Below are 72,089 nucleotides of genomic sequence, written 5' to 3' on the forward strand. Positions count from 1 at the left end.
TTAAATATGTGCAAAAAAGGATAATGCAAGAAACGGTTGTTTTGGTTTTCCAATAATAAGAGTCTAACACAAAATAGAGTGGAAAGAATTACCTCCTCCGGTTCATATATACCATTTAAAGGAGCAACCATATAATATTTTTTTTCCCAAATCAGCAATCGGATTTTTTTTAATTATCTGATGTTCGGAACTACTAATCCAGATTTATGTTAGGTAAGACTCATTTTAAAAGGAAGCGCTCCTCATTAAGAATTTCTTCATTTTTATAGCTCGAATTCAAACCTCTAGATATAAATGAAGAGATCTTATATGTCCTAGCTCATCCTTGGTGGTAGCAATGAAAATCTACTATTCTATCTGAATTTATGTAGCATACTTCTTTTTTGGTCTACTCAAAGAAGAATATCATACAACAACAACAACAACAACCCAGTGAAATCCCACATCGTAGGGTCTGGGGAGGGTAGAGTGTACGCAGACCTGACTCCTACCAAGGTAGGACGGCTGTTTCCGAAAGACCCCCGACTCAATAAAAGCATAAAAAGAAGTCAGATAAGGTTAAGAGATTCGGATAAGAGATTTAAAGCGATATGGAAATGAAATAATGCAAGCGACACAGATAATACAGGATAATCAGAGCACAAAAAATAACCGATAATAGCAGAAATCAGAGCAGATGACACAGGATAACCAAAGCACAGGAAATAACAGATAATAGCAGAAATCGAAGCATAAGAAATTATATTGCAATAATGCGACTACTAATAAGAACGGATAACGAGACTATCTACTAGCCTTCTACCCTAATTTGGGTCCTCCAAACCCTCCTATCTTAGGTCATGTCCTCGGTAAGCTGTAATTGCGCCATGTCGTGTCTAATTACCTCTCCCCGATACTTCTTCGGCCTACCCCTACCTCGTCTGAAACCATCCATGGCCAACCTCTCACACCTCCGCACTGGGGCATCTGTATCTCTCCTCTTCACATGCCCAAACCATCTCAATCTCGCTTCTCGCATCTTGTCTTCCACCGAGGCCACCCCCACCTTATCCCGAATATCCTCATTCCTAATCCTGTCACTCCTGGTGTGGCCACACATCCATCTCAACATTCTCATCTCGGCAACTTTCATCTTTTGAACGTGAGAGATCTTAACTGGCCAACACTCCGCCCCATACAGCATAGTCGGTCTAACCACCACTTTGTAGAACTTGCCCTTAAGTTTTGGTGGCACCTTTTTGTCACATAGCACTCCGGAAGCAAGCCTCCATTTCATCCACCCTGCCCCAATACGATGTGTGACATCATCGTCAATCTCCCCGCTGCCTTGCACAATAGACCCAAGGTACTTGAAACTACTTTTCTTCTGGATGGCCTGGGTACCAAGCCTTACTTCCAAGTCAGCCTCCTGAGTTGTTTCACTGAACTTACACTCCAAGTACTCTGTCTGGAATATCATATTTTTATATTTTAAAAAAATAATTTTAAAATTTTAATTTATTCTTAATAAGGTTAGTTTTAGTCACACAAATGACTATAGCTTATAAATTTCAAATTCTCCATATCCAGTCAATTATTGTCACATAAATTGAAACGAAAGGCGTAATCACAAAAGAAAGAAATGTCGCAAATTTAATTCCGTAATTTATCCTTCATTAAAGTATTTTAATTATCCTTTATGTATTCCAAGGATATTAGTTGGAGATTTTTCAAAAGTGAGAAAGAAGAGAAGCTGCAAAAATTGGCAGACAAATGACAATGACAAGTAACAAAGCTAATTGAAGACAGTGAAACAAGATCAAGTGGTATATCCTAAGTTTGAATCCTGTAAAGGAGACAAATTGATTGTGATTATTCATCTACTTTTCCCACTCATAAAACTATGTTTCCATTGTATAAGACTTACATGATGTTTACTCCATTTAATTTGTCAATTCATTAGTCATGTCACTTTAACGTTTTTGAAAAGTGGTGTGCTAATGAATAGAGGAAAGAAAAACAAAAAGAAGTTATGGCCATTTATGAGATCTTTATCGTTTAGATATAGCCAAAAATTGCAATCCGTTAGATTACAAACTATAATATGAAAGTCAATATGAGTATCAACCATAGTAGCATCGATACTTGTCTCTATTCAAGTCTTTAATTACAAATATGCGCTATATTAATGGCCTAACTAATTCAAATTCATATTGTATAAAGCTCATTTAAGAAGAAAGTGTTTCTTATAAGAAATTTATTCATCTAGAATTTGAACTCAAGACCTATGATAATTTTTTTGAAGGTGGTCTATTTAATTTCATCCTTTTTTATATAACACTAAATATGTGACACAATTTTATGTGGTTAAAACAATAAGGACAATTTTAGTTATTGCTTTAAGGAACTACTCATATATTGATCCTTTAAATTTTGAGTACTTGTCCTCTAAGTTGCGCATAAAGTCAACAAACCCAATATTTTGAAGGCAAAATTACAGTACCATTAAAATTTAATTGACATGAGTACAACAGTTGATAGATGGCCTATGCCAATTGGTGTTATTCGGATGAGTTGCATTTCATTTTCCTTTAGTTAGTTTATCTGTCAGACCAAATCCTTCTCCCTAAAAATTCAAGAGCACAATGCAAAAGTTTTTTGGAGATTGACTTTTTTCTCTTCTTCTTCTCTGTCTAATTAGAAGTCTCTTGCAGATCGACCTTTTTTTTCCTTTTCTTCTCGGTCTAATTAGCTTATCTCTTATTATCACAAGTACAACAGTATATAGAACACGATACAAAAGTCTTTTGGAGATTAACCCTTTTGTCCTCCTTTCCGGTCTAATTAGTCTAGCTCTTATTATTGATCGTTTAGTTGTCCAATTTGTTTAGCTTACAAAAATCGGGATACTCTATGTTTGACAATAAACAGTAAAAGTATGAACTTAAATTAGCCAAAAAAGAAAAAACAAGACAAAAACTTTTGGTTCAGCCTTGAAAACGTGAACATATTATATTGAAAATCAAACGACCCCAACTATAAAGAGAAAATAAAAGAAATAAAAGAAAAAAGAAGTGAAAAGAGAAACAAAAAAGGCATTATCAACTAGGCTTCTAATTCAAGAAAAGCACACATCAACACACGTGTTGGAGATAATTGTGAGTGCATTATTTGGTTCATATAATCATTTTGTTTCTTGTTTTCATCAAAATCCATGGCAGTATCATATCTAATGGAGTGATCAATATGATTCTCTCTTTTTGCAAGAAATTTATTTATCTCCACCAATTTCCTTTTTTAAATGATAACTCCTTCACAATTTAGAGTCTTCTAGTTTCCTCGTCCCCTTTAACCAAGTTATTAGTGATTTTCTTTATTATATTTGGACGTGTTAGTTTGTAATTCTCTTGTTGGTGAGAGGAGACCGAAGTGGTAATTACTAGAAGGCTCTAGTTTAGGTATTTGTTCTAGTAAATCTATTTTTCAAGGGGGAAGAAGTGGATAGATAGCCGATCTTGAAACCACCAATTAAATTATATTTGTAACGCGTAAAAAACTAAAAGTTCATCTATTTAAAAATGATTTCATATATGCAATGTGTGAAGTTTCATATGGCTGAACTTCAAGCACACATGACTGAATTCAATCATTTTTGCTTAAATTTCATACACATATGACAGAAGTTCAATCATTTATACTTGAAGTTTATAAATAATGACTGACTTCACCCATATAACGTGGGTGACCGTGCAAAAAATTTAATAATTTAGTACAAGTTAAATAGATCCCCGACGCCACTAGTGGAATTATATTGTGTCTGTTATTATAGTACAAGTTAAATAGAGATGTCTAAATAGAATGCTCGTAAAAAAATTACTTTTTTTTTTCTTTCCCATATTCTTTTTTCCTGTTTGGTATGAGAAAATAAAAACTTTTACATTTGGCATTGAGGCTACCCGAAACCGACCATGTAAAAAATGTGATGAAAAGAATTAGGTGAACATACAATTTACAAACGTGAGCATAAGTGTACTCCTCCGTTCACTTTTATTTATTCACTATGGGCTTTGCACACTTCTTAAAAAATAATAAATGAAATACGTAATTTAACATGATACTTATTAATTGGTGTATAGTCTTAATGAATTTGAAAAATGATTTGAAATGAATAATTAATGCTAAAAATAAAATATTTTTCTCTCGATATGCGAAAGTGAACAAGTAAAAATGAAAATTTATTTTTAAAATAGTGAATAAGTAAAAGTGGTCCATCTTGTTTCAATAAAGATGGACCAATCCAAAATATCTTTCAAAACTTTTGAAAGACTAATTGTACAAAACTAAATCTGAATGCTACCTTAAACTCCGGGTGAACGATGAGATTAAGTGATTTTAGTTCCTAATATAACCAATCAATGATTAAGCAAATCTAAATTTAGAAAAAAAAAGAAGAAGCACTAATTAACGTGACTTGATACCTCTATTCTGTGTTTTGTTTTAGCTAATGTCTCATGTCTCCAAAATAGCATATATCTTTTCATCGTGGTAAGTTGGTAACTATGCCAGTGATAAAACTTACGATAATTAACTTAAATAGTCGCTCGATTAAAAAAAAAAAAAAAGGTAGCGAAAGTCAAATGTGCAACTTTCCCAGAGAAAAATAAGGCAAAAAGGAAAATTTTCACCTACATAATCAAGATGTCAGGATTAGGTAAAGCAAGAAAACTACCTAGATTAGACAAAACACACTTAACTAACGTCTTTCCTAGATTTACTTCATTGGTGAAAAAGTCCAGCTCTTATCTCATAATGATTAATTATCACTAGATCAGAATGAAGAAGTACAACTCAGTTAAAAAAAATAAAAAATCTAAAGTAAGTAAATCCATAAAACTCCAAAGAAAAGAGAGTACAAAAGTTTACTTCATTATCTTTCACTTCAAGAAAACTAGAAACATAATCTATACATAGTTCACACCTCCACCTCCAAATCTTTGTTTACCCCCATTTCCTGATACTAGTACATAAACAAACCAAAATACATAATTATACCCATTTCTCCCTCCAAAATCATCATAAGGAAAACTAACCTCTTATGTCTTCATAAGAACTTATCATCATATACTAATACATATATTTAAACTCCCAAGTTTTGAACGCAAAATTCAACCCTCAATATAAATATAACAGATATTCGGTGAAATAGTTGAAACGCGTAAATTGATGGCGTATACCCGATAAAATAGTCGAGATGCATAAGCTGAACTGTACGCCACCGTTATCGACTGAAATTTTTTTAAACCCTAAGCAAATAAAGGCTAAGTTCAGGACCACCATGACCATCAGGATTCATCATGTAAAATGCTTCAGAATCTTTAGACCCAACAACTCTTTCAAATTTAGCCCTCATATACATTAATTCACCTTCTGACCCAATTCCATCTCCGTCACTTGGCAAAACTCCAGCCCCCATTGTAACAGGCCCAATTGAGTTCAAAATCTTCCATTCATCGGGCCCACATTCCCTTTTCATTGCATAGCCACATTTCCTCCCATTACAATATGTCCTCCAAATTGGCTCTTCTAGCAATTTCACAGGTTTTTTCCCAGTCCTCTTATCTGATTCCAATGCAATTCTAACCAACCCTGAAGCCATTTCTCTAACCAAATGGCTTGTAGGAGTGGCCATTTCTACAAAAAATGCAGGGCCCAATTTAGGATCTTCTTGAAATGCAAAATGAACATGTCCCCTTCTATACCCAAATAAAGTACCAACCACTTTAGTCCCGAGGCCAATTTGGGTTCGGCTCTTACCAAATGTAAGAGCCGAACGAAGCTTAGAAACTGTCGAGCGTGACAGTTTCTTGCTTCTTGGTGCATTCGCTGTCGGACCTGACAACGAATGCACACTGAAGTACTCTTCTTCGCCTCTTAGCGAAGAAGAGTGGTAATCAGTCAAGTACACTTCATCATCATAGTCTTCATCTTCAACTTTTTTCTTGAAGTTAAAGTATCTTCTTGAAAATGAGAAAGACTCATGAGGGTTCTTAGCCATTATGGCTCTCATAGTTTGAAATTTGAAGTAAACAAAAGACTAAGAGAAGTTGAGGAAGTTAGGAAAATATGAAGAATTGTTTTTGACTCTTATGTTATGGGGTACTAATATTGTGGTTTTTATGGGGTTTGAAAGTGAAGTTTTTATTTTTATTTTCAAGATTTGTGAATCAATTTGTTGGACTTTGGAAATGAAGGATTAGTAACAGAGAGAATCCTGACAAAAGAAGGTGAGCAGCCCTACCTAACTGCATCAAGAAAAAATGGAGCACACAAAACAAGAAGAGAAAGGACAGAGAAAACTACTGTAAAAGAGAATGTGAAATTGGGAAAGATAAATAGTAGTAGTGGAATGTAAAGACTGAGAGGGACAAAGGATTATCAGACAAAAAAATCAATATTATCTTTTTGTTTTTGTTTTTATTATTGGGTAAGTGGTCGTATCCCAATCAATATTATCTTTTTGTTTTTGTTTTTATCATTTGGGTAAGTGGTCGTATCCGGTAGTTTGCATGCGTCTCGATCATTTATTTGTTATTTTTATATTCTATCTATTTTAAATTATTTATCGTGATTATTAAATATAATTATTTTAAATTATTTATTAATTTTAGAAGTTCAAGACATAATTAATTATTCATTATTCATTTTACCTGTTATCATTAATGGAGATGACACATAAATAGAACAAATATTTAATGAAAAGAAATCATAATATAGACATAAATAAGAGTAAAGTAGGTCAAACGTACCCCTCCTAATGAATATTTTTTAAAGAGCATGTAAACCTAAAAAATGACAAATAATTTGAGACTGAGGTAATACCTTTTATCAGTTTAAGAGCTAGATAACCTTGTCTATCAATACTAAGACGGATTTAAAAGAAGAAATTAGTACCTAAAGTTCTTCTCTACTGAAATTCTGATCTTGTCTCTTATAGTGTTTTCACACCTTGTCGATGGTTAAATCACACCTTATGGGATTGTTTTGATTCAAAACAAGGTTAGTTTTGGATTATAAATCCTTCTATACGAGAAAAATAATATTAAGATTTTGGTATAAAATTTATATTAATACCAATAACCAAACTGTGGATAAATAAAATCCCAAATTTAGTACCGGGATTAGTATCCTAATCCTGGTAATTAGACGGCCCTTAAGTTATTATAAGGTTAAAAAAAAAAAAAGTTCCACATCAGCCTCGAATCTATTGCAATCGTGGTCATCTATTTTCACTTAATCTCGTCTGATAAATTATGAGTGACAAAACTCATGAACTAATGAACATGAGAAACGCATGAATTTTCTAACCTATTTTTATAGGAAACCTCATTATCAAACATGTGAGCATCATTAAGGAATGTTAAATGAGAATATTCACAAAAAAAGAGTGTTTTGCTATTTTTTACATAGGTTGATTGTGCCTTCTCATCAATTGAATTAGAATTCAAGTTCTAAACATAGAAGATATAAAAACAATACTGTATAAATATTTATAAGGTATTGTAAGTCGTATGAAACAATCAATTGGTAATCTGAAGAAAAAAATGAAAACTCACTAGCTATGTCATGTTAAACTACATTGATATTTGAATTTAAATTACTCGATAAAACTAATAATGTAATAGTTTTTAACGTCATCGGTGCATTTAATCTGCTATAACAGATTACTAACTATTTATTCTACGTTTCCAATCAATGTTTTTATTAAATTTACCTGTAATATATTTGAGGTGACTCGTTTATATCAAATTTTTCTTTACACTTGTCAATGCATAAAACATAAATTTATTAATTAAAGTTAATCTCAATTAGTAAATCTTATAAATCTTAATTGGCACGGATTCAGACCGTGAATTTAACCTCTTGTGATAATATAAGGTATGACTAAGTAAAATAGAATAAATGTTATCCGATGGTTTTATATTTCACACGTAACGAGAATTTAGTGCACCAAACTATACTAATTCTTTCACTTGTTTAGTGTGTGTGCGTGGGTTTGGTTGGCGGGGGGTGGGGGTTGGGGTGGAGCCAGAATGTAAGGAGAAATTGGCTGAATGTTAGACTACAGTATGTGACATTTGCATTGAAAACAACTTGTAAATGACAGGTGAGGCCAAAACCAAACCACACCCACTAGAGACTTTTGCAATTCAAGATTCAGTAAATCAGTGGCTGTCTAATTAGACCTAAAATAGAGAAAAGGAAAACTCAATATGCACACAAATCTATGAAGTATATAGGACCATTTAGCTACCATTGTCATTGTGTTCTGTATTTTCCGTTGCTTTTATCAGAGTTGGCTTAGATTATTTGAATCTGATATTATGTATGTACTGTGTACTATATATGTAGCAGTAGGCGAGTATATAGGACCATTTAGCCACCATTGTGTTCTGCATTTTCCTTTGCTTTTATCAGAGTTGGCTTAGATTATATATATATATATATATAGCAGTAGGCGTGGTTTAGGCACTGGTTCCACTGGACTTTTGGAGCCATAGTATAGTACTCCACTCTACATGGAATTGGAACATAATTGACTACTCCAAACAAAACAAAAAAATCATCGATATTAATGATGGATTACAGAATAAAATATATTTGCTATGAGCTAATATTAATGACAAATTTCGTAGCTAGTTCAATTCTTTTTTTGTAGTGGATCCAACACACCATTCTGCCCTATGCGAGATCTCCTATGGTAAGTTACAATTGTAATACTACATAGTTACTTATAATTACTTCAACTTAAAATAAGAATAGAAGGTAATAGATCGGTCGTAAAATATGAGTGGGTAATTGACTCTTCAGAAATTTAGAAGACAACTCAGGTATTTTTCAAAAAAATAATCTTATAAAGATTTTTTTGTATTTATTTACCGTTGTCTTGTGTTACTATATTGTATAGATTTCCGGTGAAAACGACCATTTAACTAAAATGACATATATTGGGCCGTAAAATATTCTCCCTCTCCAACTACTTTAACTCTCAAGGAACTCTTCAATTTTTTTTTTTCAATTTCTACTTTGGGATTATTCCTTGATTTGTGACTCTTTATATAAACCATGCTGATCCTTTCTACTCCATCCGTCCCATAATAAGTGTTATGTTACCCAATTTTTTTCCATAATAAATTCACCTTAGGAAATCAAGATATAAATCGACTAGTTTTTTCAATTTTACCCTTACACAATAAAGTAACATCTAAACGATGATTGGAAAAGTCACATAGTAACTTGGTATTGTCGGATTTCTAATGTTAAAAAGTTTATTTCTTGTGCATGCTCTAATCAAAAGGTAAAAATACGTAATTTATTTTTATTATATAGGATAATTTGATAAACTTCACATTGCATTATTAATTTCTTAATATGCTCGTTTTTGGCTAAAGTGATATTTATTATGATACGGAGGGAGTATATCATTTCAATTTAATCATGTCTTTTTAGTGTTTTCACACGGCAGAGTGCAGACTCAAATTTTTAAAATAATTAGTGCTTCAATGCTTTTAATTTAGGTCGCCAAACAACATAAGGATGGGAGTTTGGACACTTTTATCCAACCACAAAATTATTTGTTTATAAATTCAACTTTAATATTTAATACTTATAAGCTACTTACATAAGTTCAGTTAATCCAAAGCAGCTCCAAATAATTATATGATCACCTTAAAAAGTACTCTCTCCATTCTATAATAAGTGATTTTTTAAGCTCATGCACACCCCTTATAAAATTATTTACTCCTAGAAAATTAGGAGTGTTTTTTCTAACTTACTCTTAATTAAGTTTTACTAATTTTTAGAAAAAAAATAGTTAATGAATCTTAACCATTTAAATAAGGATAATTTTGAAAAAATTAATCCAAAGTCTTCTTAAAATTTTAAAATACCATTTATTTCGAAAAAAATTAAAAAAATCTAAAAAATCATTTATTATGAAATGTAAGAAATATCTTGTCATGTCAATCAGAATGACCTTATTGAGTGTGAAACAGCCACATATATGATGAAAAAACAGCCACGTATATAACATGTTAATTACCCATTAATTAGAGGAAACAATAGTGTCAGCAATGTTCTCAAAAAGAAGAAAAAAGAAGCTAACAATGTCAAAAAGTGTAGTGATCATGGGTCATGACTGTTAACATTGAGCCAATAAAATCTTGGAAACGGCTTATCGTTAGAGATTATGGTAGACAGTTCATAATGGTTAACCCAAGTCTACCATTTTGTTGAAAACTTGAAAATTATATCATAGGCTTAAAAAGTCAATAAGATTCTTGAAATTTTTTCGTCCACCGACTGGCTGTTAATATGCTCCACATGTGAGGTAGCCAGTAAATAAACATATCTAGGGTCAAGCTTTGTTGACATTCTGGGTACACCACTAATCTATCAACAAGTGATTACTGATTATAAAGTTATAGCCCGTAAATAAACATACCTAGGGTGAAGCTTTGAACTTTATGGTTTCTAAAATTCTAGAATAACTGAGTTTTACATTTAATTTATATATATATTTAGTGAATTACTTAATCCAAATTAGTGTTTTAAAATGCGGAGGCGTAAGGCGGAGCGTTTTACATACGCCTCGATGGGACGTAAGTCTCGAGGCACGGGGCGTAAGCCTCATGGGTATTTAATTTTTAGTATTTCTTAAAATAATATAATTACAATAAATATTTTTAAATAGGTAAAATTACATAAAAAAAACTGTAAATAAATGAAATATATATATATATATATATATATACATACATGTGTGTGTGTGTATGTGTGTGAGCGCGCGCGCGCTTGATACTCACAAAAAAATGATCAAAGCAATCCATTATACACCGCTTATAACTTGTAATTATATATAACATAATTTTACAAGTATAAACAATACAATGAAATAAAAGCTATTATGAAATGCAAAATAATTCTAACATTTTAACTTTCAAACACGGAAAAAAACACATTTTCTTAAAACACTATTACTATCATACTATTCATTTTATTTCCCTATAAGCAAATAATCAATAAAATTTATCAATATTACAATAAAAACATAACTTCTTCATGAACAAAAAATAAAATTATATGATAATTCTGATACATAGGACTTATGACCAATGACAAGTGAAAATGTACAATTCCGCTATGTGTGTTTTAAAAAAACAATTAAGTGATATTCACCCTCACGACGTTTTCAAATAGTAAATATCCAATACTACGACTTGTTATATGAGTTACACCCAATCTTCTATTTCTATAGATGAAAAACTATTAAGTATCATTATTTTGTTAAACAATTATGAGGGTGAATGGTTTTAATTAAGGAATTTAAAATATAATTTGTGTAAGAACTATTAGGCGAGCCCTGGGCGTTGGGCGTTAGGCGTGTTTAGGGCGTACGGTTGGGCGCTTAGGGCGTAAGCCACATAGGAACTAAGCCCCGCACGTTAGCCCCAGGGCGTTTTGCCACTGCCCTGCCCCGAGGCGAGCCCCGGGACGAGTCCTGACACTGCCTTTTAAAACAATGATCCAAATATACAATTTGACATAAAACTCGACCAAACCCATATGTTGGCTTCTAGCTCCGCATCTTGTACCGTGTAACTCTATCTATCAAAATTTAGACATATAAAATGAAGTCACCTAGTAATTTTAAAAATAATTCATTTTATTTTTAGGGGGAGAGGGGTCTGATTATGGTACCTAAATGTCACGGACCAACTAATTTTCATCTACAACCAACAACTAGGAGAATCAAAGACAGAAGTATTATGTTGAATAAGCTAGAGATGTCAAAATCAAGACCTAAAACCAAACAGCTTAAATCCAATAAAAAATCTTGAAACAACCCTTTAGTTAGGTGATGAGTAAGCATGGATGCTTTATATGGAGGGTTAAGAATTAATATGAAGATTATTTTTAAAAGATAGCGTGTTTAAGATATAACAACTTCTTAAATGTTACTATTTTCAAAAGATAGTGTGTTTAAGCTATAACTACTTCTTAAATGTTACTCCCTCCATTCCATAATAAGTTATTATTAGGCTTTTCAATTTTTTTCAAAATAAGTGGTGCTTTAGAGTTTTGAGAATACTTTGGGTAGATTCTTTCAAAATTGCCCTTATTTAAATAATCAAGAGTCATTAATTACCTTTTCTTTCTTTTAGGCATTTAATTATGTAAGCACAATTTGATTAGGGGTAAGTTAGTAAAAACACTCCTAATTTTCTAGGGGTGAGTAATTTCTTTAAGGGTTTGCGTGAGCTAAAAGAACCGTTTATTATGGAACAGAGGGAGTATTAACCTACCAGTCTCTCCTTGCTGATCTACAAACTTAAATTTCTAATTGACGAGTCGCTTAAAAGTTTTGAGTTCCAATAAATATTTTGTTTAGTCGAAAATGGAAAGTTGGGTTGAGGGTCCATTTTTTGAAAATTGTGCAAATATAATCTTTTAAGAAATTACCTTTCTAAATAGCGTTGGATATGGAAATGTTGTTCATATATCTCTCAATATCATCGACAAACAATAGATTGTCTGTCTAACATTAACCTACAAAATTTGAGATTATTATTTAATATTTTCTCATAAAATTTTCAGCTTACTCAAAAGGAATGTTTAAATCATGGTCTAAGAATTCATAAATGTATACGGTAAAAACCGGATGCGAGGCAAACCGGTGGAGCGAGGGGGCCGACTGATCTGCCTTCTTCGTCATTCGAACGACCAAGCCCGGTGACCCGAGCATTCGCGGCTGTTGGTCCGAGTAGCCGTTGGTCCATGTGCCGTTGGTCCGAGTAGCCGTTGGTCCGTGTGGCCGTTGGTCCGAGTAGCCGTTGGTCCGGGTGGCCGTTGCACGCGGGTCAAGCGCCAGTAACGTCCTGTCCTGGTCAACTACCCACCATGCGTGTGTCAGACGGCGCCGTCAGTCTAATCCCACCAAATCCGTGCAGAGTTGTCCTTATTGCTATTATTTTATTAGCTCACATCATATGAGACCCATGGAGGTCACACTATAAATAGAGCACATCCCCCTCCTTTGTAAGGGCTGGCTCCCTGAGATCAACAACATTTTTGTACTAGAAGATATATACAAATCTCTCTCTCAATATTAGATTTTGGTCCGGAATCATTGTGTTCATCTCTATTACTTGTTCAAACAAATAATACTTATATGTTAGTAGATGTATAAATCCACAGTGGTCCTCTAAACATCGTCGTTTTCTTCACATCTTAACCATACGAATCTTGTATCCATCAAATATATCGAGATTCAAACACATATCCTATACCCGCGTACAAATTCAATTGATTTACCAAATTCGGGGTAAACAGTTTGGCGCCCACCGTGGGGCTAGGATAATAGTGGTCTTTGATCTTGATCTCTATCTTACCCATCAAAATCGGAAACATCTGTTGTTCGTCTCGGAAGAAACGGACCAAATGGCTAACAGTGGGCAATCTGGTCACGTCAACAACAACGAGATCGTGGCCGAAAATGAAAGCAGCGGGCCGCGAGGATTGCCAAACCCCACTGACCCTTTAAATACTAACAATTCGATTACTTTGTCCGGGACACAAGTCCGGAAAGAACCGGATACCCCGAATGATAATATTGACTTGCGTTTAATTTTTGAAATGTTGCAGGAACAGAGAGCGGCGATTGCTGAACAGGGAATCGCAATAGCCTGGTTGCAAAACGGAGGAGATGAAGCAACCCCGGGGAAGACGAAGGGTGTTGTCGAAATCGAAAGAAACGAGCCACGGATGGTCGAGAGTAACGGTTCCGGAGCCGGTTCCTCCACCGAGGTTCTAAAGATGCTCGAAACTTTGGCAAAACGGGTAGACTCGACCGAAAAGAGGGTCGAGACGTATAACTCCCGGGTGGATCAAATACCGGGGGCTCCACCTTTGCTAAAAGGGCCAAACTCGAAAAGGTACATTCAAAGGCCTTTTCCTCCGAGTGCGGCCCCGAAATTGATCCCGAAGAGGTTCAAAATGCCGGAAATCCAAAAATATGACGGCACAACGGACCCTTGCGAACACGTGACCTCATATACCTGTGCTATAAAAGGCAATGATATGGAAGAGGATGAAATCGAATCCGTGTTGCTGAAAAAATTCGGGGAAACTCTGGCAAAAGGAGCATTGACTTGGTACGATCATCTGCCCGAGCATTCAATCACTTCTTTCGAAACACTCGCCGATGCCTTCATAAAAGCACACGCCGGAGCCAAAAAGGTGCAGGCTCGGAAGGCGGATATTTTCCGTATTGCCCAAAGAAATGATGAGTTACTGCGTGAATTTGTCAGTCGGTTCCAAAGGGAACGAATGGAGCTTCCCCCGGTTCCGGAGGAATGGGCTGCACAAGCTTTCACAAAGGGGCTCAATGTTCGGAGCTCGACGGCTTCGTTCAAATTAAAGGAAAGCTTGGTGGAATACGAGGCCGTGACATGGGCAGATGTCCATAACCGGTTCGAGTCGAAGATTCGGGTGGAGGATGACCAACTCGAGCTTCCCCCGGGGCCCGTAAATATGAACAAAAGTCTGGAGAGACCAAGGAAGAATTACGAACCGGAGGCCAGATCGTCGAGGGAGAGGTACCGGCCATATTCTCATCCGGAGAAACCAAGCTTCAGGTCGGACTAAGGTATGGACTCCTCGTGTTTTTCTATTGACCTCTTTCTTTTTTTGCAGGAAGTCAAGTACCGGATAAAGTTAGAATCTAGGTCTGAAAACACGTGTTGCACTCTTTTCCTTAGTACGGTTTTATCCCAAAATGGGTTTTCCGACTAGGTTTTTAATGAGGCAACGAGTACAACGTGTTACTCAACAAAGATAAGGGACCAGCACCCGGAAACTCCAGGTCACACCCTCCGAAGTGGGGGCTTGATAGCACTCACCCGACCTCGCAGCTCAGATAAATACTAGGGGACTTATACCCACATCGAGGTTTACCCCGGTTAGTGGAAAACGGAGGGGCTCAACAAGTCAAGACCGGACCAAACGATCATAATGAATCATGTCCCATTCAACATTTGCTACGGCAAAACAAAGGCCCGGCCACCGGCCACAGCCTCCGATGTAAGGACCAAACGATCATAATGAATCGTGTCCCATTCAACATTTGCTACGGCAAAACAAAGGCCCGGCCACCAGCCACAGCCTCCGATGTAAGGACCAAACGATCATAATGAATCGTGTCCCATTCAACATTTGCTACGGCAAAACTACGGCCCGGCCACCGGCCATAGCCTCCGATGTAAGGACCAAACGATCATAATGAATCGTGTCCCATTTTTCATTTACTACAACAAGGCAGAAGGAATTAAAATTCTCATATGTACAAACATTTTGCAAACACAAAGTCATCAAAGGCTGGTATCACAAAATCTTGGGTGTCTTTCTGTTAAAAGGACTTCGCCCCGATGGTAACCGCCGTATTCCGGCAATGCCCCACTCACATACTCTATATCGAGGATTGTGCCCGAAATTCGACAAAGGCGACAAGGTCACAATGACCCAAGCCAAAGCTCGGCAAATTCTCCCAAAACGGGGATTGCTGCATCAAAAACTTTGCCAAGGTTGAAAAAATACCGACCCTGAAGAAAATGCCTATCGTAATTCGGAGACATCTGAACTTATGAAGCATCGGATACGTCCCACGGGCACGGTGAATTAACGACTATGAGTCGACCTGTCCTAAAACATGACCAAAATAATGGCAAACATTCAAAACGAAGAAATAAGAAGGTAACGACGAGCTGACAGGGCCACCGGTTTCGGAAGTTATCCACTCCCCGTTACTCCGATAGATCGGAGATCCGGGAAGTGTGGGGCTATCTGTATACGGTAAAAACCGGATGCGAGGCAAACCGGTGGAGCGAGGGGGCCGACTGATCTGCCTTCTTCGTCATTCGAACGACCAAGCCCGGTGACCCGAGCATTCGCGGCTGTTGGTCCGAGTAGCCGTTGGTCCATGTGCCGTTGGTCCGAGTAGCCGTTGGTCCGTGTGGCCGTTGGTCCGAGTAGCCGTTGGTCCGGGTGGCCGTTGCACGCGGGTCAAGCGCCAGTAACGTCCTGTCCTGGTCAACTACCCACCATGCGTGTGTCAGACGGCGCCGTCAGTCTAATCCCACCAAATCCGTGCAGAGTTGTCCTTATTGCTATTATTTTATTAGCTCACATCATATGAGACCCATGGAGGTCACACTATAAATAGAGCACATCCCCCTCCTTTGTAAGGGCTGGCTCCCTGAGATCAACAACATTTTTGTACTAGAAGATATATACAAATCTCTCTCTCAATATTAGATTTTGGTCCGGAATCATTGTGTTCATCTCTATTACTTGTTCAAACAAATAATACTTATATGTTAGTAGATGTATAAATCCACAGTGGTCCTCTAAACATCGTCGTTTTCTTCACATCTTAACCATACGAATCTTGTATCCATCAAATATATCGAGATTCAAACACATATCCTATACCCGCGTACAAATTCAATTGATTTACCAAATTCGGGGTAAACAATAAATTACAAAAGAAACAATTTAAAAAAAAAAGGATCATTTATTAACTGGTGAAAATTTCTGATGGAAAGACTTGTCCTCCTTTAGAGTGATTTGGGACACTTATAAGAAACAATATCAGTTTTCCAGAATATAATTGGACTTAGCCCAAGCAGAAAATTAGGAAAAAGCTGAAAGAAAAAAATATAGCCAGTGATTCTAAATTTTGCTCCGTTCTCCAATTTTTAGATGGGGGAAATGACACTAACGCGAGTAATCACTTTTGCACCCCAATGGCTCGTTTGGTACGAGGAATAAGGATAAATTATCCCGGAATATATTCAAGATGGGCTTATCCCACATTTGGTTGGGATAAAATCACAGTATAACTAATCCCGGGATTACAAATCCCGGGATTGTAGTATTATTTTATCCTTGTGGGAAGATGTAATAACTAATCCCAGGATTATCCTGGGATAACTTGTTTCCAACCAAACAACCCCTAAGATAAATAAATAAAAGTATATATTTTCATGAACTTTTAGATTAACGATTCCTTAGGAATCCAACATGACGCGTGGTGTCCCAAAAGTGTCCGGTTTGAACTTTTGTGCCCGCTTAACAAATCTTTAAGAAATGACTTTAACTTGAAAAACTTTGCGAGGAAGAACTTTTGTTGCCCATCAGACATAAGTTCTAGCTTTTGCATATAAGACAGAACTTAGTGGTCAATTGAGATTTATGTCTACAACTTATGCTTGATAGACAACAAAAGCTTTGCCTAGCGAATTTTCTAAAGTAAGGGCCATCTTAAAAAAAAAAAAATGATTAAGCGGAGCCAAATTATTAAGACCACCCGTTGGGAAGGCCATTTGTGAACTTAGTCGTGGACTCATGTCACGACTTAGGCCTGACTATCAACGTGTTGTCCATTTTAGCCCGACTCCTCTGAGCTACTTCAAGGCTTTTGGGCCTCACAAATTTGTGAGCTTGAGCTTTAAAAAAAAAAAAAAACAAAGATGTCTGGTACTAGAATCTTGAACTTGCGTTATGTGAACCCTAACTTTTCCCACTTATTTCAATGTGAAATTTACCTAAAGAAAGTTTCATAATGAATCCCTTTCGAGTTCAATAAGTTGTTACATTCACCCCTTTAGGGGTCTTACCGCTTTTATTGAAGCTTGTCCCACCACCGTATTAGAGGAGATATTGGCTCTCAAACCACTATGTCGCGGTCCAAACCCAATTGTCAAGGTATTGTCGGTTTTAACCTGACCCCCCGGATAACCTCAAACTTCTAGATTTCACGATTTTGCCCCTATGAGCTTTAAACCAAAAGGTGTCTTGACACTTGAATCCTCGATGCACCCTTATATGGCCTCTACCTTTCTATTCCTCCACCTTTCTATTCCGATGTGAGATTTGGCGTAGATGAGTTTCACAACGAACCTCCTTTCCAGTTCAATTGCCAGCAGTCCATGAGCGGTTACACACCTACACTCACCCCCTTAGGAACTTGACCGCTGAAATTATTAACTTGTAACTTGCTCAGCTAATCCTTATATGTTCATAGTGCACAGTTAAGTGCATGCATTAGATGCACAAATATTCAGCTGCATTTGAGAACTTTGGTCAGTCTCTTTAGATGATATGAGTATTAGCTATTTTGATATGCTCTCAAGTCTTGACTCCTCGTGTTATCAGGAATTTACACACCAAGAATGGTGCAAAGAGTGCCTAACATCAGAATTCATCATCATTTTATATTACACTGCAATTCTTGAGTTGTACAAGGCGAGTACAGTGGTGTAGGGTTTTAATTTCATTTCTTAAAGGAAGAGTACTATATCTTCTCGTTTTAACTAGTGTGTATTTCAGGTGCGTCAACAAAATATCACAAACTCTAAAATGGGGTTAGGGGTCACGAAAATGAAGAACAATTAACATAGCTCAGCAGACAATATTAATTCAAATATATACTAGCAAAGCAATATTCTGAAAGAGAGCCTTGGCACAACAACAAGAGTTGTAGAAGTGTGATCCGGAAGTCACGGGTTCAAGCCGCGGAAACAACCTCTTGCAGAGATGTAAGGCTTGGCCTGTTCCTGGACTCGCTCGATGAAACCTAACCATGTATTCCATGTGAGTAAATTGACTTCAATTAGACCAATCCGCCCTACAGAAAAACGTGCCCACAAGGGCAGCACCAAACATTGTAGATAACCTACTAAGGAAGAAGTTGAATATATCATAGGTGACCGCACCATGGGCTACCCGTACACCCGCTACATGAGTGCAATACTACTTAGTCAAGTAGAAAAGCAACCTGAGAGCGAGGCAAGCCGAGAATGGGCTAAGACATGCGATTCGAAGACAAGTCAGAGATTACTATACAGTCTCGCAAAGCGATTCTCAACGAGGACGTTGGCATAGCAGAAGCTTAGTGCACTAAATTGCCCTTTTAAGATATCACATTCTAGAATGACTCGACATTACAAAAAGAACAGTGCATCAATGTTTAACTAGCGAGGAAATATACATTACTACAATGAGTCAAGCTTTACGTAATTTTGATAGGCTCTCGACTTCTCATATTATCATAAATCTACACGTCAAGGAGGTTGCAGTGGTGCCTAGCATCAGAATTCATCTTCTCATATTACGGAGCTATTCTTGAGCTGTACAAGGTGAGTAGTTAGGAAGAGTACCTTCTCTTCTTCTCGTTTTATAAGGTTCAGGTGCATCAGCAAAATATCACAAACCCTTATTGGGTTAGGTGTTAAAAAAATGAAGAAAATTTAGCATAGCACAACTGACAATACCAATTCAAATATACTAGTAATAATTAACATAGAAGCATTTTATAATCACTTGCCATTACAAAAACAGTGCATCAGTTTTTAACTAGCAAGGAAATATACATTACAACAATGAGGCAAGTTACTCGCAGCAGCATCCAATCCTAAATACTTTGCAAAACAGTTAACTAGCAGTAATTGGAAAAGGATTAAAGCCACTTTGGACCATATCTTCTAAAGGACCAAAAAGTGGTTTAGGGAGATTGTTCCATTCATACCAATCCCAACCAGCACATTTCTCAGGTTCAAGTGTTTCAGGCTTCTGGTTAACATCAGCAGGGACTGCTCTCATGAATATGCAAACTCTGTGCACTGTCTCTGAGATGACGTTGTTGGTCACTGTTAGATACTCTATTTTATCAATTCCTAACCCTGTTTCCTCCTTCACCTCCCTCGCTGCGCAATCTTCAAAGCTTTCCCCTATAACAAATGAACGACCCAACAACAAAATCGATTAAGCATTTTACCAGACAATATGCTATACAGTATCGCTTTTTAGTTTTGACATTGTGAGAAGTGTTGGGTATTTATAGAAATGAAAGCATGAGAGCAGGAACTGATTCACAAAGGTCTAACAAAGATTAGGCACAAGTAAAGATTCAAAACCAAATTGTCTACTTCTATTAACAAAACTTGTGAAATTTATACTACTGTTTGGAAAAAAGCATTAGAATTGTACGATTAATAGTTGAAATATCCTACTATACTTGTCAAAAAAAAAAAAAAAAGAGCAAGTGTGTTTATTTCTAGCACCACTCGGTTGTATTACAGATTGCTGCATTACATTTCTATGACAGAAAGAAACGAATCGTCTCATCTCTAATCATATATTAGGTTGTGATTCTGAAACAATTTCCAATTTCTTAAAGAAAAAAATTTGGATGTGTTGTCTATGGTTCTAGACTAGTTTTACATTTATTTCAATTCTTTCTAAAGTGTAATTCAAATATTCAAAAGCAAACAGGATACTAATATCTCTCAAAGAAACATAGAAAACAAACAGTAAGAACTAGAAGATTCAACTTTAATCGCAAACATAAAAAGGGATTTTCTTCTTCTTTCCGCTCATCCCTCAAGATTTAGCAAATGGACTGTTATGGCTGTGCTCCAGCCATTGTGGAGTTCCTACACTGCTTTCAGTGTTGCCACAGCCCCTTTATCTGTTGCCACCATCCAAACCATCCTAATGTGCGGGCTATCCTAAATCTTTCAACAAACACTAATTACCCGTTGCCCGTACTACTTAAACCAGTGATAACATACCATCATGAGCCATCCGTGGAATTTCATGAAGACAATGTCAAATGATACATCCATCAAAAGCTGATGGACTTTGATCTTATAAGAAAGTGGTTGCTTGGTACTATAGAAGACTATCAATGGGTGATTAGTGTCGTAACTTCAATTTTAATGGTGACTTCTACTTTGATCATTTAGTAGGCGTTTGGACATGCGGTTTGAAACCATGAGATGAAATCAGCGTTTGGACATGCATTTCATCTCATGGTCTCAAATCATGGTTTGAAACCCCAAATTATCCAAAAAGGCATGATTTGGGGTTTGAAACCATACAACAACAACAACAACAAGCCCAGTATAATCCCACCATGTGGGGTCTGGGGAGGGTAGAGTGTGCGCAGACCTAACCCCCACCTTGAAAGGTAGGGCGGCTGTTTCCGAAAGACCCTCGGCTCAAGAGAGGAGAACAAGAGAGGAAAAAAAGACAAAAGGTTAGATAGGACCAAGCATATCGAAAACAATATGAAAGCAAAAAATAACAAAAGCGAGAAAGTCATGGTAGAACAGTCCGGAAAGAAAAGAGCATTAACTACTATAGATAACTAAGATAACCAAAGTACAACGGCCCAACAAATATAAGCAGCAATCAAATGCAGAAATCAAATGACAATAAACAAATGAGCAAAACTACAACTACTATGGTGAAAGGATTAGCCACCTAACCTTCTATCCTAATCTGAGTCCTCCACAACCTCCTATCTAAGGTCATGTCCTCGGTGAGCTGAAACTGTGTCATATCCTGTCTAATCATCTCTCCCCAATACTTCTTCGGCCTCCCTTTGTCTCTCCTGAAACCGTCTATAACCAACCTCTCACACCTCCGCACTGGGGCATCTGTGTCTCCCTCTTCACATGCCCAAACCATCTCAGCCTCGCTTCCCGCATCTTGTCTTCCACCGATGCCACTCCCACCTTGTCTCGGATATCTTCATTCCTAATTCTATCCCTCCTTGTGTGCCCACATATCCACCGCAGCATTCGCATTTTCGCGACTTTCATCTTCTGAACGTGAAATTTCTTGACTGGCCAACACTCCGCCCTGTACAATAAGGTCGGTCTAACCACACTTTGTAGAACTTGCCTTTAAGTTTTGGTGGCACTTTCTTATCACACAGCACTCCGGAGGCGAGCCTCCATTTCATCCACCCTGCACCAATACGATGTGAAACATCGTCGTCGATATCCCCATCTCCCTGTATAATAGACCCAAGATACTTGAAACTTCCTTTCTTTTGAATGGCCTGGGTACCAAGCCTCACTTCCTCATCAGCCTCACGCGGTAGGCCACTGAACTTGCACTCCAAGTATTCTGTCTTGGTTCTACTCAATTTAAATCCTTTAGATTCCAACGTCTGTCTCCAGCCCTCTAGCTTGTCGTTAACTCCGTTGCGAGTCTCGTCAATCAGGACTATGTCATCCGCGAACAGCATACACCAAGGCACCTCACCTTGTATTTGTCACGTCAATTCATCCATCACCAGGGCGAATAGAAACGGGCTACGAGCTGATCCCTGATGCAACCCCATCATAATAGGGAAGTGCTCCGAGTCTCCTTCTACCGTCCTTACCCTGGTCTTAACTCCATCATACATGTCCTTTATCGCTCTAATGTACACCACAGGTACACCTTTAGCCTCCAAGCATCTCCATAGGACCTCTCTTGGCACTTTGTCGTAGGCCTTTTCTAGGTCAATGAATACTATGTGCAAGTCCCTCTTCCGCTTCCTATACTGCTCCACCAATCTCCTTACAATATGAATGGCTTCTGTAGTCGAGCGCCCCGGCATGAATCCAAACTGGTTCTCTGAAATAGACACACCTCTCCTCACCCTCATTTCCATCACCCTTTCCCACACTTTCATAATGTCTCCCTTGTTCTTGTACACGGGAATCATTATACTCCACCTCCATTCTTCCGGCATCTTCGTTGTCTTGAAAATGACATTAAATAACCCAGTCAATCACTCCAAGCCTACCCTGCCTGCATTCTTCCAAAATTCCCCAGGAATCTCGTCAGGTCCGGTCGCTCTTCCCCTGCGCATCCTACGAACAACTCCCTTAACCTCCTCAACCTTTATACTCCTACAATATCCAAAGTTGCGACGCCTATCCGAGTGCTCCAAGTCTCCCAACACAATGTCTCTGTCCCCTCCTTCGTTCAAGAGTTCATGAAAGTATGACTGCCATCTCTGTCTAATGCGAGATTCCTGTACCAACACTTGGCCATCCTTGTCCTTGATGCACTTCACTTGATCCAAGTCGCGTGCCTTCCTCTCTCTCGCCTTGGTGAGCTTAAATAGCTTTTTATCCCCACCTCTGTCCTCTAGTTCTGCATAAAGGCGTTCAAAGGCAGCCGTTTTAGCCGCCGAAACTGCCAACTTCGCCTCCTTTCTCGCCATCTTATACTTTTCCCCTGTTCGTTCGCTTCTCTTCATCATCCTTGCTATCTACCAACTTCACATATGCCTGCTTCTTTGCTTCTACCTTCCCTTGGACTTCTCCATTCCACCACCAATCCCCTCGGTGCCCACCACGGCGGCCTCGTGAGACCCCCAATACCTCTCTAGCTGCTTCCCTAATGCAACTGGCCGTCCTATCTCACACACTGCTCGCATCCCCCCTACTATTCCATACTCCCATAGCCATCAACTTCTCCCCCATCTCTAGGGCACTAGACGGAGTCAAACTTCCCCACCTAATCCTCAGTCGGTCATCTACGACTTTAAATATAAAACTTGACCCATAAGTTTATATTTTATAAAAAAGACCCATAAGTTGGTAAAATATTTTTAACAACTACTCCCACCAACCATTTACCAACCTCATTAACTTCCACCAACCTTTATTTATGTCTACCATGTGGGAGGATTATATTAAAGAGTACTTACATTACTATTCATGTTAAATTTTCGTTTTTATTGAACTAAAGTTTGATCAATAGATGTTGTATTTTATAGAAAGGTCTTCTAGTAGCGTATTTATTTTGCTATGAACTATGACTTGCTCATTTGGTAAGATTGCATAAGAATTAGGAATGTTTTGATAGTTTTCACAACTTGTGGAGTTTTTATGTCTATAAGAGAAAATACAACTTAAGATGTCCACATTACATGTCCAAACATGGTTTCAAACCATGTCCAAACGGCTCCTTAGAACAATGCCACTGTCTGGTTTTGACTTGAGAATGATTTCTTGAAGGTAAATAAAGGACAGATTCATGTGTTGAGAATGTGCATCAGAAAGCATTACCCATCATGGTCTTTAGATGGACCTCGTGGTTCTTTGTTTTTTTGGATCAAAATCCTCTCTCGTTCCAATTTGTATTGCATTGCCTCTACTAGCTGCAACTCTCTTTGCAAAAGAGGCAACTTTTCAATAGTCTCTGTTGTATGTAGATAAAGCGACACTGTCTCGTGCTAGGCCAAGTGCAAGTAGAAATGGGCTTGCTTCACCCCGTTCTTACTAGGTTTCGAATTAGGTGTGTCGATAAAGATACTGATGAGTTGAAGTCCAGGGCCATTGACAACAAATAAGGGTATATACCAAAATTTTGCAAGACTCGTAATCACATTTCTAATGATGCCTGCAAATCTCAAAGGTGACCTAAGGAACCTTGCCAATTACAAATACACGGGAAAGGTTAATGAAGTGAACAGGTCAAGGTTTTGGGTTCAAAAGAAACAACATGCAAGTTGTATAACAACGTTAATGTGCGTAGCAATGTGCAGCCTGTTGATCTGGATCCTCTAATCCTAGGACTTAATGCATATTATGGACCACACCAAACACAAATATTGCTTCAAACTTATACTCAGAATTACAAGGCTGCAACCAAATCTAAGTTGAGTTGCAGCATCTGGGCTATGAACATGATTACTTATTGATCCTATAGTTGAATGCGACTGTGAACATGTAAATATGCTAACTGAATAACCAAATTGTAGAAGCTGTTTTTTCTGGTGAAAGCACAACTACTTTCAGTAAAATGCCAAGTTATTAGAGAATCCGAGAGTAGGATGCCCAAGTGATGCATGCTCCTATTTCAGAGCCTTTTTGAAGCAAGATATAACCCGAAAATATGCTTCTTTTCTACTTTGACGAGCTGCAAGGTCTACCCCTTTAAGAGTGTCTGCAACTTCAAGTGTACAACATAAAAATACAATTTGTCTCACTTGTCTGCCTAGAGAATGACATACCAATTGTTTGCCTGGTGTCTGATACCCGCTTTAGGCTCCCGGCTAATGTGGATTCAGGCTATGTTAGGCCCACTAAAGGGGAAAGAGCGCCGGCTATGATTTTTTTATTCACACAGCTTGAAGGATGGAAGGATCCTCCATTTCACCAAACATGGCCAAGGCTAGAAGGTTATGTAAGGGCTCGACTGAATCCGGTAGATTTAATCCAAACCCCGTCTTTGTGTCAAAACATTCACTAAATAGGTATAAAATTTAAATTCAAAACTCAATTACTAAGATCTGATGTGGCTATCCTAGCATTAAGAACTTATGAAGTTCAAATCCCAGTTCTGCCTCAGCCACCACAACCCTTGTGGTGAGGGTTGATTGTTATCTTTTAGACTATGCTGAAGTACTTTTTTTTTACCCCTCCCTAGAAGCTTCCCCTTTGTTTCGACTCAAACCACGACCTTAAAAGATTGAAGCTAGAGGTGCTTACCACCTGAGCAACCCCTCTCAGATTGTTCTTTAATATAAAATAAAGTAAAGATGCTAAATTTAACTACCTCCGGATCAAAATAAATGTTCCCCTAGTCTTTTTCACAAAAACTAACTCCTATGATTTTTTTTTAGATATTTTAACTAAACTAACCTTAATTAATACTCTCTTCGGATAAAAAAAAATATCCACTTAGCCTTTTTTTTTTGTCAAAAAAATTATTCACTTATTAAATCAAGAAGTAATTAATCTTATCTTACCAGATTTGTGATCAAATCCCAAATGTTTATTTAATTAGGGATAATTTAATCAATTTTTTTTTGGGAGTGAATAGTTTCTCAAGGGTGCGCAAATGGCAAGTTCACTTGCCTATTTAGAGCCTGTTTGGATGGGCTGATGTCTATAAACTGCAAATAGCTTATAAGCTAAAAATTTTTTTTTTTGGCTTATAAGATGTTTTCAGCTTATAAGCTGCTTTAGACAAGCTATGTCAAATGAGCCCAATTATTTTTTTAATTTATTTTAAGCACAAAATAACTTTAAGCTGGTCAGCCAAACACTCAAAAAAACTGAAACAGCATATAAACAACTTATAAACAACTTTTAAGCCAATCCAAACGGCTCTTATTGCCTTGAGTAAATAGGGGCAAATATGGAACACAGGAAAAAGATATTAACGGGGTGTACTAACCGAACTCAAGGTGACCGCCAGGAAGTGCAAAAGTGCTATGACCGACAGCAGACAGACGTTTACCTAACAGAACTTTACTACTTCCCTTTATAACAAACACTGCTACTCCCACTTTTGGCACCCGAGTTGACGCCGTTTCCATTTTTCCGGCACCCCAATAAATTTTACATTGCTGTGGAGTGTATTTATAATTGAGAAAAAAAAAAAAAGTTTGGTTAAGTGGTCCAGTTACTTTTTTTGGAGTCGAAAACGACTTGGAAGATGTAGGGTCATGCACGGACCCGAAAACAATTACTCCCTCGGTCCCAATTTAATAGCCTATTTAGCCCATCTTCTAAGATTAATTTATTTTAAAAAATATTTTTTACAAAATAATTTATATTTAGTCAATTAATTTAAATAACACTTTTAAACAGTAATTAGCATTTGATCAAATTTTTAAAAAGTGTATTTTTATTTAAAATGCTTTGCTAAAAAGTGTTTATGGGAAAAAATTATTTTTCTTAGCTTCTAAAAAATTATTTCTACTATTACCAGAAAGTACTTATTTTCACTTAAAAGTTTTGGCCAAATACCTTATTTTTTTTTTAAATAAACACTTTTAGAGAAAAATAAGCTTAGCAAAACACGCTATAAGTGTCTTACTTGTCTTTTTGGTTTGTCCAAAAAATAGTATCTCTTTCTATATTTAATAAGTTTTTCAATCCTAACATTCTAGGTGACAAGTTTAAGACCTCAACATTTAAAGGACTACACACATATATTTAATTTAAGATCACAAAATTCAAAAGTCTTTTTATTTTTTTAATTTTGTGTCAAGTTAAACTAAGACACTTAAATCGAGACGGACAGAGTGTACTCCTTCAGTCCCAAGTCAATTGGTTCACAATCTTGTTTTTTCCAAATCTTCTCCATAAATTTTCATGACAAAAACAAAGTCAGTATGTGGAACTAGAAGAAGAAGAAGAGATAATGATAAAATATGGAGTAGAAGAAGAGAAAAAAGAAAGATGAGAACATGAGAGAAGGAAATGAATAAAAAAATTTGAATTTTGAATATAAAAAGTAGGTAAATATTAATTTTTGTCCCAAAGTTGATCTGGTCGAGGTGACCTTTTATTTCACATGCATGATGCATATGTAAATAAATGCATTAAAAAATCATTCAAATTTCAATGCACAACAAATCAGGCAGCACAGATCTCAATTTCTTCCTACCACTGCTCAAGTTTTTCCTTACTTTGTTATGAACTAGAGCTCTTCTCACTTGTGAGAAATTAATTTCCAGCAGGGGGAAAAGTAAGTTGTGATAGTGCATTTACTTAAGTGTTGGCATTGGAACAAAAATAACAAAGGTGAGATTTTTTTCTGCTACTGATAGTCCATGTGGCATATAGTTGTTTTCTTTTGCTGATAAAGGCTAAATTAATAGTTAATTCTTCAATAATACAAATTAAGTCTGTACCCTTGTGAAAAAATGAATCAACTAGGCATCATTAGAGCTCAATAATGCATATTCTAACTCCACCTTGAATATTCATAGCTTCCATAGGATATACATATATCAGTTATCACAGTAGGCTTGTTCCCACATGTTTTTTTTTTTTTTTGAGTGATTTAGCAGTTACACACAACAACAACAACAACAACATACTTAATGTAATCCCACAAGTGGGGTTTGGGGACAGTGGTGTGTACGCAGACTTCACACCTACCTTGTGACGGTAAAGAGGTTGTTTCCGAAAGACCCTCGGCTCAAGTAAAGCATATCAAAACAGGTTTAGAAAGGAAATACAGTAGTGAAGAACCCATTTTGAGAATAATGGGCAATGAACAGTATCAACAACAAATAATATGATAATTGAAGCAAAAGAATTAGCGGCCACACGCAGTTGAGGCAAATAGATTCATCCCTTGTTTGTTCCTTGGAATTTGGAAAACAGATAATTTTGAAGGAGTAAAATGCATGAATTTTATGTTTGTCAAAACTGCTCTGAAGATATATTACTTGCAGGATAAAATCACGAATCAAGCAACTCGGGGAGGTGGAAATTAAGTACATGGCTCAGAAGTGTTCGGAGTTGCATGGTAGCATTCACAATCTGATCAAGAAAGGGGAGGATTCAGATAGTGGGATGATTAGTCAACTGGACAAGGCTTCAAAGCGCCTACTTAGTGTAGCTTCATTTCTCAGGCAATTGGAGAGGGCTCAACGTAAGAACGCGATATCTGCACAACTAGAGGCACTATTTGAAAAAGCTCTTGAAGGCTTTCCTGAGAAGGATCCCTCCGTGTATTACAAAACGATCTCGAAGCTGCAGAAGATTATTAAAGCTTCAAAATCAAATAGTCAAATGATATCTAAGGTTCTGGAAATTATTAAGCTGGAGAATATTGCTGAGCAAATTAAAGCTTCAAAGCCATCAAAAGTATCTATCCCAATGGGGAAGATCACTAAGAAGATGGTGGGTTTTATCGACACTTTGCTAGAATATCTACAGTATCGTGACCTCTTCCCGTCTGTGCTTGACAGAAAGATGAGATATCTACGAGTCTTCTTATCTTCAACTGCAAAGCTGTGCATTGAGCATGAGAATATGATTGATCTCTTCACCCATATTGAGGATGTAGCATACACTGCAGCACACCTATATTTCTTAGGGCTAGCGTACAACATGGAAGACCGAAACCAGCCACGTGTGTTGGATCATGAATTTTCTAAATTGCTGGAAATGTTGAGTCCTTTAAGGCCTGAACTGAGGCAGATTTATTTGAGACTCTTGATAGCATTAAAGTCATCACGATCAGTGGCTACAATGACCGCCGAAAGTATGCTTGATTTTGTTAATGGTCTCCAAGAGGAGCTGCTAAGTTCTGATGCCAGTTTGAAAGTTACCTTTGATGATCGAATTTCGTGGCTACAACAAGGACTTTCTTCCATTTCTGGATTTCTCGATAGCATAGTATTAGAAAGTACTCCACTCGAAGAATTCAATTCTATTCAATCACATATTGAAGCTCTGGCCATTGAGGCAGCAATTGTGATCTACTCCTCCTATGATAAGGAAATGACTACTGAAATGGACCATGTGTCTTTTCTTTTTCAGCTCAAGTTTAATCATGTCAAGCTAGAAATCCATCTGATTCAGATGATAAACGGTGAAGCTATAATAGCTCCTCTAAGAGATCTGATTGATTATGTTCGGGAAAAGTTGATATTTTTGAGAACTTTTCTAATGGATTTATTGGAGCAGTGCAAGGAGCATACTAAGATGACAGATCTTTTGACCCTAATTCAATCTGTGACCACCCAAGCATGGTCAGTCATTAATTCTCTTTCTCATGACTCAGACCACAAACTCGTGGCCACGAAAATTAATCCCTTGCACTTCCAATTGCTTCTTAAGTTCAAGTTTATTAAAGCAGCGATTAGACAGATATGTCCCAGCATTTCTGAATCATCAACATCGAACCATCCTACAATAAATCTGCTGAATTTTCTTCCTATTAACTTTGAGGTCATTGATTCCTATATGAGCATGCTAAAATCCTCAAAGACGTCATCCTCGGATATCCCTATGATTCATGAGTTTTTTATGGGGTTTCATGAATACATTCTTGACAACCTGCTCCTGAAGGATGAAACTTATTCGACATTTATTGTTGCAGATCAGATTAAAAAGTTTTTCCATGGGTTGCTGCTCCTGGTAACATATCTTTTTGATCCTCTAGTTCAGGGAATTGGATGCATGAAGCAGAATGATCTCTTGACAGGATTCGGAGCTATGGTAGTTCAGGCTGAATCTGCTATCTGTTTAATTTATGAGGATGCTGTAGATAGCAACAAAAGTAGGAAGGTCAATCTTGTTCTTCAGTTTTTGACTATTGCTTTCAAGCTTATTGAATCTGAGCAAAGTTTTACGGATCTACTAAAGCACAAAGCCACTTTGAAAGCTCAAATTCTGGATCTGATTGAAAGTGCTAATGAAGATCTTGTTTTCCTTAGAGCTTTTCTCATGGATGTTCTCACGCAACATACAGAGCTTAATGAATTGCATGGTCTCTTGAAGCATGCTGAAGCGACTGCCCACAAATTAGCACAAATCAGTGGTTCTTGTTATGAAAGTTTCATTGACGGAAGCAACACTGAGAGGATGAGGCTTTCTTTATCTGATTTGCTACAAGAGATCGACTCTGTCAAGGTAGAGTTCAGAAAAGTATGCTTTCAACACCTAGATGCATCACCTTGCAACATGAAGGATGGAGAAGGCCTTATTAATTTCTTATTAGACCACCAGGACGGGCTGCTCCACTGTGATGCTTGTTCAATCCCTTTTCTGAAGAATCAGATCCCAATGGTCAAAGACAAGCTAGTGTCTTTGGGCTCTTTCCTTGCAGATATTGTACAGTATCGGCATATGCATCAAGAGATCAAAGACCTTCTGAAACGTATTCAAGATAGAAAGTATGTCTGTCTCTTCCCCATCAGGGATTATAGACCCACATGGTATTACATGTTATATCTTTCTGATGTCAAGCAATTGCTTAAGTTTGTTGAGGCAGAGGTCAAAATGATTTGTCTCAAAGTTCCAGATTCATCAAATTATAGCTTCCCCAAGACGAATGGATTAGGATTTCTCAATTGTTTCCTAGGAAAATTGGAGGAGCTGTTAAATTCTAAGCTCGATTCAATTATCAACCTAAAGCTTCAGATTGGATCAGTCAAAGAGGGCTTATTATGTCTAAGATTGTTGATTGGTCATTTTGCAGAAAGTGATTATGAGCATAATGAAGTTTATACAAGTGTTACTGAAATGGCATACAAGGCAGAGTTTGTCACTGACTTGTGCTTGACCTGTTCTCATCCACTCTGGTACAAAGTTCTTTGGATTTCCGAAGTTGTTCAGAATATTAAGCTCTTAATTGAAGTTGTCAGGGAGACTTGTGAAAGAAAGAAGATTGATGATACAGTGCCAGAAGTTGCAAAGACCTCCGCTAATGCGTTGCTATATTTATCCGCTAATCCTCCAAGAGAAAATGAAGAAATAGAGGCATTTCTGGATGCGACGAACATACTAAAGAAGCAGCTACTGGAAGGATCACCTCAGCTAGATGTTATCTCATTGGTCGGCATGCCTGGAATCGGTAAGACTACTCTTGCCGAGAAGATTTATAATGATCCAATAGTCACCTCTCACTTTGATGTCCGTGCTCAGTGTCGTGCGACTCAAGTATATTCATGGAGAGACTTGTTGCTAACCATTATGAATGGTGTGCTTGAACCTGCTGATCGTAATAAAAAGGAAGATGGCGAATTAGCTGATGAGCTACGTAAATTCTTGTTGACCAAGAGATTCTTAGTTCTCATCGATGACGTGTGGGACAATGAAGTGTGGGACGATTTGCATATGTGCTTCAAAGGTGCTCGTAATAGGAGTAGAGTTATTTTAACAACCCGACTGAACAGCGTTGCTGATCATGCTAAATGTGAAAGTGAACCCTATCATCTCCGTTTATTCAGTGATGATGAGAGTTGGGCATTATTACAGAAAGAGGTGTTTCGAGGGGAGAGCTGTCCACCTGAACTTGTTGATGTGGGGTTTCGAATAGCAAAATGTTGTGGAGGGTTGCCTCTCTTCATTGTATTAGTTGCTGGTGTTCTGCAAGAGAAAAAGAAAAAAATGGAATTGTGGAAAGAAATAGAAGAAAGTCTAGGTTCGCAGAATATTGGTAGCTTGGAAGAGACCATGTCTATGATTGGATTCAGTTACAAGAATTTACCACACCAGCTAAAGCCTTGTTTTCTCTACTTTGGCGGACTTTTGAAGGGCAAGGATATTCATGTCTCAAAATTGACTCGGATTTGGGTAGCTGAGGAGTTTGTACAAGCAAATGAGGAAGAAGGGCCAGAAGATGTTGCACAAGGTTTCTTGGCAGATCTTATTAGTAGAAATTTAGTGATGGATGTGGAGAAGAGACCCAATGGCAAGCTGAAAACGTGCCGCATTCATGATCTGTTGCATAAATTCTGCTTGGAAAAGGCCAAACAAGAGAATTTCTTTCGCCGTATCAATAGGTATAACTGTATAAGAACTGCACTAATTCTATTATATTATTTTTATCCTAACTCTCATTTTCTCTGTTTTTCTTTTATCAGATTCAGTGGAGAGGATATATTTCCCGAAAAGCCTAAGGAATACCGGTTGTTTGTTCACTCTTATGAGGATCAGATTGATCTATGGCAGCCATCTCACTCAAATGTTCGCTCTTTACTATTCAATGTGATTGATCCGGGTAACTTTTTATGGCCGTGTGATATCTCCTTCATCTTTAACAGCTTCAAACTTGTTAAAGTGTTGGATTTAGAATCACTAAACATTGGTGGGACTTTTCCCAGTGAAATACAATCCTTAATTCATTTGAGGTACTTTGCTGCTCAAACTGATGGAAACTCAATTCCTTCATCTATAGCTAAGCTTTGGAATCTTGAAACTTTTGTGGTTAGAGGATTGGGAGTGGAGATGATATTACCTAGTTCAGTTCTTAAGATGGTTAAATTGAGGCATATACGTGTAAAGCTTCGTGCTTCATTTAGTTTATATGAGAACGTAGGTGAATCACTTGCTGACTCTAAATTAGATAATCTGGAAACCTTTTCTACTCCTCATCTTGCTTATGGTGAGGATGCAGAGATGATATTGAGAAAGATGCCAAAATTGAGAAAGTTGAGTTGCATATTTTCAGGAACATTTGGTTATTCAAAGATAGTGATGGGAAGGTGTGTTCTTTTTCCCAGATTAGAGTTCCTAAGTCACCTCGAATCCCTCAAGATTGTTTCCAACAGTTGTCCAGCTAAACTTCCACATGTCTTCAATTTCCCCTCAAGACTAAGAGAATTGACTTTGTCAAAGTTTCGTCTACCTTGGAACCAAATCTTGATCATTGCAGCACTGCCTAACTTGGAGACTCTAAAGTTACTTGTCAGAGCCTTTGAAGGGGATGAATGGGAAGTGAATGATTCAGATTTCCCTGAACTCAAATACTTAGAGTTGGACGATCTCAATATTGCACAGTGGTCTGTCTCCGAGGATGCTTTTCCTATGCTTGAACATTTGGTCTTAACGAAATGTAAGCAGCTTAAGGAAATCCCTTCTCCATTTGATTACGCTATATCTCTAAGAAGAATTGAAGTAAATTGGTGCAGCTGGTCTGTTGCCAATTCAGCCATGGAAACTCAAAGAGCGCAGCACGAAGACATGTCAAATGATGCATTCACAGTTATTATACACCCTCCAGATTGGACTAGAGGATCATCTCCTTGACCCTTATCTAGTATGTTCTCAGAGTGTTCATCTGAGTATATTTCCACTCATTCATTTTCCTTTTACACCAGAAAACATTTTACCTGTTACACTTATTTCAGTTATCTGCTCTTATTGAAAGAAACTAAAAAAAAAAAAAAGGTTATCTGATTTATTCTTGAATCTGAGTGCTAAGATTTGTTCAAGTTTTTATGAGTACTGCACCATGTCTGCTGAGTGTTCGATATACCCTTCATATATCTCGTGAATTTTCTGGTAAGGAAGGAGATTTGCAATAAAAGAATTGAAACGGAATTTTCCTATCCATTTTTCTTGGTGGACGTTTCATTCAGTCTTGCAAGCAAAAGATGGAAGAGGACCTGCAAGGTGGATTTTTTGTTGAGGATTTTCAGCAAGAATTGAAGTGATCGAATAAATGTCAACAGTGATTTATGATGAAACTTGATGATAAGCCACGTATATTTCATACTTATTCAAGGAGGAAGAAGCAAAGAAATATAGAAATCCTGGAGGATTGAGCAGTTACTTAATAAGTTACTGAAAGTTATCTGCTAGGCAGTTTCTTACAGTTACTAGAAGTTATATGTTCCTATCATAAATGTAGTTTAGTAGTTATGGGTCATCCTATTATATAAATAATGCATCTTAGTATTGTAGGATGGTATGGTAACCATCTATTGTATGCAGACAGATTATTCTAAGAGATATGAGATGCTTGTGTCTCTTTATTAGTAAAATATCAGAGTAACTTCTCTTTATTTATCTATTTCTGAACCTCTGTTCCTATTATTGGTATCAGAGCAGTAAGATCTGCCATGGTTAACACACGGGCCAGCGCTTCAACCAGCGAACCCATCATGTCGACTAATGATCAGATCGGTCAACAATTGATCACTATAGCAGCGAAATTGGAAGCCATAGACGCTTTGGCTGCGGATGTTGCTGCATTAAAAGCGCAAAACAGTCAGAATCAGCAAGGAAAATCTAAAGTTTTACCGGAAGAGGGTGAGGTCGATAGCACTTGGAGGCATCCAGATACTTATCGGCGTTCACACACAAAGATGGAATTTCCGAAGTATGAGGGAGGAGATCCTCGAGGTTGGATTCTGAAAGCAGAAAAGTATTTTCAATATTATCAAACACCTGATGATTGCAAGGTTGATGTGGCTTCAATGTCTTTGGAAGGAGATGCATTGGATCTTTTTGCTTGGATCAACAGCGAAAGAACCATTTATTACTGGGATGAGTTGGTGAAAGTTATGCAAGAAACTTATGGACCCGCTGAATTTCAAAATCCAGATGAGCATTTGTGTAGTATCCAACAGACTGGATCGGTGTTCGAGTATAGGCAGGAATTTGCAAAACGAGCAGCACGTGTGCAAAATTGGCCGGAACACTGTTTGCTTGGAGTTTTCCTTAGTGGGCTCAAAGAAGACCTTCGTGTGGACGTAAGGATTCACAAGCCTCGATCTGTATATAAGGCAATGAGTCTGGCTTTAGAATATGAAGGAAAACTGGGACCAAATCGGTCCAGTAAGGTAACCGCTTGGCCTTCTGTATCAAGACCTTCATCAATTGGGACTTCCTCTCCAGCGGCTCGAGAATCGTTTAATTTTCAATCATCCCGCCAGCCAGTTACACGTCCTTTCCAACAACCATCACTTCCAAACACTCGCCAATTGAATTCTGAACAACAAATTCAGCGAGAAAAAGGCCTATGCTACCGTTGTGGAGACAAGTTTAGCCCTGGTCATCGTTGCAAACCTGGGACTTTTGCACATTTGGAGTTACTGGAAGAGGAGAACGATGTGCAACATGTTGAAGGTAAACAAAATGACGACATACCCCCAACTGATTTGGCAGAAATCTCCTTTCATGCAATTTTGGGCAAAGAATCTGCTTCAACTTTGAAGCTTCAAGGCACTCTTTGTGGGCGTAAAGTGCTGATGTTGGTTGACAGCGGCTCTACGCATAATTTTGTGGCTGAAGAACTTGTCGCGGAACTTGGGTTGGCAGTCCATCATGTTCCCACCTTCGGTGTCCAAATTGGAAATCGTGACATTATCAAATGCAATCGAATTTGCAAGGACTTGTCAGTCGAATTTCCTCAGTTGGTCATCACGCAAGATTTTTTCCCTTTTCTCATTGGTGGAGCAGACATTGTGTTGGGCATAAAATGGTTGGCTTCCTTAAACACAATACAAGCTAATTGGAATGAGATGTTTCTAATCTTCCAATTAGATGGAAAAACTTACAAGTTGCAAGGAGTTGCTCAGAAAACACTCGCAACAGCATCCTTTCAATCCTTGGTGGCCACAACCGAATATTCAGGTGACATCCCTACTTCGCATATGATACAACAACTCCTTAATGAGTTTAATGATGTCTTTTCAGAACCCAATTCCTTGCCCCCTTTTCGTCAATTCACTCATTCTATCCCTTTGCTTCCAAATTCAAAAACCCCTAATTTACGTCCATATCGGTATCCTTTCTCCCAAAAAACTGAAATTGAAAAACAAGTCTCTATTCTGTTGCAATCTGGTTTTATTCGTCCAAGTTCCAGTCCATTTGCGAGTCCTGTCCTGTTAGTTAAGAAAAAAGATGGTAGCTGGCGTATGTGTGTCGATTACCGTAGCCTTAATCAGATCACCATCCCAGATAAATACCCTATACCCAACATCGATGAACTACTTGACGAACTCCATGGGTCAACCATATTTTCTAAGATAGACTTGCGTTCTGGATACCACCAAATTCGTGTCAATCCTTCCGATATTTCTAAAACTGCTTTTCGCACTCATTCTGGCCATTATGAGTATGTTGTCATGCCTTTTGGTTTGACTAATGCTCCGTCCACATTTCAAGCCGCCATGAATGATCTTTTCCGCCCCTACTTGCGCAAATTCATCCTTGTCTTCTTTGATGATATTCTAGTCTACAGTCCTAACTCCCAGCAACATTATGAGCATCTTCGGACAACCCTTAGCCTTTTGTCTAGCCATTCTTACTATGCCAATCCAAAGAAATGTTTATTTGACCAACCACAAATTGGGTTTCTGGGTCACATAGTATCAAGTGAAGGTGTGGGGGTTGATCCTGAAAAGGTTGCTGCTGTCTTGGAATGGCCGTTACCTAAATCTATTAAGGAGCTACGTGGTTTTTTGGGTTTAACCGGGTATTACCGACGCTTTGTGCGTAATTATGGCATGCTGGCTCGTCCTTTGACTGACTTGACTAAGAAGGATGCATTTCATTGGAATGATGATGCTACTGATGCTTTCCACCAGTTAAAGGAAGCTTTGATTTCAGTTCCTGTTTTATGTCTTCCAGATTTTACTCAACCTTTTACGGTGGAATGTGATGCCTCTACAACAGGAATTGGTGCCATTTTGTTACAGAAGGATCATCCCATCGCATACTTCAGTAAAGGCTTGTCTTTTTCTAACAGAATCAAATCTGTCTATGACAGGGAACTCTTAGCCTTGGTGTTGGCTTTACAGAAATGGAAACATTATTTATTGGGGCGTCATTTTTTTGTGAAAACTGATCATTATAGTCTGAAATTCTTATTGGATCAGCGGATTACCACCGCCGAACAACAACGCCTTTTGTTGAAGCTTCTGCCTTTTGACTTCACTATCATTCATAAGCCTGGGCGTGAAAATATAGGAGCAGATGCTCTTTCTCGCAGGCCACATTCTGCCAGTCTTTTGGCTTTGGTGGTTCCTATTTCCATGGATTTCGGAAATTTGCAAGCCAAGTTGCAATCAGATCCTTATACAAAGGAACTTCTTTTACAGAAGCTTGATGATCCCACTTCTCTACCGGACTTTCAGATATCATCTAATCTTTTATACTACAAGTCCCGACTGGTCATTCCTGATGATTCTTTTCTTAAAGCTAAGATATTAGCTGAGGTTCATGATTCTCATGTTGGAGGACATGGTGGTTTCTTAAAAACTCTTAAACGGGTTTCCGAGAGTTTTTATTGGCCCCACTTGAAGAAAGATGTCAAGCACTATGTCCAAAATTGTTTGATATGCCAAAAAAATAAGTATCAGACACTTGCTCCAGCCGGTCTTCTACAACCTCTTCCTATTCCCGAGCGCGTTTGGGAAGATATTTCACTAGATTTCATTGTCGGCCTTCCAAAATCTGGTGGATTTGATTCAGTATTGGTGGTAGTGGATCGTTTCAGCAAATACAGTCATTTCATTGGCTTATCTCACCCATTTACTGCTAAATCTGTTGCTGGCCTCTTTTGCAAGGAAATTATCCGGCATCATGGCATCCCACGTTCAATTTTGTCTGATCGTGATGTTGTTTTCCTTAGTGCTTTTTGGCAGGAGCTCTTTCGCCTCAGTAATACTCGCCTTCGCATGGGCACTTCCTATCATCCTCAATCTGATGGCCAAACTGAGGTTGTCAATCGTTGTTTAGAGGCATACTTGCGCTGTTTTGCTCATGACCAGCCTCGCCAATGGAGTAAGTTTCTTGTTTGGGCTGAATATTCCTTCAATACCGGGTTTCACACATCTACCGGTTATTCTCCATTCAAGATTGTGTATGGACGTGATCCCCCACCGCTGCATCCTTATCATCGTGGCGACACCAATATTGCTGACCTTGAAGAACAGATGTTGACTAGAGATGCTATGCTGAAACTTATGAAGGACAACCTTCTGAAAGCCCAATCTAGGATGAAAGCACAGGCTGATTCTAAGCGCAGAGATCTCTCTTTTAATGTTGGCGATGCTGTCCTTTTACGTCTTCAGCCATATCGCCAAAAGTCCTTGGCCAACCGTCCATTTCAGAAACTGTCCCCTCGTTTCTTTGGCCCTTACAAAGTCATTCGTAAAGTGGGACCTGTATCCTATGAGCTTGAACTTCCAGCCAGTTCCAAAATCCATCCTATCTTCCATGTTTCTCTCTTAAGGCCTGCCCTTGGTTCTGACATTCCTTCCCAGCCGCCGGAACTACCATTAAATGATGAGGGCGAGCTCATTCTCTCACCTGCACAGGTGCTAGATCATCGTTGGAGACCACCAACAGCCAATCCTCAACTTGAGTTGTTGATTCAATGGGTTAGTCGACCTCTCGAAGAAGCCAGCTGGGAAAATTATGACTTGTTAGCTGCCCAGTTTCCAGATTTTCGCCTTGAGGACAAGTCATCTTTCCAGGAGGGGTGTACTGATAAGCCACGTATATTTCATACTTATTCAAGGAGGAAGAAGCAAAGAAATATAGAAATCCTGGAGGATTGAGCAGTTACTTAATAAGTTACTGAAAGTTATCTGCTAGGCAGTTTCTTACAGTTACTAGAAGTTATATGTTCCTATCATAAATGTAGTTTAGTAGTTATGGGTCATCCTATTATATAAATAATGCATCTTAGTATTGTAGGATGGTATGGTAACCATCTATTGTATGCAGACAGATTATTCTAAGAGATATGAGATGCTTGTGTCTCTTTATTAGTAAAATATCAGAGTAACTTCTCTTTATTTATCCATTTCTGAACCTCTGTTCCTATTACTTGACTTTATGAGCAAGAGCTCATCTTTTGTTTTTTGGAATATTTTTGAACTATTGGAGATTTGAGATTATTGTTATTAGTAGCTACCCAATAAACTGCAGTTTACATTTTTTTTTTTTGTGTTTAACCACTTCTATAGATCTAGATGATTAACACAATAGCAATTAAGTCAAAATGGTAAGGATGATGTTTTTACTCTTTCAGAAGGATGGTTGTACGGTAAAAAAATGGATTTGAGATATATGGGAATGAAGGCATAACCACATAAAAAATGTATAACTAAGTATCATTGGTGAAGATTGAAATGATGTATCCATGTTTTGGGGAATTTGTTAATAACAACCATACTAATCTTTTCAATCAAGATTTGTTACAAGGGATACTAATTGTAGCCTCTGCATGCGAACAAGTTCTATTAGAAGGTTGTCCAATTGGCGAAGCCTGCTATATAAAGATTTTGCTGAATGAGTATAGATTAGTTCATGTCGAACTAGGGAATTAGCTAGCAATAAAGGAACAACGATGTCAGCAACTATAGCGGATAGCAAAAGATAAACTTCCATTTGGAGCAAGCATAGTAATCGTGTTGTTACAAAACAATCCATAGAACCTTGATACCACATTCATCAAAAAGATATTCACATCTCTCTAGGTTGGACAACCCCTTCAGTTCGTTCTATTCATGCTTGAAAAGCGACCCCATCGAATACTAAAAAACCTTAGAGCTTCCTAACCTGCTGACATCCCGGCGAAGGGAGTCTCGACATGTTACCTTTTTTTCGAACATGTACCTTATGATCAGTGGCGGATCCAGGATTTTCATTCAGGGGATTCGGAAAAAACAAAAGCTGAATATAAAAAAATAATGTTCTCAATGGGAATCAAACCTAGGATAATAGAGACAATTTTGAACACCCTGGACCGCTTGAACTAACCATTTGCATTTGTTCAGGGCGTTCAAAAGTTAATATATGTACATAAATACAGAAAATCTACCTTATATATACACTGTAATTTTTTTCCGAGGGTGTTCGGAACACCCTCGGGCCCCTTTAAATCCACCCCTGCTTATGATGGTAGGTGCTCAGGGCTTTGAGACTCCCGGTGATGGTGGGCCATTATGTTCCCTTGTCTCCACTTAGAGGGGAGGGATGATACTATTGAGGAGTTTATGTAAGACAACATCAGAATTCTCCAATTTAGTAGTCGGCAAGATCCGAGTGATCAACATCTTGATCAACTTAAAGGGCAGTTTCGCGGACTATACATTGAGATTCTTTTTCCCCTCATCGTTAGTCGCAGCTTCAAATTCGAGAGTATACTTGTCTTAAATGTGAGAGGAACCAGGTCCAGGTACAATATTGTGTTTAAGATTATGATCAGCGAAATTACTCAATTGTCCTAACATAGTGTTTACTATGAATAAATATTTGGCGCAACTTCTGATGCATGTCTTCTACTGCTGAAGCTTCTTCTTCAGCCCTAAAAGATTTTTCAGTTTACAGCAGAGCTGAGATGATAATAGTAGAAACCTGACAATTTACCAGTTTTAGAGCAAAGTTTAGAACACTGAACAGAAACAAATTCGTGATATCAGTTTTCAACTTTTCATTTGACAAAAAACATAACAGGTTAGGCTAGGGATAAAATATTAGATTGACAACTAAGCTTGGGACAATTGCCTGATGAGTGATGACTGTCGTGTTTTATTCCGCAGAACTGGTCTAGTTGGTGTAACAGAATAATTAACTTCACTTCGTTCAAATAGGCTTGCGAAGCTACTAATACAACACATGCTCAGTGAAATTTGATTTTTTTTTTTTCTGAAATGGTAAGTGAAAATTTATTGATGTAAAGAAGCACTAAGATGGTGCTGTGATGTTACATCCAAAAGTCAAAAGTATGTTCTCTTCTAGCTATGCAGAGAACTAACAAAATCTAGAAGCGGTTCAGCATCATTTACAAGCGGCTGTTACACCAAAAAAAAAAAAAAAAAAACGAAGTCAGCTTTGATCTTTATAACCGAAACATCTTTTGCTCCCTTCTTTCCAAAGTGTTCACCAAATGCATGTCGATATTGTGCTCCACACCTTTTTCTGTTCCTTCTTGATTCCTCTTCTTCCCAAATAGTTGACAGTACACAAGATGTTTTGGCATCACCCAGCTTACTTAACTGGAAGCCCTTTTTGTGCAGGTTATCTCGAGTCAAACAGGATTCATGAGCCACCAACCAAGAAAAGCATAATACGTTTTGAAGAGCATTGTTTTTCCTGATCTGTCTCCAAAGGCAAGAGGGATTTGATCCTCTTCTGTAAGTGAGTGAAAACACCTTTGCCTTGAGCTGTCCAGGTTACCTTGTCATTTCCATTTGATAAACCTTGAAATATCTCCGAAGTTATTATTGTCATTCTTTCTATTTCATTGAGAAACAGTTGCATTTGTGTTCTGTGCCAAGCTTCAGTCGATTATAATCATAAACACTTTGCTCCAGAGCTGATTCTTCACAATTCAGTCAGCCGACCGATCAAAAGGTGTCCTCTGTTGCCTGTAAACATGCAGTTTAAAAACTTTGCTTATATATGCTGGATTGCATTCTCAGAACTAGAACTTTTGACTGTATAATAGTAACACATAGAACATGTTCTTGTGTAAAAGAGAACGAATGTGTGGAAAATGTATTCAGATGAACACGGCAAGCACATACCAGATAAGAGTCAAGGAGATGATCATCTAGCCCAATCTAGAGGGTGTATTGTAACAGTGAAAGCATCATTTAGCATGTCTTTGTGCTGCCTTCTTTGAATTTCATGGGCTGAATTCGCAACAGCCCAGCTGCACCAGTTTACTTGAATTCTTCTTAGAGATATAGCGTCATCAAAATGAGAAGGGATTTCCTTAAGCTTTTTACATTTCGTTAAAACCAAATGTTCAAGCATAGGAAAAACATCCTCAGAGATAGTCCACTGTGCAATATTAATGTCGTCCAACTCTAGGTATTTCAGTTTTGGGAACTGTGAATCTCTCACTTCCCATTCGTTCCCTTCAAAGGCTCTGAGAAGTAACTTTAGAATCTGCAAGTTAGGCAGTTCTGCAATGGTCGAGATTTGGTTCCAAGGTAGACGAAATTTTGACAAAGTCAATTCTCTAAGTCTTGAGGGGAAACTGAAGACATGTGGAAGTTTAGCTGGACAACTGTTGGAAACAATCTTGAGGGATTCGAGGTGACTTAGTAACTCTAATCTGGGGAAAAGAACAGACCTCCGCTTCAGTATCTTTGAATAACCAAAAGTTCCCAAAAATGTGCAACTCAGCTTTCTCAAATTTGGCATCTTTTTCAACATCATCTCTGTATCTTCGCCATGAGAGAGGCGTGGAGTGGAAAATGTTGCCAAATTATCTAATTGAGAATTAGCAAGAGATTTTTCCATGTTCTCATGTAAACTAAATGAAGCACGATGCTTTACATGTATATGCCTCAATTTAACCATCTTCAGAAGTGAACTAGGTAATATCACCTCTACTCCCAATCCTCTAACCACAAAAGTTTCAAGATTCCAAAGCTTAGCTATAGATGAAGGAATTGAGTTTGCACTAGTTTGAGCGGCAAAGTACCTCAAATGTATTAAAGATTGTATTGCGCTGGGGAAAGTACCACCAATGTTAAAGGATTCCAAATCCAACACTTTAACAAGTTTGAAGCTGTCAAAGATGAAGGAGATATCACGTGGCCATAAAAAATTACCCGGATTAATCACGTTAAATAGTAAAGAGCGAGCATTTGAGCGAGATGGCTGCCACAGATCAATCTGATCCTCATAAGAATGAATAAACAACCGGTATTTCGTAGGCTTTTCAGGAAAGTTATCCTCTTCACTGAATCTGATTAAAGAAAAACAAGGAAAACGAGAGTTAGGATTAAAATAATAGAACGACACTAGTGTAGCTCTGTACAGTTATACCTATTGATACGGAGGAAGAAATCCTCCTGTTTGGCCATATCCAAGCAGAATTTATGCGATAGATCATGGATGCGGCATGTTTTCAGCTTGCCATTGTGTTTCTTCTCCACATCCATCACTAAATTTCTACTAATAAGATCTTCCAAAAAACCTTGTGCAGCATCTTCAGGTCCTTTTTCTGTATTTGCTTCTACAAACCCCTCCGCCATCCAAAGCCGAGTCAATTTTGAGACATGAATATCTTTGCCATTCAAAAAGCCGCTGAAATAGATAAAACAAGGCTTCAGCTGGTTAGGTAAATTCTTGTAACTGAATCCAATCATAGATGTGCTCTCTTCCAAGCTACCAATATTCCGCGAACCTAGACGTTCTTCTATTTCTTTCCACAATTCTTCTTTCTTCGTTTTCTCTTTCAGAACGCCAGCAACTAATACAATGGAGAGAGGCAACCCTCCACAACATTTTGCTATTCGAAACCCCACATCAACAAGTTCAGGTGGACAATTCTCCCCTTGAAACACCTCTTTCTGTAATAATGTCCAGCTCTCATCATCACTGAATAAGCGAAGATGATAGGGTTCACTTTCACATTTAGCATGATCAGCAACGTTTCTCAGCCGAGTTGTTAGGATAATTCTACTTCCATTCCGAGCATCTTTAAAGCACATATGGAAGTTGTCCCACACGTCATTGTCCCACACATCATCAATGAGAACTAAGAATCTCTTGGTCAACAAGAATTGATGGAGCTCATCAGCTAATATGCCATCTTCTTTTTCATCGCGATCAACAGGCTCAAGTACACCATTCAATATGGTAAGCAACAAATCTCTCCATGAATATACTTGAGTCACACGACACTGAGCCCGGACATCAAAGTGAGATGTGACTATTGAATCATTATAAATCTTCTCGGCAAGAGTAGTCTTACCGATTCCAGGCATGCCGACCAATGAGATAACATCTAGCTGAGGTGATCCTTCCAGTAGCTTCTTCTTTAGTACGTTCATCACATCTTGATATCCCTTAATTTCTTCATTTTCTCTTGGAATATTGGTGGGTAAAGACGGCAAAAGATTAGTGGAGGTCTTTGCAACTTCGGGCACTGCTTCATCGATCTTCTTTCTTTCGCAAGTCTGACTAACAGCTTTGTTTACAAGCTTAATATTCTCAACAACTTCAGAAATCAAAAGAACTTTGTACCAGAGTGGATGAGAAAAGGTCAAGCACGAGTCAATGATATACTCTGCCTTGTATGCCACTTCAGTAACACTTGCTATCAGACTATAAACTTCATCACGCTCATCGAACCTTTCTGTGGAATGATCATACAACGATCTTAGACACAATAAGCCCTCCTTGACTGATTCAATTTGATGCTTTAAATCGACAACTGAATCGAGCTTAGAACTTAACAGCTCTTCCAATTTGCCTAAGAAACAATTTAGAAATCCTAATCCATTTGTCCTGGGAAAGCTATAACTTGATGAGTCTGGAACTCCGAGACAAATCATTTTGACCTCTGCCTCAACGTACTTGAGCAATTGCTTGACATCAGAGAGATATAACATGTAATAACAAGCAGGGATATAATCCCTGATGGGGAAGAGACAAACATACTTCTTATCTTGAACACGTTTCACGAGGTCTTTGAGCTCTTGATGAATATCCAGATACTGTACAATATCTGCAAGAAAAGAGCCCAAATACACTAGTTTGTCTTTGACTATTGGGATCTGATTCTTCAGAAAAGGAATTGAACAAGCATCACAATTGAGCAGCCAGTCCTCGGGGTTTGATAAGAAATCAATAAGGCCTTCTCCATCTATCATGTTTCGAGGTGATGCATCCAGAAGTTGAAAGCATATTATTCTGAATTCTACTTTAACAGAATCGATCTCTTGTTGCAAATTAGATAAGCAAACTCTCATTTTCTCAATGTATTTCTCGTCTATGAAACTATCATAACAAGAACTACTGATTTGTGCTAACTTGTGGGCAGTCACTTCAGCACGCATTAAGAGATCATGCAATTCATTAAGCTCAGTATGTTGCGTAAAAACATCCATGAGAAAAGCTCTAACAGAAACAAGCTCTTCATGAGCACTTTCAATCAGATCCAAAATTTGAGCTTTCAAAGCGGTCTTGTGCTTTAGTAGATTCATAAAACTTTGCTCAGATTCGATAAGCTTGAAAGCAACAGCCAAAAACTGAAGAACAAGATTGATCTTCCTACTTTTGTTGCTATCAACAGCATGCTCATAAATTAAACAGATAGCAGATTCAGCCTCAATTGCCAGAGTTCCAAATCCTGTCAAGAGACCATTCTTCTTCATGCATCCAATTCCCTGAACTAGAGGATCAAAAAGATATGTTACTAGGAGCAACAACCCATAGAAAAACTTTTTAACCTCATTTGCCACAGTAACCGTCAAAGAAGTTTCATCCTTCAGGAATAGATTGCCAAGAACATATTCATGAAACCCCATAAAAACCTCATGAATCATGGGGACATCTGAGGATGATGCCTTTGAGGATTTTAGCATGTTGAAATAAGAATCAATGACCTCAAAGTTAATAGGAAGAAAGTTCAGCAGATTTATTGTAGGATGGTCCAGTGTTGATGATGCAGAAATTTTGGGACACATCTGTGAAATTGCTGCCTTAATAAACTTGAATTTAAGAAGCAATTGAAAATGCAAGGAATTAATTTCCCTTGCCAAGTTTTCTTGCTCTGAGTTATGAGAAAGACATTCAATGCCTGACCATGCTTGGCTAGCCACCGATTGAATAAGGGTCAAAAGATCAGTTATTTTGGTATGTTCTTTGCACTGCTCCAATGAATCCACGAGAAAAGTTCCCAAGAATATCAGCTCTCCCCATACATAGTCAGTCAGATTTTTTAAAGGAGCAATTATGGTGGCTTGACGGTTTAGTAGCTGAATCAGATCAACTTCAACCTTGACATGAGTAAACTTATGTTGCAAATGAAAAAGAACGGGGTCAATTTCAGTAGTCTTGTCCATCTCCGCATCATAGGAGGAGTAAATCAGAATTGCTGTCTCAATGGCCAGAGCTTCAATATGTGATTGAAGAGAATTGAATTCTTTGAGTGGATTGCATTTTGATGCTATGTCCATTAGAAATCCAGAAAGATAAGAAAGTCCTTGTTGTATCCACGGAATTGGATCATCAAAGGCAATTTTCAAACTGGCATCGTTGCTTAGCAACTCTTGCAGATCCTCTTGGAGAGATTTAAGATAATCAGACATACAATTGGCATTCATTATAGTCTCTGATCCTGATGACTTTGACCCTATCAAAACACTCAGATAAATCTGCCTCAATTTAGGCTTAACGGGACTTATCCTTTTCAGCAATTTAGAGAACTTGTAATCCCTATGGGAGTCAAACTCTAACAAACACAGGTGTGCTGCAGTGTAAGCTACATCCTCAACATGGGTGAAGAAATCTTTCATACTCTCATGCTCAATGCACCTCTCTGCAGTTAAAGTTAAGAAGACTCGTAGATATGGCAACTTCTTTTTAAGCACAGATTCAGGGGCAAGATGGTGTACACGGTAGAGGCACGACGCTGTACAATCAAGCAAAGTTTTCACCAACTCCACGATCTCCATAGAGATTCGGCTAGATGATCTTGATGGCTTTGAAGCTTCCATTTGCTCAGCAATATTCTCCGGCTTAATTATTGCCAGCACATTCGAAATAATTTGGCTAGTTGATCTTGATGCTTCTGAAGCTTTGAGTGGCTTAGCAGTGTTCTCCAATTTGAATATTTTCAGCACATTTGAGATCACTGTTCTGATGGTGGAACGCCTTCGGGGTTGATCTATCTTAGAAAAGCCCTTATGAGCTTTTACAAATAGGGCCCCGAGTTGTATAGATATTGCGTTTTTAGGATGAACCTCCTCAAGTTTGCAGAGAAGTAACTCTACACTTGCTAGGTGCGCTGAAGCATCATCCAGCTGATCAATCGTCCAACTATCCAAATCATCCCGCTTCTTCAGATTGTAAATGTCATCATGCACCATTGAACACTTTGCAGCCATCTTCCTTCCACCTTTTTAGTTTCCTCGAATTTTTTTTTAGTAATTTTAACCTGCAAGTAATAAAATCAACATATCTTCAGAGCAGTTTGGCACAAATATAGTACATGCATTTTACTGATTCCATAATCCACTAAACAGCTAATACTCCACTGTTTATGATTTCTAATTTCACCCATATTATTAACGAACATGGGATACTTTCACAATTATCTGTTTTCCAACTTCCAAAGAACAAATAAGGGATGAAGCTATTTGCCTCAACTCTATGTGGCTGCTAAATTACTCAAGAAAACATGTGGGAACAAGTCTACAGTGGTATATATCCTATGGTTGATAAAATGCTTGTGTAAGCTATGAATATTCTACAATGGTGCCTAATTGATTCACTTCTTTATAATAGTATGATTCGATTGACATTTGCTATGGTTGAAAGCATGCCTTTTCAACTGAAGGGGACAAGCATCTTCAACTATTCACTTTCCAGTTGGCACACCTAAATCTATTATTCTCCTCGTCCCAATTTATCTGACATTTTTCGCTTTTCAAGATTTTAAACTATGAAAATTTTGACCAACATTCTAAAATGTATTTTTTCAACATATTGACATGAGAAAAAACCGCATTTTATAGTATTTTCGTCTAGTTTTTGAATATCTAAACTTTAATTTTAAAATATCGAGTTGATTTAATCTTTTTTAGCTTCGAAGATTAGTCAAATTGGCTCTCGATAAGTGAAAAATATCACATAAATTGAGACCTAGAGAGTAATAATGAGTAATTTTTACTTGTCCAATCTATTAAAAATAGATGCCAATTTTTACTTGTTCAGTTTGGAAAATCAAGAGATAATTTACTATTTGATAGCTATTTTACCCTTATTTTATTATTGGGTTGGAAAGTTTAAGGAATTTTTAGTGGCGGCATAATTTTTAAAGTATATTTGATTGATTTCAATTATTAAGATGAATTATAATAATTAAGGGTGATATAGTAAACATATCTTTCTATTTATTGCATCTTAAGGAGTGTACCAAGTCAAACAAGGACGGAGAGTATTAATGAAAAATTAACTATTAATTTGGCGTTTATGCAAGAAAAGAAAAGAAAATAGACATTGCAATTAATTAAGCTCAAATGGACTATGAATAGCAGATAAAAAGCTCACCTTTGGTAATTTGTGGCATTGCCAACACTTGTAAGTAAATGCACTTACTAATCACAACTTAGTTTTCCTAATGGTGGAAATTAATCCCAAATGCCAAACACCTTTCTACAGTAAAAAGAAACCAGGGGTCTGCAACTAAAAAGCAAAAGGACAGATGTTAAGTACATTCATGTTTAAGGGGTTGAAGTCAACTATTTAAAATCATTGAGACAAAAACTTACACATGAGAAGAGCTTTAGTTCATAACAAAGTAAGGTTGACTTGTGCAGAGGTTGAAGGAAATTGAGATCTGGTGCTGCCTGATTTGTTGTGCATTGAATGGTTTTATTCATATTTTTTTAGTGCTCTTCTTTCCATATGCATCATGCATGTGAAAGATAAGAAAGTATAAACAATGACTAGAAGGAAGACTTTTCGTCTGTTTTTTTTTTTTTGTCCAAAAATACACTTAGTAACTACTAGAAATAAGACAAAAATACCCACACTGGTAGCAAACTGACTCAGTTATGCCCCATCTCGTCGGGGTTTCATTTATTCTTTTTAGCACTTATTTCTTTGTTGAGACGTTCCCAATAAAAAGCCATCATCCTTCTGTCGCCTGATAGCCACATCAGACCAAGAAAAGGCAAATGAGATTCCACCTCAGAAATCCAAATTCAGTCTCAACAGAAAGAAAAAATAAGGTGATTTTTTTCCGCCTATGTGTATAGTTTTTAAAGGATAGAACTACTCAACATTTGTACGGGAGAAAGGTAGCATGTGCTTATATAATACTTGAATTGCACATAAATTAAATAGGTTATTAGAGTTGTGAATTAAATCATATATCGATTAACTTTTGTGAATTAATGTGGTTGCCACTATAGCGATTTCCATCCGTGCTAGTCGAAAATATCGATTTATTCGCAACTCAACTATTTCATGAGTACACGTTACCTTCTACTTGTACAAATATCGAATAACCTTATCCTCCATAAACTAGACAAATAGATGACAAGAAATCAACTTATTCATTTCTCAATTGAAATTTGAATTACAATGAATTTCATCCACTTTATTAGTAACACATATATGCCCTGATTTTTGAAAAAAACGCAAGAACAAAAAAAGTACATCTTTTCAATGAAGGAGAAAACACAATTAACAAAAATAAGCAGTGTAACATTTTTTTCAAGGTGGAGTCCATCTCGTCAAAGAAATAAATTTTAGAAGGAGATAAATGAGACCTGGAGGTTCGTTAAGAGGATAGGGGCGTAATTTTGTCAGTCTGCTAACGACGGGAGTATTTTTTTTTTTTTTTTTGTCTGTGCTATTTTTTATTAGGGGCAATTTTGGACTAAAAATCAAACGAGGGAAATTGTTGTTCTATTTTTAATAATTCAGAGGCATATTTAGACTTTTTCGTAAACCATATAAGGCGAAATGGCATAAGCCCCTTAAAGTTGGACCAATTGTTAAAAGCTTGCTGCCAAACTTGTAGATTTTCATTTTGACAATTTTACTTGATAAAAACATAGTTCTATAAACACCATTCACTGAGTTGTTCTTCAATCGTTAAGAGTAAGACATTACCAGTGGCGGAGCCACATGCATTCAAGGGGTGTCACCCGATACCTCTTCGCTGGAAAATTACACCGTGTGGATATATAAACAATTTTTGTAATGTATATATATATTATGTGTTGAATCCCTTAACTTCTTCGTATATTTACCTTTTCATATATTGATACCCCATAGTAAAAATCCTAGATCCGTGATGATGCATGGAGATGTTGTAGGAGAAGCAGCGGAAGGTATTTTGGAGATTTATTTTCTTTTTTATTCTTATTTCCCATTTTCACTTTTGGCAAAATTGGTGTATACGATTCCATCAGTACTAATGGTTCGACTTTCTTAGAAGGAAAGATAATGACGTTGAGAAGGAAAGTTGATAAGTGCTGAGAAGATGCTCGTCGTACAGAGAATGGAGATTGAGAGAGAAATTAGTAACTTAGGTGAAATGATCAAAAGTCCAACTTCTAAATCGTTGTCCAAAAAAGTGAAGTCATCTAAGTGAACTAAAAAATGAGTCGGGTGCTAACCTACTGCCTTCATGTAGTAGGTGAATGAGAAACTAAGTACAGTCTCTTTCAGTTCTTTAAGTTCTTGTTACCGTGTTGCTTATAAGTGTGTCTTTCCATCCTTGATTTGGTGCCTCTATTGATTCATTTCATGATACAAATGAACAATCTCCTCATTTGTATTTTTCCTATGCCAGGAAGGTGGTCATGCGATTAAGCTTTTGTGGAGGATTTAATCTCCGGCATGAGCAATGTGGAGGACAAGTCTATAATATACATTTTTTTAAAATAGTATACATTGATGTGTTGTTGGGTTCAAATCAGTTATCCTTTAGAACTCATAAATTAAGTTATATGAAAGTTGTCCATGATTTTAAGACCTTTGAAAAATTCTTGAATAACTCGAAGATCTTCTACCAGATAGAAAAAAGAACAAGCTAAGCTAACATACAAGCTAAGCACAACTTACCATGGTCATGTGGAGTTGTGTGATTCGACGAATTAAGGATATGTTCTTTATGTTCCAAATGCTTTACAGAAATTGCTTACTATTGTAGAATCTCTCCCGAATGGACCTAGAGCCGGTTTGGATTGGCTTATAAGTTGCTTATAAGTTGTTTTCAGCTTTTTTGAGTGTTTGACTGGTCAGCTTAAAGTCATTTTGTGCTTAAAATAAGTTAAAAAATAATTAAACTCATTTGACTTAGCTTATCTAAACCATCTTATAAGCCAAAAAAAAAAATATCTAGTGACAATTATCGGAAAGAGCAGGTATGCTTTTAATGTCAATTATTTGCAAATCATGATTGTGAATTCCTATGTACTTTATATTTATCTACTTGTAGCTTATACCGCCACCAACTCTACCAGTTTGTACCTTCTATCGCCAAAACTACACATGTAAAGTTTATTTAATAATTTATATTCCCTCCATCTCAAAAAGATTATCCTAGTTTGACTTGGCACGGAATTTAAAAAATAAAAAAATACTTTTAAAATGTGTGATTGTATATTATCTCATAAAGTTAAATTATTTATAAATATAGAAAAACGTTAATCTTTTTGGGATAAATTAATAAGGAAAGTCGGACAATTTTTTAGAACAGAGAAGTATATATTTAATTTTGATATTTATTCTCGTAGCTTCTTACAATACATGGTAGTTAATTATATTTTGATAATCAATTCCTTTTTTTTCCCTCTCTAGTTGACAGTATAGTCAATTTGTGTAACTTTCATATGACATTTATAGGCATATATACATTGTTGTACATCAAATAGCAAAAAAAAAGTGTTTAGATCTTAGGCAAGTTCTTATTGATATTAGTTTTGAAATTTAACTAGTAACATTATTCTATACGTAATAGAACATATAAAATAGAATTAAGACTCACCTGATTGAGTATGCCAATTAGAGTATTGTCTTTTTATTTGTACTAGTATTCATACCCGCGCGATGCGCGAAAAATTTGAAGAATATATTTATGAAATTTTTTAATCTGACTTGTTTAAGTACATTGAATCATATAGTATTACTTTAACAAAATTCAATTGTCATCTTATCTTCTAATGCAATGTATTTAATAACAAAACCTTTATGAAGTTAGAAAAGACTATGATAAGTGCTAGGATATCTTGTTAGTTTCTTAAATAAGTATGGAGTTTCTTTTACTCCCTTAATAATATTTTTATTTAACTTTGATCAAAATTATATCATGATTTTCATGAATGACAATCATTTTTCCCTCTAATTTTGCTTTAAAAGTTAAACACCTCCCCCCAACTTTAAATAACGACATTCCCCCTCCCTCCCCACCACCACTCCCGCCTGCCCCCACCATTGAACTTTGAAGTACCCTTTTACCCTCTATTACTATTTTCAGTTGCATATGATAAAAGAACAACTATAAGTAATTTCTAAGCAACTTAATTAATGAGGAAAAAGATTATTTATCCTCCCATATCTCTTGGCAATTATATATTGGAATCGTGAATTCAACGATATCTCACGTCTGCGGTCCGTCTCTCATATCCATTTTCTTAAAATTCTAAATTCTTCACTGATTAATTAGATGTATATTAGATCTATTCTCTAAAATTAAATACAGCGTCTGAAAGTACCAACCATATATTATGGACTTAACTGTACTTATAGAATAAATGAAGTAAAAATATGAAAAATAACTTTTGAACATGTATAATTTTAATAATTGAGCATAATAACATTTTAATAGAAATTATTCGTAGAAGTAATTTTGATGTATGAAACATAAAAAAAAAAATTATTAAAAATAGTTGTATAGATTATAAAAATTCCGTAATGAATTTCAAAAAATGATATAGTTAGCAAGTATAACATTAATGGTAACCAAAGCTCTAATAATTTAATATATCGCCCTACTGTTTATCAATTAAGTCTTATAGTATTTTTAGTTAAATTATCTTATCTTTAAAGTTAATTCAAAGTATACACGGCCTTATAATATTTATTTTCATTATTAAATGTTTTAAGAATGCAAAAATCATCAAAATGCACACAAATTTAAATTAACTATATTCAGTTTAAATTCTAATTCAAACATTAACCGCAACTGTGTAATTCTTTTTATTTATTATGTTAAGCTAGCCATTAATTCAATTCAATTTCAAATATTTTATCTTTTAATTTAAATAATTTTTTTATGCAATTCAAACAATATTAGCTTTCAAGTCAAATTCAAATTCCTTTATCTCAATCAAATATTATTACTGTAATGCTTATTAACTTGTTTCAATACCCGTACATACATGGGTTTTTCTTGATGTGATACTCGACTTCATGTCCTATGACTATTATCCTTCTTCTGTATAGGTTTTATGTATTAAGATCTCCAAAATTATATTCATTATTTGATATTTTTAGTTTTTAGCTGGATTAGCTTGCCAAAAAATAAATCTAGCATATATTTTCAATGTTTTATTTGAAAAGTCAAACATACATTTCTTGAAAAGTCAAACATACATTTCATGACTAAGTTAATCTTGTTAGATATATGTCATTTTGAAATTCATCATGCATTTCATATTTGTTAGCTAACAACAATTTCATATTTTTTTAATTGTGTGTGTGTGTTTTAACTTGATCTTTTTGTTCAAATACCTGACACTTTGAATTTATTATGGTCATACTATTATTTTATTACATGCTTCTTTTAATATGTTGTGGAATTAATTCTTAGTTTTAAGACTTACTAACCAATCAAACTGTCAAACAAAAATGAACTTTCATCTTTTGATTAATCGAATATTAATATTACAAATTCTCTTTAGGCCATCTTGTTGAAGACGTTCATGCAGCTATATTAGTTGATAAAAATACTTTTTCTAGGTAAATGCCACTAATAGTCTGTTTAATAGAATCTTTGTGCTTACTATTGATCGCAAAATCTTGTTCAAAGAAATTAAAGATGAATGCACATAGCTTAAACTCTGAGAATAAGAGTAAGAATTTTTTTTCTTCCGGAGTGATATATATAAAGAAAAAAAATCAGATGTTCAAGTAATATGTGCTTCTTTATACATGAAACTTTGTGCATGACTCTCTCTAAGCACGAACCGCCTATTAAGTTTCATCATGCTACCTTATCCATCCATGACTTCTCGTGGTAACAACTCCACTATAATATCTTGAGCCCTGTCAGTTGTTAGTCAAAATTAATCTTTTGAAGTAAAAAAATTGAGACATTAAGAAACAAACTCAATTAATCCTCATTGGCGATAGGAATTTATCTTGAGACTTTCTACTGCACATAAATCCAATAAAAATGTTGTAGAAAAGTTGAAATGCACCAACAAAAATAACAATAATCAATTTACATAAGTAGTGTGATTAGAAACGTTAATAATGAGGATTGTAATCCGTTAAAACAAAAATAAAAACTACCCCTTTAAAGAATCTAGAAAGTAAAAAAGCGTAGTCCGGTGCCCTAAGCTCCCGCTATGCGTGGAGTTCGGCAAAGGGCCGGACCACAAGTTTATATTCTATGCATGTCACGCCCCGAACCATGGCCTGGACATAACACGGCACTCGGTGCCTGACTGCATGTGACCGAGCGAACCACATGGCTTGCTGAACTATCATGAGGCATACATGAGCGGAATTATAATGCGAATGCATGATGAGCCTTTATAAAATATGGTAAGTCATAATACTTAATACAATACTTGTTTAAACATGAGTGAGCCAAAATGGCTATACGACTCCGATTGTCTGACATAACATAACTGACTTGTCTAGTCTATGAAACCTCTATCATGAGTCTGACTGGAAAACATACTTACTGGGACAAGGCCCCCAGCATACCTTTAGATGCATAATTAATCATAAAATAAAAGTTGACTAAACCCCGAATGAGATGGGGCTCACCAATAAGCTGATACGAATGTTGTCCTACTGAGCAGATGTGTCGTCCTGTATATCAGTACCTGCATCGTGAAATGCAGGCCCCCGGGCAATAAAAAGGGGACGTCAGCACATTGAATGTACTGGTATGTAAAGCAACCGAGAGAAACAACATGGGACATAGAACAACATGATAAGAACTGAAACTGAAAACTTGGACATGAACATGTGCATGAGCATGAGTATATATATATATTTATAACATGAGTAAAACATGATAAGTAGGGAGAGCATTTCATAAACCGACGTATCATATCATATCATATCACCACGTGGGTACGTGGAGTCTGGTACCTCGCCGGACCAGCAGAGCCCTCATACCTTGCCAGAGTATAAGGTAGTAATTTACCACGTGGGTACGTGGAGTCTGGTACCTCGCCGGACCAGCAGAGCCCTCATACCTTGCCTGAGTATAAGGTAGTAAGGTACCTGATGGATCCATTCAGTGTAAAATTAAGGTATCGTCCTATCTGGGCGGAGCGATCCTTGTCCTACGGTGGCTCCGTAGTTTCAGGCTATCTGAGCCTTCTCGGTAATTTGTGCAACTCCAAAAAACATGAACATAATATATTTGGCTAAGAAGCCCATGACTTTCATGAATTTACTTGTACTTGTCTTGAAATCATGATTTCACGAAATAACTTGTAAACATGGTTTCATGAAATAGCTTGTAAACATGGTTTCATGAAATAATCTTGTAAACATGGTTTCATGAAATAATCTTGTAAACATGGTTTCATGAAATAACTTGTAAAATAGTTTCATAAGATGACTTGTCATAGTCTTGCAAACATGTTCTTGATTCATGAGTAATACAATAGTTCATAATCATATATTTGTAGTTGACTTGAAAACATGTTTATAACTTGAAAAATAACTCATGCAGTTTCATATGAACATAATGAGAACACATGAGGAAGAATTCATGATTCATGGATTAAGCTAGAATTCCTAATGTCCGTAATGGAAGGTTAGGAATACAATAACGAACATATATACGGGATTCATGTACATACATACATAATTACGGGCTACCAATATGGTGGGCTTAATGTCCTAGGATTTGAACTTCATAGATTTTACGAAACGGATCATGGGGAAGAACGTAGAGGTTCCCACATGTGGATGGAAGTTCTACATACCTTAACTTCCCGCTTTTGAGCGTATCACAATGTCCTTCAACCCTTTCAACTTTAATCTATAGCAATACAAGTCATAGGGATTCTATATTAGCAACAATATCCATGTTTTGTTCATCTAAGTATTTTATCAAACACTTAGTGGGCATGAAGCTCTATAACCCTCATTAATGGTGTTTTCTTCACCAAATCCTCATTCTTTTACTTCTAGCTAACAATACAATCTCAATTAGATGTAATTAACATCATTCTACATCATCCATATGAATACAACAATCCCAAGTCAACAATCCAACAACTCTAGCATAGTTCATATAATCCTCTTCAACAAACCCAATTATTATTCTCCCAAGAATTCATCAATTCACAACCATAAATGATTAGGGAGTAGAAACATTACCTTTCAAGAGTAGTAATCACGAAATCAACACCCCCAAGTCCGATCTTTAGCTCAAAATGACGACAACAACTTGTACTACAATTTATCCTTCACGAGCTTTGGGATTCGGGGCCTTAAACTTGGTTGATTTTCTACTTTCTCTCTCTAATTTCCCCTCTCTCTCACTTCCTCTCTCTAAAATCTGAATTTGGAGAAAAAAAATGGGCTGCTAGGGTTATATTTCCCTTATATACCAAGGGGAAATGGGTTTGACCCAACTTGAAAACGGGTTGGGACCATTCTGTCCTAAAACGTCCATATCTCCCTATCCCGATGTCGCATGTGAACCCACAACCTATGGTTGGAAAGGTATTTCAATTATCTACAACTTTCGTTCTTTGAGTTTTCCCAAATTCCCAAGTTATGATAGGTTTATGGCCTCCCGAAGTCAGGTGACCCGAAACGTACATACGGACCAAGATACGGTCACTGTTACGGTCCCGTAACACGAGGTACGGACCGTACCTTGGTGAAAATTTCCAGTGAGGTTCTGGAAATTTTCGGCACGTTACGGTCCACTGTTACGGCCCGTAACACGTGTTACGGTCCGTAACGTCACCGTTACGCTGGCAGAATTTCCAGCGAACATGCTTCAGTAAAATGGGCATAACTCTTTGCAAAGATGTCCGTTTGACCCCCGTAAGATACCGTTGGAAAGCTATTTCAAAGGGCTACAACTTTCATCAAGGAAGTTTTCTCATATTCCCAACGGAGTTTCATGAAATTTGACTGGAAGGCAGACGTATCAAAAACTTAGCCGATTCTATAGGATTTCAAGTGCCTTACTATTAGCCATATTGAGACTATCATATCTCCTTGCTCCGATCTCTGATTGTCTTGGTCCTTATATCGTTAGGAAGGTATTTCTACGTACTACAACTTCATTGATAGTACCTTCTAAAATTCCAAACCGATCAAGGAGTTATTGCTGCCCGAACTAGGCCTATCAACCATTTTCGCAAAACGTTCAAACCTTCAATGTTTCCACTAGAACTCTAATAATATGAGCTTAAACTCAGTTCCAAGATGCGGGGTGTTACAATGCAACCTTACCTTGCATTTTTGCAAGAGGTTATTTTCACGGCTTGAACTGTGACCTCCTAAAGAATCTAGAAAATATCACAAAAGAAAGAAGCATGATCAGGAGCGAACCAAATAATTTCAATAAACTAATGAAAACAATTGAGAATAAGAATTATAATTTTCATATTATTGCAAATGAAAAAACTGCTGAGCTTTGAATGTTGGCTCCCACATTAAGGGATTAAATAGGAAAACGAAAAGGAGATATGGATAAGGATAATAGATTCAAATTTCAAAAAGATTATATTTCTATTCAAAAAAATTACATTTAATTTCAAACACGTTATCTTTCAATAAATATTATTATATAGCATAAACATTGCACTTATCTGTTTATACTAAAATTCTGAACATTTCATTTCAAACACGTTATCTTTCAGTAAATATTATTATATAGCATAAACATTGTACTTATCTATTTATACTAAAATTCCGAATAGTTTGCTTTGGTCTCCTTTTTTAAACTCGATTTGCCTTATCTCCAAATAGGAGATAAACTCAAATTTTAACAGATCATTTCAATTTCAAATAAGAATATATATTTGTAGTCTGGTGTTTAAATTTTAAATTATCAAAGCTATCATATTTTTTTTTACTTTAAAAGACAAATAAATATGTATGTCATAGGCAACACAATTGTTATCCACACCCCAACCCCCATCAATTTGTTTCCACGCCTAATGCCCCCATCCCTGGTGCTCTTATTTTTTTTTCTTCATCATGTAAAATATGCTTCTTTAAGATGATAAATAACCACATAAAAGATTAAAAAAAATTGAATAAAAATGCTATGAAGTTTGAGGACTAAATTTTTGATGTATCCAAATTCGAATTTCTTATCCAATTCAAAATTTTAAATTTTTATTGGATTTAATTTGTATTATCGGAAATTGGCAGGAATACTAAATTATTTGTTAGAGAGTAATTGATGTAATTTAATATCCAACTCATTCTTGTTATTTTCAACTCACTTCTTTTAAAGAATCAATTTAATATCGAATAATCCATTTAATATAATACTACATTTTAGTTTTGATGAATGGATTTGTTACGATTAGTTTAGATAAGTTCCATATATTTAGGCTTAGATAAGCTTGATGTATTTAAGCTTAGATAAGCTTTATTGTTGAAATTTTCAGATTTATCTTTTTATTCAATTTCAATTTATTTTTATTTTTTCATTCTAAATTCAAAAATGTTATTACAATTCTCATTAACTTTGTCTTAAAATTGCCAAGTGGCTTGTTTTTAGTTTGCCACTTGACTTAACCACATTGCTTGTACCTCTCCTTTTTTATATATATAGATAATATCACTTATTACTTTTAATTTCAAAAAGTAGATCTAAACTAAGGATGTCAACCAGGGCAGCTCAGCCGGTTAAAGGATCGGACCGACTCAATTTTCGTCCGAATACGATCGTTCAATATAAAGAGTGGGCTAGGTAGATGTTTAGGACTAGTGAGTTGCGGTTCAAAAATTCAACTCGGTGGCCCGAGACCGGTTGGGATCGATAATATCACATCAAGTGTCCAATGGGCAGTCCAGTAGGACCTAGTAGATCGGGCAGTCCAGTATGACTGGAAGCCTACTAGTTAAATTCTAAGCCTTGAGCGAGATACAAATTTCATACTGTTTTCATACACACAATTTTGAGCGGATTTTTTAAGTCTTGAACGAAATATACACATTTCATACACTAAATTTTGAGCGAACTTTTTACGTCTTGAGCGAGATATACACATTTCATACAACTTTCATACATAAATTTTTGAGTGAAATTTTTTTTAAAAAAAAATAAAAATTAATTTTTTTAAAATAATGTTTTTTTTAAAAAGTGTGTTTTGAATTTTGTAAAAAAGAAAACTATCATCACGTTTCATAAATATTTCTCCTTAATATGTATATATACGCATTTTACCCTTTTTTTTGATGAACTTTTCCAAGAACCCAACTTATATTAGAATAGTCGTGGACTATGAGCCTGTTTGGATGGGCTTAAAAAAAACAGCTTATAAGTTGTTTTCAGCTTATAAGCTGCTTTAGATAAGGTAAGTCAAACGGGTCCTATTATTTTTTTGAACTTATTTTAAGCACAAAATGACTTTAAGTTGACAAGCCAAACACTCAAAAAAGCTGAAAACAACAACTTATAAGCCAATCCAAACGGGCTCTATGTCACGACATAGGCCCAACTATCCACGTGTTTTCCATTTTAGCCTGACTCTTCTGAGCTACCTCATGGCTTTTGGGCCTCACAAATCTGTTAGATTGAGCTTTAACCCAAAGATATCTGGTAGTTGAATCTTGAACTTGACTTATTTGACCCCTAACTTCCCCCGCTCATTTCAATGTGAAATTTAACTATCGGTTCAAGCTGCAGAAACTACCTCTTTCAGAAATGTAAGGCTTGGCCCGTCCTTGGACTCGCTCGATGAAAACTAACCATTTATTCCATGTGAGTCAATTGACTTCAGTTAAACCAAACCGCCCTACAGAAGAACGCGCCCACAAGGGCAAAAAACTGTAAATAACCTACTGAAGAAGTTGAATATATCATAGGTGACCGCACCATGGGCTAGCTCATACACTCACTACTGAATGGAACAGTGGCGGAGCCAGGATTTTCACTAAAAGGTTCAAAATATAAAAAAATGAACATACGAAAAAGCCAAAGGAAATTCAACATCTACTATACATATATATAATAATTTTAACCATATATAAACAATGTTTTTTTCCACCGAATGGGGTTCGGATGACCCCCTCAGCCTATGTGGCTCCACCCCTGGAGTGGAATACTACTCAGTCAAGTAGAAAGCCAACTTGAGAGCAACAAGCCGGGAATGGGCAGAGACTTATGATTCGAAGACAAGTCAGAGACTCCTAGATGTCTGACAAAGCGTTGGAATAGTAAAAGACAGAGCACCGGACTACCCTTTTAAAGTAGCACATTGTAGAATCACTTGCCATTACAAATAAAAAGCAGTGCGTCAAATTTAACTAGCGAGGAAATATACATTACAACAATGAGGCAAGTTTTTAGCAACAGCATCCAATCCAAAATGCTAGCAAAACAGTCAACTAGCAGTAGTTGGGAAAGGATTGAAGCCACTTTGGACCATATCTTCTAGAGGACCAAAGAGTGGTTTAGGGAGATTGTTCCACTCATACCAATCCCAACCAGCACATTTCTCAGGTTCAAGTGTTTCAGGCTTTTGATTAGGATCAGCAGGGACTGCTCTGATGAATATGCAAACTGTATGCACTTTCTCTGAGATGACATTGTTAGTCACTGTTAGATACTCTGTTTTATCAATTTCTAATCCGGTTTCCTCCTTCACCTCCCTCGCTGCGCACTCCTCAAAACTTTCTCCTATAACAAATAAACAATCAAACAATAAAAATCGAGTAAGCATTTTAACTGACGATTCGATACACAACATCTCTTTTTACTTTTGACATTATGAGACGTGTTGGATAATTCATGGAACTGAAAGGCGAAAGCATGAAAGCAAGAACTCATTGACAAAGGTCTAACCAAGATTAGGCGCGAGTAAAGACCCAAAACCAAGTTGTCTACCTCTTTGAATAAAACATAAAATTTATAACTACTGTTTGGAAAAAACATTAGAATTGTCTGATTGATAGTCAAAATATCCAACTGTACTTGTCAAAAGAGAAGAGCAAGTGTGTTTATTTCCAGCAATACTTGATATTTTTATAAAGATCTAGCACTACTCGGTTGTATTACAAATTGCTCGATTATATTTCCATCACATAAAGAAAAGAATCATCTCATCTCAAACCATGTATTTGGATTTTAGGTTGTGATGCTGAAAAACAATGTCAAATTTCTGGGGAAAAATAAACAAAACCTACCAATTGGACTTAAGTTGTCTGTGTTCTAGACTAGTTTTACAATTACTTCAATTCTTTCGAAATAATAATTCAAGAATTCGAAAGCAAACAGGATATTATTACCTTTCAAATAAATAAAGAAAACAAACAGTAAGAACTAGAAGAAAATGGAATGTTATTTTTTTCTTTTTTGAAAATGTAACATTGGAAGAAAATGGAATGTTAAGGCTGGAGATTTATCAAATGGAATGTTATGGCTGAGCTCCGGCCATTGGCTGAAGTTCCTACACTGTTTTCCGTGTTGCCACAATCCAAACCATCCTAATGTGCAGGCTATCCTAGATCCTTCAACAACCAATAATCACCCATTGCCCGTACAACTTAAACCAGTGATAAACAGACTATCATGAGTCATCCGTGGAATTTCATGAAGCCAATTTCAAATGGTAAAGCCATCAAGAGCTGATGGATTTTGATCTTATAAGAAAATGATTGCCTGAAAGACTATCAATGAGTCATCCGTGGAATTTCATGAAGCCAATTCAAATGGTAAAGCCATCAAGAGCTGATGGATTTTGATCTTATAAGAAAATGATTGCATGGAAGACTATCAATGGCAGAGTTGCGTCGTCACTTCAATTTTGATCATTTAGATCAATGCCACCTTTTGATTAAGTTTTGACTTGAGGATGAGTTCTTGAAGGTATATAAAAGACATATTCATGCGGAATCCTCTCTCCTTCCAATTTGTTTTGATTGCGTTTACTAGCTGCAACTCTCTTTGCAAAAGAGGCGATTTTTCAATAGTCTCTGCTGTAGAAAGACCTTTGTATGAAAATAAAGCTACACTGTCTCGTACTAGACCAAGTGCAGTAAAGTGCAGGTAGAAATGGGCTTACTTTACATTGTTCCTACTAGGTTTTGGATTAGTTGTGTAGATGAAGGCAATGAAGAGTTGAAGTCCAGGGCCACTGACACCAAATACAAGTATATACCAAAATACATGGAAAATGTTAAGGAAGTGAACAGGACAAGGTGTGCTAAGAGCCTGTTTTATGGACCCTGCATTTTGTTAGGACGCTAAGCAGCTACTAGCTTAGAAATCCTGACTTATGACTTTTAGCTTATTTTTATTATTTTGGCTTAAAAAACACTTTTTTTATTATACCCAAACACTACAAAAGTGCGCTAAAAATAAGCGAATCCAAACAGGCGCTAAAACAGTTTGGGTTCAAATAAAACAATATGTTAGGCTTTTTAACAATGTTAGTGTACGCAGCAATGTGCAGCCTGTTGATTTAGATCCTCTAATCCTAGAAGTTAATCCATATTATGGACCACACCAGAAATAAATATTACCTCAACCTTATATTCAGAACTACAAGGCTGCTATCCAATCTAAGTTGAGTCAGCAGCATCAGTTCGTCTATGACAGCTGAATGCGAGTGTGGACATGTGAATATGCCTCTAACTGAATTACCAAGTAGAAAGAAGCTGGTGAAAACACAATAACAATTTTCAGTACAATGCCTCGAGTGATTAGGGAATCCGAAAGTAGGAGGCCAACTGATGCATAACTTCTTAGGCGGAGGTTGTTTGTACGAAGAATCTAGAGGCACAAGTTAATCCTAGTTTAAAACCTGAAAATACGATTCTTTTCTATTATAAAGTGAGAATTCTCAAGCTGCAAGCTCTGCCCCTTCAAGAGTGTCTGTTGCACATCTTTTACAAGATTACACTCTAGTGAAGCAACTTCTGGAGTACAATTTAAAAATACAAGTTCTCTGCCTAGAGAATGAAATACAAATTGTTCCCGGTGTCCGGTATTCACTTTGGGGGTCCGACTAATCTTGATTCATTCTACATAAGGCCACTAAAGGGAAAAGAGCTCCCTAAGAAAGCACATCATAATAAATACTCCAATTTGTTTGAACCTATTTCCTTTATAGTCCGTGCCAAAATAAATGACCTCTTTCCTAATTTAAAAATAAATTCACTTTATGAATAATTTACCGCCACACAAATTATTTTTAAGGCTTATTTTGAACCACAAGTATCAAAAATCTTCTCTCTTCTTAAATGTCGTGTACAGTCAAATGAGTTCATATAAATTAGAAACGGAGGGTGTATATGCTTGGATAGATAACAAGGGAAGGGTATACTGACCGAACTCGAGGTGACCGCCAGGAAGTGCAAAAGTGCTATGGCCGACGGGGGAGAGGCGTTTCCCTAAGAGAACTTTACTACTTCCCTTTATAACAAACACCGCTACTCCCACTTTTGGCACCGGCGATTGCTCTACACCATTTTCCATTTCTCCGTGCTGCTACTTTTGCACCAAGAAATTGCACGATTTGAACCTCAAATGGACGGACGGACTGATCTTTAAATTTTTTTCCCCCTTCAAATTGGCTCATCTTTAATTTTTGTCCTTAAAATCTAACTTTGAGCCTGTTTGGATGGGCTTAAAATAAGTAGCTTATAACTAAAAGAAAAATAAGGTGGGATTGATAAACTTATTTTTTTTAGCTTATAAGCTGTTTTTAGCTTATAAGCTGCTTTAGATAAGCTAAGTCAAATGGGTCTAATTATTTTTTTAGGCTTATTTTTTGCACAAAATAACTTTAAGCTGGTCAGCCAAACACTCAAAAAAATTGAAAACAGCTTATAAGTCGATCTAAACGGGCTCTTAATGGGGCATAATTTTTTTTAAAACGCGGGGCTTCTTCCACACCAATTTATCGGGCACCATCTAATTAGACACGAAATTTAAAAGAAAACGAAACATTTATAATTTAAAATAATTTTTAGATATTTATGTACCGGTAAATGATGGCATCAAATTAAATTATTTTTAAATATAACTAAAATCAAAAGTGTGCTGTATGAAGTGAGACAGTGGGAATATTTAACTAAAGATCGGCACAAATAGGGGACAAAACTGCAAATGAGCCCTTTTGTATCCCCGCCAATGGCTTTTTGAAGATGTATGGGTCATACGTAGACGACAAGAAATGTAAAGTAGGCCCAATAGTAATGGTCTAGCAAGACTCTTGGGCTTTTGACTGACCAAGCCCATTTAAACTTGTGTAGACGGGGGATTTGCACAAATATACAATTTCGTGTCATTACTTAAATTTCTAACCATTTAAATTTAGTCCCATGGAAAAAGAGTCAAAATACAAAGAGATTAGGATGATTCATAGAGATGTGGAACTTACAAGAAAGTGTCTCAATGGATCAGAATGCAGTAAATAATAATGTCAATCTATATAAGATAATTTTAAAAAAGGAAATTTTACATAAATGACTACACTTTGGAGGTTTAAAATTTGTCATAGCTACAGTTTCAATATTTACATTGCGCAGCTACAGTTTTCCTGCTGTATTCAAAAAATGGCTCGCTGTATTCATAAAAGGGCCTAGCTGTATTCATGAATACAGCGACTAAAAAAATTCAAAAATTCTTTTCACTGTATTCAAGTCATATGTATTCAACTTAGTTGTATTCATGTCAAATGTATTCATCTATAACTACTTTTACATTGTATTCACTTTATTGTATTTAAAAATCAGTGGTATTCAAACAACATAAATACAAAAAATATTGTATTCAACTTGTTGCATACAATTTTTTTTTAGTGAAGGCAGCGAGTAATACACTAAAAATTGAATACATAAAAACATAGATACACTAAAAATTAACAAAAACACTCAAAAAATGAATACAAAACAATAAAATGAATACAATCTAAAAAATTAACCAAAAAACTCAAAAATAATGAATACAAATGCTTTGATGATCTTGGCAGATCTGAGAAAAAGGGAGAGAGAGAGATCTGGAGTTGTTGAATTTATCTCCACCTTGCTTTTCGTTTTTGCTGGAGTTGGTTCAGCCATTGCTTATGGTTAGTAACTCTACTTTGGTGTTGAAGAGCTTTCTTTCGTGTAAAGGACGAGAAAGTGACTCCATTGAAGTAGTATAAAGAAAGATGAAAGAACTAAGGTTGCTAAAGGAGAGAGAGTTAAGGGAAAAGAGAGAGGATTGAGGTAAAAGAATGATACAGTGGGAAGAAAAATATATTAAAAGGCATTAGTTACATTGTGTAATTGATATACAAAATTTAGTTATGAGATGTAATTAAAATAAAGTGTAGCTACTAAATGTAAATAACTTCTAATGTTTGCCACACCATGTAGATTTCCCTTCAAAAAAATCTCATGGCCCGTAAAACGAAATTGCTTTGCAAGTTGATCTAGTTGATGATATTGATAAGGGTCATATTTTCCCTTCTACTCTTCAAATAGAGTTATATTTGCCCTTCGTTATACCTTTTATTTATTCATTTGCCCTTACCAGGGCCGAAGTTACCTTGTCCCGAAGAGTGTCACGTGACAGTGCTTGGTCGATTTTTTTTTAATATATATATATATATATATATATATATATATATATATATATATACGAAAACCGAAGAAAACGTATTAAAGTGACCTGCTCGCTGGCCTAGTGGTTAGGCGCTACTCCTTGGCGTGAGATTCGAACCCGCAAAGCCTTAATTTTTTTTAACACCTCCATTTAAAATTAAGGAACTACCAGTATTTAGTAAAAGCCTTAAACCTGGCAATTGAAATCCTAGAAAAGCTGGCAATTCCATTTTAAGAATCCTAAAAAAACTACCTGTTATTTAGAAGTTAAAACCCTAAGTTTTTGTTTTTGTTTTTGTTTCAATTAGAATAGAACTAATACAATAACATTGCTGCCTGCTCACTTTTTAAATATATTTGTCAGTTTCTTCTCGTTTATGTTCATCGGCATCCCGATTCCCGCATTAGGTTAATATTTTCTTCACTATCATTTTTTATTAAGTGTTTGAAGTTTTATTTTTATTTGTTCATGACAATAATTTTATTTCTTTTTACTTTCTTGTTGCAATGAAATTATTTGGGGTTCATTGAAATTGAAATTTAAGCTTATAATTCAACCTAAATTTCAATGGAGTGATATAATCACAGAGAATTTTCTAAGCGTCCAAAGCCAAGTTCAACAATCCCAGATTGTCCTGAAATGGGTTTTATTATTATGATTTAAGTTGTCTTTTTATAATATGATATTGTTATAGTGATTTATCCAGTGGCCCAACCTTTCACACGGTGACACCGTTTATGAAAAATCCTGCGTATGCCACTGACCCTTACCATCCTACTTTAGACTCATATTTGTCCCTGAAACGCTAATTTCTCTTGTCACTACCTTAGTATCCTATGTGGTGCCTACATGGATATTATTTCCCCCCAATTTAAATCTATCAAAGTAAACCCAACCCGACCCTAAATATACTGACCGGCTTGCAAAATAAGCCCAATTGCCAATAAAATTTGAAGTTGTTGGTCATGGAAGCTTTGGAAAAGTCAATCTTGCAATACCCAGAAAACGAGTACTCAATTTCTTCCATCCATGGTAGTAAAATTGATGTAATCCTAGAATTGAAGAACAAGAAAAAGTAAATTAAGCTAAGAAGAAACTAAATAGGTATTGCTTTCATAGATAATCTGCTCCCTTACAAATGAGCTACATAAGTAAAAGTAAATATTGGGGTCAAAGTGTAATAAACCTAAATATATAACTAACTCAACCACCAATGTACCATTGCGCAAGACTCACGTACAACACCTTAGCTGCATCTTACTCCACATTACTCCAGGTCATATCAGTACTCCCCACTTAAAATATTCCTTGACCTTAAGAAATGAATGCAGGAAACCTCACTTTCAAAGCATTAGCATCCTCTCAAGTAGCATGAGACTAAGAAAGTTGATCCCACTGAATTAGGAATTGCTTTATTACCTTTCTGCACCATCCTCCTGTCAAAAACTTAAACAGGACAAGGACAGTAAGGCCTAGATAAATCTAACACTGGTGGATGAGAAAAACTTGAGAAGGGACACATGAAATTACGATGGAGAAGTAAATGAGGGGATAAGGCTAATTTGTAAGCAACCAACCCATTTTTTCCCAAAATCTGATAAGGACCATAGTACTTTGAAGAGAGTTTGGAATAATGTTTATTAGACAGTGTCAGTTGCTTATAGGGTTGAATTTTCAGATAAACCCAATTTCCAACTTAGAAAGCTCTGTCTGTTCTCTTATGATTAGCCTGATCTACTATCCTCTGTTGAGACCTGATCAAATGAAACTTTAAGAGCCGGAACTTAAGTTTCCTTGTCAGCAGACTCCTATCAACTTCAGGTACCTCAGAATCCCCTTGCAAATAGGGTAAGTGGAGAAGAGGTGGTTGACCATATAACGCCTCATAAGGTATGGTTTGTATGGAAGTGTGAAATGTTGTATTGTACCACCATTCAGCAAAAATTAAGTAATCAACCCAATCAGTAGGAGAATCTGAACAATAACACCTCAAGTAAGTTTCCTAGCACCTGCTGTTCACCTCAGTTTGGCCATCAGACTGAGAGTGGTATGCAGTTGAGGTACTCAAGGTCACTCCTTAAATAGCAAACAATTCCTGCCAGACCTTACTTGTAAAGATAGGATCTCTATCACTTACAACATTCACTGGCAGACCATGTAATTTAAAAATGTGCTCCATGAACAATTCAGCAATATCCAAAGCAGAATAGGGGAGAGCTAAAGCAATGAAGCGAGCATACGTAGTAAGTGTATTCACCACCACCCAAGTCACTTCATGCTTTTGGATTTAGGTAAACCTTCCATGAAATACATGCTTATATTACTCCAAGCTACTGAGGGGATGAGGAGAGGCTGAATTAAACTAGATAAGCAGAATGGTTCTCCTTTTTTGCAAACGCCAGCCCTTCTCTGCGAATGCGAAGAAGGAAACCAGATTCAGCTGAAACCAGAAAATTTGGTTTCTCCAATTCCCTATCCAACATCCGAAACTCACTCGGAATCCCCCAGACACAAACCAAATATGTATTTCTATCATAAACCATGCTATGAACTTGTTCGTGCACTCAAAATTCTCAAAAGAGGTCGTCTTGACCCGCGATTGACCAAGGTCAACTCTAACACATCAAAAACTCAACATTCCAACCAAGTACTCAAAACACACCCGAACGCCTCGGCACCCGAACCAAAGACTCGACTAAGTCATAAATGATATTCCGGACCTAATGGATTCGACGAAACTCTAAAAATGACGCATTTACCTTCGATGTTGACTTTGGTCAAACACTTCCATTTCCTTAACTTAGAAAACTCAAATTCTACCAACACCAATCCAAAACTCATTCGATAGCTTTGGGAACCGGCCCACCCCATCCCACAAGCTAAAATCATCATGATGAGATAACAGAAAGGACATTTTTGCAACAACAGACCTAAAACTTTTAAATGACCAAACGGGTCGATACATTATCCTTACAGGTTTAGAAGATATCCAATTTCTTTTAACTGGGCTATTTTGGTTAAATTTAATAACATTAAAGTTTGTCATTTAATTGAAAGTTGAATTCATTGTCGAGATAATGGTCAAAATAACACCTAAAGTATCACTTTTTTTTTGCGAGTTTTTTACATGAACTATTAAGTGTTTGCGTTACCTAGCTACCTGAAGTATAACCAACTATTTATCAAAACATACCATATAAACTATCACGTGTTTGTGTTTCTACCTGGGCTATCACAAACTATTTATCAAATTACACATCGACTAGCATATGATGGTGCTGAAAACTCGCAAAGAAGTCATACTCAGGTATGTTTTTGATCATTATCTATTTAACTTTTTTTTTTCTTTTTTTTTCTTTTCAATTAGTTCCTTTAATTATCCGCATATAATGTCATTTGGCACCACTTTCAAAAAAAAAAAAAATGTACACCACGCACCATCAAACACCAGTTGAGGTGGTGATAATTTAGATAAGAAATGAAAACATATGATAATTCAGGTAGAAAACTCGGGAAAAAATTAAAAAAATAAATAAATTGACGTACGTCAATTATAAACTTTGTCCAGCTTGTTTCTGTGGGGAGTAGCAACAAACATTTGCGAATTGTCACAATTTAAAACTTGAAGTACTCCCACTCAATTGCCAAACTTGTTTGTCCCTTTTAATTCATTCTCCCCTAATAAGTATACAATTTTTACCCGGTAAGGTTTATTTGCGAATCTAATTTGGAGAAAAAATGCATAATTGTGAATTTGAGTAATTCGTAACTACTAATGAATTGCTATTCGATTTCGAACCTATTTTGAAGAAAAGGTGCTTAATTAATTTGGAAAGAAGGAAATTAAGGATAACTACAAAGGAACTGCAATTAATAAAACCTCTAATGAATCAGCAAAACAAAATCAGACCAAGTGGAATATACAATCTTGCGCTTTTGTATACACAAAACTTGAAGAGAGTAATAAGGCTTTTTTATTCCACTTATTTTCTAAGGCTTAGGTTTTGGATTTGTTAATTATTTTTCTTCTTCTCCAGGATTAGGGTTTGGATTTGTTAAGCACAATGATGACTCGAAAAAGAAGTAGAGATATTGCTAAGGAGGTTGACCAGTCCAAAGATAATGCGAAAGTCGGTCTGAGATTATTTGAATCATCTTTTTTTGATACAATCATGGAACCATCTTCTTGTGATGATGTTGGAATGCCCCAGCGACCTACTGCCATGCAGTACGAACACAATCGAAAGACCTTAGAAAAGCATTATGGTGTTGAAATTCCCCACGATATAGTGCATGCAGCTTCTGAAATACTTAAATGTATGTATGAACGACTTGGCTCTTCTAGCAATTTTTTACTCTTTGGTAATTCTTGACTTGGTTTCTCTTATGTTTGTAGTTATATATTACCGTAATAAAGCACACGTGTTGCCAAAAGTTGGAGTACCTCAATTGTTGCAAGAAGCTGCCACTAAGTTGGCACGAGATTTCGATTCAGCAGAAAAAGATCTGGATCACTATGCATTTATGCTTGATCGTGCCATTGTTGAGTCAAGGGAGATTTCAAAGGAGAGAGATCTTGCAATGTCTGGCCCTCCTTACGTAAGTGACAAATAACTGCTCATCTTTAGCAACATGTTTGCATAAGGCACCATGGAGCTAATTCAGAAAACTAGAATTAGCTCCAATACAATAAAGTCTATGCTATCATCATGGACCTAACAAAGTCCAAATAATGATCAACACTAATTACAGGGGTAATATTATGTCCAGCTGTTTGAGCTCTAAACAGCTTTTAAGGCTTTGCATCTTGTTGTTCCAAAATCTTGAAATCATCTTTCCCTTTTTTATTTTGACGAGTTTGATATCTCATTCAGGTGAAAGAAGAATTGGAGGAGGTGAAATGTGCGTTGGAAGCTTTTAGGAACCGCTGGCCTGCCCCTTCAAAAGATCACATCTCAGTGGCCAGGCGTAGCTATTTAGAAACTTTGTGCCAAGATATTAGTCGTCTTCTTCCTGAAGCGGAAGCACGTCAGAATTTGGACCTTGTTTCTAAGTCCATTCGAGATCTCCATGGTTGTGTGTCTGCACTTTTTCTTACTATAGATATAAGCTTTAGACGCCGCCGCACTGTCACTCCTCGTTTTATTGCAGAGGTCTAAATTTTCTCCTTCATTCTAGTCAATCTTTGTATTGTCAAAAATCGTTTTGCACGAGATACTATGAAAGCTTTCTATTGATTCTTGAAGTTTTCAGCAAAATTCTTTGATGTACCATGTCGACCGAGTGTAATAAGTAATTGCATTTTCAGGTGGCAAAGCTCAATCACTGGTGTTCCAAGAAACTTCTTTCCTGCGCCCTTCCAGTTGTCAGTTGAACTCCTTGTGCAAAGATTGTCCCGGGGACTCGTTGGTCTAGATAATCAACTTCGGACCATCAGAAATGCGATGTCAATCGAGAAGCCTGGATCATCTCATCTGTATTCTTTCCTCTTATTGGGTCCTCCTGGTCATGGAAAGACAGCAGTTGCCAAAGCACTTGCGAGAGAGATGTTTGCCGATAGGATTGTGGAGTATAATGTGGCCGATTTCACGGAAAAAGATTTTGTTGAACAAGTGTGCACATGTCCATTATTTGAGTATGTGTTCGTTTCCTCTTTCACTCTACAAAAGGTGGACTCAAATAAATATTTATCGGTAATCTTATTTCACGGTTGTGACTGGTATCTTTTGTTGCAATGTTGACGTGACAGGTGGGATTAGAGACTCGGGGACCCAGCTTATTTCAAACATTGACAAAGCAAGTAGAGCTGTCTTTGATATTATCCTCCAGATTCTACAGAACGGGTCATATGTTGATTCTGTTGGGAGGCGAATTGCTTTATCAGGCATACTGATTCTCTTCACGTCACGTGTGATGTTTCCAAGATGTGATTGTCCAAGAGTTGTTTGGGAATCTTCCTTCAAGCCCCCTTTCAAGGGATTATTAAAGAGTGTACGGGAAATGCAAAAGCCGCATTGCGATTGCAAATTTCAGGAATGTCTGGCTGAGGTGAGATTTGTAGTGAATAAAACTTGATTATGGCTTATTCCAGTTGCATTTTTTTTGGAGGCTACCGTGTTGTGTGTGTTTTAAAAAAAAAAAAATCTATCTTGCTTATTTGTACCGACACAATCTTTGTACATTTCAGGTAGAGAATCGGTTCAAGCCTGGGTTTTCGGACTATTTGGATGACGTAATTATTCTCCCTTGGCTATCTCTTTCTCGTTATATGTCAATTTTCAGGATACAAGTCCGTAATGCAGCTTCCTTATTTGGAAAAAAAGTGGTTATCTATCCATCTGCCGCTGTGTTTCGATGTGCTTGGTCGAATAACTTTGGCAAGATACTAGAGGTAAACACGTTGATTACTTGTCTAAAATGTCTATATGTGCAGTCGAGGCTTTAATAACTAGCGTAGCAAGGATTTTGCTGCACATTCATAGCTATTTTTTAATACGTTTGGAGCAACTGTTACATGA

General features: G+C 36.7%; 6 protein-coding genes across 6 annotated transcripts in view; 2 read left to right on the plus strand and 4 right to left on the minus strand.

Moving 5' to 3' along the window:
* Positions 1–4,889: 4,889 nt before the first annotated feature.
* LOC132641843 (protein MIZU-KUSSEI 1-like) lies at positions 4,890–6,389 on the minus strand. Its single transcript, XM_060358934.1, has one exon. It carries the CDS (start codon positions 6,044–6,046, stop codon positions 5,276–5,278), a length of 771 nt encoding a protein of 256 aa, XP_060214917.1. The 5' UTR covers positions 6,047–6,389; the 3' UTR covers positions 4,890–5,275.
* Positions 6,390–19,370: 12,981 nt separating this feature from the next.
* On the minus strand, positions 19,371–26,257 carry LOC132641844 (nudix hydrolase 1-like). The gene is made up of 2 exons (XM_060358935.1): positions 26,068–26,257; positions 19,371–19,823 (listed from the first exon to the last, which is right to left on the minus strand). Exons 1-2 carry the CDS (start codon positions 26,207–26,209, stop codon positions 19,528–19,530), a joined length of 438 nt encoding a protein of 145 aa, XP_060214918.1. The 5' UTR covers positions 26,210–26,257; the 3' UTR covers positions 19,371–19,527.
* Positions 26,258–27,078: 821 nt separating this feature from the next.
* On the plus strand, positions 27,079–34,126 carry LOC132641847 (putative late blight resistance protein homolog R1B-17). The gene is made up of 3 exons (XM_060358937.1): positions 27,079–27,422; positions 28,082–32,143; positions 32,225–34,126. The coding sequence occupies exons 2-3, from the start codon at positions 28,128–28,130 to the stop codon at positions 33,387–33,389; spliced, it is 5,181 nt and encodes a 1,726-aa protein (XP_060214920.1). The 5' UTR covers positions 27,079–27,422; positions 28,082–28,127; the 3' UTR covers positions 33,390–34,126.
* Positions 34,127–40,737: 6,611 nt separating this feature from the next.
* On the minus strand, positions 40,738–46,986 carry LOC132641845 (putative late blight resistance protein homolog R1B-23). The gene is made up of 3 exons (XM_060358936.1): positions 42,885–46,986; positions 41,630–42,804; positions 40,738–41,470 (listed from the first exon to the last, which is right to left on the minus strand). Exons 1-2 carry the CDS (start codon positions 46,952–46,954, stop codon positions 41,652–41,654), a joined length of 5,223 nt encoding a protein of 1,740 aa, XP_060214919.1. The 5' UTR covers positions 46,955–46,986; the 3' UTR covers positions 40,738–41,470; positions 41,630–41,651.
* Positions 46,987–60,174: 13,188 nt separating this feature from the next.
* LOC132641848 (nudix hydrolase 1) lies at positions 60,175–63,563 on the minus strand. Its single transcript, XM_060358938.1, has 2 exons — positions 63,309–63,563; positions 60,175–60,657 (listed from the first exon to the last, which is right to left on the minus strand). The coding sequence occupies exons 1-2, from the start codon at positions 63,454–63,456 to the stop codon at positions 60,362–60,364; spliced, it is 444 nt and encodes a 147-aa protein (XP_060214921.1). The 5' UTR covers positions 63,457–63,563; the 3' UTR covers positions 60,175–60,361.
* Positions 63,564–69,638: 6,075 nt separating this feature from the next.
* The window catches only part of LOC132639896 (uncharacterized), a 16,623-nt gene continuing 14,172 nt past the window's right edge, over positions 69,639–72,089 (plus strand). Inside the window, exons 1-6 of the mRNA XM_060356281.1 lie at positions 69,639–69,888; positions 69,968–70,170; positions 70,446–70,724; positions 70,818–71,193; positions 71,321–71,619; positions 71,759–71,962. Of these exons, the coding sequence (XP_060212264.1) occupies positions 69,639–69,888; positions 69,968–70,170; positions 70,446–70,724; positions 70,818–71,193; positions 71,321–71,619; positions 71,759–71,962 (1,611 nt within the window). The remainder of the gene's footprint in view (positions 69,889–69,967; positions 70,171–70,445; positions 70,725–70,817; positions 71,194–71,320; positions 71,620–71,758; positions 71,963–72,089) is intronic.

This window comes from Lycium barbarum, chromosome 5 (genome assembly GCF_019175385.1).
Source record: "Lycium barbarum isolate Lr01 chromosome 5, ASM1917538v2, whole genome shotgun sequence".
Taxonomy (NCBI): Eukaryota; Viridiplantae; Streptophyta; class Magnoliopsida; order Solanales; family Solanaceae; genus Lycium; species Lycium barbarum.

Excerpts from the sequence above, each read along its gene's own strand:
- LOC132641843 (XM_060358934.1), bottom strand. The coding sequence starts at position 6,046 with ATGAGAGCCATAATGGCTAAGAACCCTCATGAGTCTTTCTCATTTTCA.
- LOC132641844 (XM_060358935.1), bottom strand. The coding sequence starts at position 26,209 with ATGGAAACGGCGTCAACTCGGGTGCCAAAAGTGGGAGTAGCAGTGTTT. Across the intron at positions 19,824-26,067 it reads TGGCGGTCACCTTGAGTTCG|GGGAAAGCTTTGAAGATTGC; the intron begins GTTAGTACACCC and ends CATTTGTTATAG.
- LOC132641847 (XM_060358937.1), top strand. The coding sequence starts at position 28,128 with ATGGCTCAGAAGTGTTCGGAGTTGCATGGTAGCATTCACAATCTGATC. Across the intron at positions 32,144-32,224 it reads TTCTTTCGCCGTATCAATAG|ATTCAGTGGAGAGGATATAT; the intron begins GTATAACTGTAT and ends TTCTTTTATCAG.
- LOC132641845 (XM_060358936.1), bottom strand. The coding sequence starts at position 46,954 with ATGGCTGCAAAGTGTTCAATGGTGCATGATGACATTTACAATCTGAAG. Across the intron at positions 42,805-42,884 it reads TTCTTCCTCCGTATCAATAG|ATTCAGTGAAGAGGATAACT; the intron begins GTATAACTGTAC and ends TTCTTTAATCAG.
- LOC132641848 (XM_060358938.1), bottom strand. The coding sequence starts at position 63,456 with ATGGAAAATGGTGTAGAGCAATCGCCGGTGCCAAAAGTGGGAGTAGCG. Across the intron at positions 60,658-63,308 it reads TGGCGGTCACCTCGAGTTCG|GAGAAAGTTTTGAGGAGTGC; the intron begins GTCAGTATACCC and ends TATTTGTTATAG.